At 42.1% G+C, this 71,571-nt stretch overlaps 4 protein-coding genes across 14 annotated transcripts in view; 2 read left to right on the top strand and 2 right to left on the bottom strand.

Moving 5' to 3' along the window:
• The window catches only part of ARMCX2 (armadillo repeat containing X-linked 2), a 4,681-nt gene extending 2,037 nt beyond the window's left edge, over positions 1-2,644 (top strand). For all 4 annotated transcript variants that reach the window (XM_047765351.1, XM_047765348.1, XM_047765347.1 and 1 more), the window contains one exon: positions 162-2,644. In XM_047765351.1, the coding sequence (XP_047621307.1) occupies positions 291-2,243 (1,953 nt within the window). In that variant the 5' untranslated portion in view covers positions 162-290 and the 3' untranslated portion in view covers positions 2,244-2,644. The remainder of the gene's footprint in view (positions 1-161) is intronic.
• A 17,531-nt stretch (positions 2,645-20,175) lies between these two features.
• On the bottom strand, positions 20,176-28,107 carry ARMCX3 (armadillo repeat containing X-linked 3). 4 transcript variants are annotated; one of them, XM_047764818.1, is made up of 5 exons: positions 27,949-28,106; positions 27,342-27,421; positions 26,994-27,054; positions 26,657-26,727; positions 20,176-26,390 (listed from the first exon to the last, which is right to left on the bottom strand). In XM_047764818.1, exon 5 carries the CDS (start codon positions 26,231-26,233, stop codon positions 25,094-25,096), a length of 1,140 nt encoding a protein of 379 aa, XP_047620774.1. In that variant the 5' UTR covers positions 26,234-26,390; positions 26,657-26,727; positions 26,994-27,054; positions 27,342-27,421; positions 27,949-28,106; the 3' UTR covers positions 20,176-25,093. The 4 variants fall into 4 exon arrangements, with proteins under 4 accessions (XP_047620774.1, XP_047620777.1, XP_047620775.1 ...); XM_047764821.1 differs by lacking the exon at positions 27,949-28,106 and adding an exon at positions 27,795-27,942; XM_047764819.1 differs by lacking the exon at positions 26,657-26,727 and having other exon boundaries at positions 27,949-28,107.
• A 5,284-nt stretch (positions 28,108-33,391) lies between these two features.
• On the top strand, positions 33,392-36,349 carry LOC125118707 (protein ARMCX6-like). 5 transcript variants are annotated; one of them, XM_047765471.1, is made up of 4 exons: positions 33,392-33,510; positions 33,828-33,905; positions 34,286-34,363; positions 34,669-36,349. In XM_047765471.1, the coding sequence occupies exon 4, from the start codon at positions 34,815-34,817 to the stop codon at positions 35,721-35,723; it is 909 nt and encodes a 302-aa protein (XP_047621427.1). In that variant the 5' UTR covers positions 33,392-33,510; positions 33,828-33,905; positions 34,286-34,363; positions 34,669-34,814; the 3' UTR covers positions 35,724-36,349. The 5 variants fall into 5 exon arrangements, with proteins under 5 accessions (XP_047621427.1, XP_047621426.1, XP_047621425.1 ...); XM_047765470.1 differs by having other exon boundaries at positions 33,735-33,905; XM_047765469.1 differs by lacking the exon at positions 34,286-34,363.
• A 19,901-nt stretch (positions 36,350-56,250) lies between these two features.
• On the bottom strand, positions 56,251-57,082 carry LOC125118081 (protein ARMCX6-like). Its single transcript, XM_047764225.1, has 2 exons — positions 56,739-57,082; positions 56,251-56,544 (listed from the first exon to the last, which is right to left on the bottom strand). Exons 1-2 carry the CDS (start codon positions 57,003-57,005, stop codon positions 56,251-56,253), a joined length of 561 nt encoding a protein of 186 aa, XP_047620181.1. The 5' UTR covers positions 57,006-57,082.
• Between the last annotated feature and the right edge of the window lie 14,489 nt (positions 57,083-71,571).

Genomic DNA, 71,571 nt, shown 5'->3' with positions numbered 1-71,571 from the left:
TGGACAACCAGAGTCCTGAATCAGCTCACACAGGCCTTGACACCTTTATCTGGGTACTAGCCTGCCTACCAAGCATTATGTCCCCAAACTCTCCTCTAGCGAATCATGGTTAACAAGAAGTGAGCCAGACCCCTAAGCCTCCTTTTTCTCCTTTACCCCAGGTCCTCTTTGGCTTGCAGCCTCTGCAGAACTTGTGAGCCTGAGCTGAAGAGCCTCGCCTTGACGTGAACACACCACACTTGAGCACGCCAGCTCCACGCCCTGGATCATAGAATTACTCCAGCTGCGCCATGAGCAGAGTTCGGGATGCTGGCTGTGTGGCCGCTGGGATAGTGATCGGGGCCAGCGCCTGGTACTGTGTCTACAAATATGCCAGGGGAAGAAACCAGATGAAAAAGAGAGTAGCCAAGCCCAAGACCAGGGCTTTGGGTGGGACTGGAGCCAGGGCTAGAGCTGGACTAAGGGCTGGATTCACAATTGACCTTGGGCCAGGATTCAGTCCTCCAACCCCAGTATGCACTGGGGTAGAGGACAGGGCTCAGGATGAAGCCTCTGCTCTGGATAAGGCTGGAGCTGAAGCAGTGGCCCCAGCTGCATCTAGTGCTGAGGCTCAGACTGGGGCAGGAAGTCAGGCCCAGGAGGCAGAAGGGGCTGGGATTGGGCCTAAAGCTGAATCAGAAGCCACAGTGGCTTCTGCAATGGCACCACCTTCTTGCGAGGCAGAGGCTCCCATGGCTTCAGAGGCCCCCACAATGGCAGGGGCTCCTAAATTGGCAGAAGCTCCTAGCATAGCAGAGGCTCCCAGGGCTCCAGCAGTGCCTCCCAGGGTGCAAGCTCCTACCGAAGCAGCAGCACCTACTGAGGAGGTGGAGGCTCCCATACCAGCAATGCCTACTAGGGTAGCAGCACCGTCTGGGGCTGCAGCACCTCCTAGGGCTGCAGCAACTTCTGGGGCAGCAGCACCTTCTAGGGTAGCAGCACCTTCTGGGGCAGCAGCGCCTTCTGGGGCAGCAGCGCCTTCTGGGGCTGCAGTGCCTTCTGGGACAGCAGCACCTTCTGGGGCTGTAGAGGCTCCTGGGACTTCAGGGTCCCCTAGAACAGTAGTAGCCTCCAAGAAAGCAACCCCTGGAGCTCATACTGGGGCTATACCTAAGGCTGGATCAGCTACTGGAGCTGTACCCAAGGGTGGAGCTAAGGGTGGAACCAGGTCCCGGACTGGAGGCAAGGGCAAGGGCAAGAAAAATAAAGTTGAAGTAGATGAATTGGGGCTGGGCTTCCGCCCTGGAGATGGGGCTGCAGCAGCTGCTGCAGCCTCCGCTAATGGGGGGCAGGCTTTCCTGGCGGAGGTTCCTGATTCTGAAGAAGGAGAGTCTGGGTGGACTGACACAGAGTCAGAGTCAGACTCTGAGCCTGAGACCCAGCAGAGAGGGAGAGGGAGAAGACCCATTCCCATGCAGAAGCGTCCCTTTCCTTATGAAATTGATGAGATTCTGGGTGTCCGAGATCTCAGGAAAGTCCTTGCTTTGCTTCAGAAATCAGATGATCCTTTCATCCAGCAGGTAGCTTTGCTCACTCTGAGCAACAATGCCAACTATTCATGCAACCAAGACACAATTCGTAAGTTGGGAGGTCTTCCGATTATTGCAAACATGATCAACAAAACTGATCCCCACATTAAGGAAAAAGCCTTAATGGCCATGAATAACCTGAGTGAGAATTATGAAAATCAGGGCCGGCTTCAGGTATACATGAATAAAGTGATGGATGACATCATGGCCTCTAACCTGAACTCAGCAGTACAGGTAGTCGGACTAAAATTTTTAACAAACATGACTATTACTAACGACTACCAGCACCTGCTTGTCAATTCCATTGCAAACTTTTTCCGTTTGTTATCTCAAGGAGGTGGAAAAATCAAGGTTGAGATTTTGAAAATACTTTCGAATTTTGCTGAAAATCCAGATATGTTAAAAAAACTTCTCAGTACCCAAGTGCCGTCATCATTTAGTTCCCTCTACAATTCTTATGTGGAATCAGAAATTCTTATTAATGCCCTGACTCTGTTTGAAATCATCTATGACAATCTCAGAGCAGAAGTATTCAACTACAGAGAATTCAATAAAGGCTCCCTTTTCTACTTATGCACTGCCTCTGGAGTGTGCGTTAAGAAAATTCGAGCCTTAGCAGATCACCATGACCTCTTGGTGAAGGTGAAAGTGATAAAACTAGTGGACAAATTCTGATTGGCTGTGCGCTCTCAAAGACTGGAAGAAATGTCTGGTTTAGCAGTTGGGAAGCAATGAAAATTGAAAGTTACTGCTTTTCCACTCACTCATATAGTAAAGGAATCATTTCAGTGCCAGTTTTGACTAATATATCATCCAGAGTGATGTTATCTGTGACAGTCCAGCTTTAAGCGGAACCATTTTATGAATACCAAATAAATAGTCCTCTTGTACTGAAAACACATTTGTGACTTTAATCATGCTGCTTGAATGGAAATATTTTTACAGGTTCTTCTATGTGAATTGACAGTGAATCTGTCCGTCTTGAATATCCTACACTCCTACCATTTGTTTTGACTTGAATTTATCCACCAAAGACTTCATTTGTATATCATTAATAAAGTTGTATGTTTTGACTGACAAAAAATTGTTCTCTTTCTTGAATTTAAAATCTAGCTGGAGAGGCAAGGTACATAAATACAAAATACTAACAGTACCTGGATATTTGCTCATGTCAAATATATGCTTTCTGTTTAAATGAAACAGGAGTTTCTAGAAAGTTTCAAGGAGGACGAGCACACTTAAGCTGGGCCCTGAAGGACAGCATAAGAAAACACAGAAGGGCATTCCAGGAGGGGACATGGTTTGAAGAAAGGCAAGGAGGAAGGAAATCTGTTCCAGTGACAGGAAGGTAACCAGTTTGCCTTACAGAATGGAAGCTGTAAGAAGAGAAGTGATGAGAAATAAAGGTGGAAATGTAAGGTAAGAAAAGTTTGGGGAGTATCCTGCACCCCAGGCTGAGATATTGAAATATTATCCTGTCATTTTCTAGGAGTTACTGGACATTTTTAGCAAAGGAAAAATAATCTGGTGGCAATATGCAAAATGGATTGGCACTGGGATGGGGCTAGGTGTGGAGGCATTTGTTAGGAAGTTACTACGATAAATGAAGTATGAGATGATGAAGAGTGAAATAGGGTAGTGACTATAGGGAATGTTAGGGAATGATGATAATATGAGATGCTTTTGGAAAAAGAGGCACCAAGATTTGCTGACTTGGCTGTAGGTCGACAGAGAGGATGGATTGTATGATGTTGGGCAAGTTCTGACAGAGAAGGCCTTCTTTCTTGGGCAGTTCTGGCACCCAAGTAATGCAAAAATGAGTTACCGTTTCTTTTCTTTTCTTCCTTCCTCCCTTCCTTCCTTTCTCTCCTTCTTTATTCTTTCTTTCTTTCTTTTCATTCTTTCTTTCTCTCTTTCTCCTTTCTACCTCAACCACAGCATGCAGAATTTCCCAGGTCAGGGATCGAACACGTGCTGTGGCAGCAGTTACAACACCAGATCCTTAACCCACTAGGCCATCATTTCTTATGATGAGAAAAAGCAATGTGACAGAAAGAATGTCTCTTGGAGCAAAGAGTATGGGAACCCCACCCCTACCCCTGAGTTCACTTAAGAGCAGGAAGATCTTTCCCCTCCTCCCTGGCCTACTGAAGCAATGAAAGAAGAAAATGGAAGAAGTTCCAGAAATTTTCCAAACCCGGTCCACTTACCTACCACCTCTCATGAAATCTTCATTTTGGTGCAAGTGTACGGTAGGCTGTGGCAGAAATAGAGATAGGACTCCTGGGAGGGGGACACATAGAGAAGGAACAGGTTGGCATAATATATTGGTACGATTTATCTGGAAGGCTATTTAGTAATCTGCATAAGAAGCTTTAAAGATGTACCTGCCTTTCAGCCAACCCTTCTACTTGTAGGATCTCTTTTCCTAAGGAAATAACTCAAATAATTGTATACAGAGAAACATCAAGGATGTTCAATTGAGCAGTTTCTAAGAGAGAAAATAATAGACGCAACTTAAATGTCTAACACTACAGAACTGGCTAAACAATAGGTGACAAGTCCACATAGTAAAATATTATGCAACTATTGAAAACTGCAACGTGTATTTTTTTAAAGGGCTGCACCTGTGGCATATGGAAGTTCTCAGGCTAGGGGTTGAATTGGAGCTGCAGCTGCCGGCCTACACCACAGCCACAGCAACTCAGGATCCCAGTTGTGTCCACAACCTACACCAGAGCTCACGGCAACTCTGGCCCCTTAACCCACTGAGGAAGGCCAAGGATCGAACCTGCATCCTCATGGATACTGTTCGGGTTTGTAACCCGCTAAGCCACAACGGGAGCTCTCCAAAAAACTGCAATGAACTTCTATATTATTGGCATGAAAAGATATTTGCCATATATAGGAAGTCTGTGGCATTAGTCAAAAAAGTCTCCTGCAGGAGTTCCCGTCGTGGCTTGGTGGTTAATGAATTCGACTAGGAACCATGAGGTTGCTGGTTCGATCCCTGGCCTTGTTCAGTGGGTTAAGGATCCGGCGTTGCCGTGAGCTGTGGTGTAGGTTGCAGACGCAGCTCAGATCCCGCATTGCTGTGGCTCTGGCGTAGGCCGGTGGCTACAGCTGCGATTCGACCCCTAGCCTGGGAAACTCCATATACCACAGGAGTGGCCCAAGAAATGGCAAAAAGAAAAAAAAATGTCTCCTGCAATTGAAAGTCAATGAAAATTCAGATATTTATTATGTCACATCACTGTATCTTTATACAGACTTGGAATCAGTTTGTATACATCAGTGCTTCTAATGTGTAGTTCACAGATCACTACAGGTCCCTGAAACTGTAGGATCAGAATTATTTTCAAAATAATGTTAACATTCTACTTTGTATTTTTACTAGGTTGATATTTGCAGTAGTGGTGCAAAAGCAACAATGGGTAAAACTGCTATTGTCTCAGCATAGATCAAGACAGTGTTCCCAAAGTGATTGATTTCTGAATTATTTTCAAAATAATATTAACATTTTACTTGGTATTTTTACTAGGTCGACATTTGCAGTAGTGGTGCAAAAGCAATGGTGGATAAAACTGCTATTGTCTCAGCATAGATCAAGACAGTGTCCCCAAGGTGATTGGTTTCTTTATAGCTACACATTCAACAAATTTTGTAATCCAGTTTCATTTTAAAAGGTCCTTAGAGAGTTCCCACTGTGGCTCAGTGGGTTAAGGACCCAATGTTGTCTCTGTGAGGATGCAGGTTTGATCCCTGGCCTAGCTCAATGGGTTCAGGATCCAGCATTGTTGCAAGCTACAACATAGGTTGTAGATGTGGCTCAGATCTGGTGTTGCTGTGGCTGTGGCGTAGGCCTTAGCTGCAGCTCCAATTTGACCCCTAGTCTGAGAACAACTACATGCTGCAATTGCAGCTATTAAAAAAATAAATAAAAATTTAAAAAGTAATAAATAGGCCACCTTTGAGTTCCCTGATGGCCTAGTGGTTAAAGGATCCAGTGTTGTCACTGCTGTGGCTTATGTCTCTGCTGTGGCCTGGGTTCAATTCCCTGGCCTAGAAACTTCTGCATGCCACAGGTGTGGGAAAAAATAAATTTAAAAAAATTTAAAAATAAAAATAAAAGATCCTTAATGGAGTCCTTATTTATAATAAAATTATAATTTTATTAAATCTTGATGCTTGGGTACATATCTTGTTAAAATTCCATGTAATATGGGGGAGTTCCCGTCGTGGCGCAGTGGTTAACGAATCCGACTAGGAACCATGAGGTTGTGGGTTCGGTCCCTGCCCTTGCTCACTGGGTTAAGGATCCGGCGTTGCCGTGAGCTGTGGTGTAGGTTGCAGACGCGGCTCGGATCCCGTGTTGCTGTGGCTCTGGCGTAGGCCGGTGGCTACAGCTCCCATTCAACCCCTAGCCTGGGAACCTCCATATGCCGTGGGAGTGGCCCAAGAAATAGCAACAACAACAACAACAACAAAAAAGACAAAAGACAAAAAAAAAAATTCCATGTAATATGAACAGTGCACAAAGCACTTCTACTGCATAGCTTAATACAATGGCTGCCTTGAAAGAAAATACTTGCACAGTCATTTGAGTTGTGCACTGAATTAGCTGCTTTTTTCATGGAACATCATTTTTACTTGAAAGAATGTCAGAAAAACTATGGTTTTTCAGACTTGAGTATTAGGCAGTTTCTTGAAAATGAATGAGGTGAACTTTCAAGGGAAACAACTGACAGTAATTGTCAACAACAATAAGATTTGAACATTCAAGCAAAATTTGAATTTTGGAAAGCTTATAGCCACAGCCATAGGCTTGACAGCTTGTAATACTTAAGGATTTTCTGAAGGGATCAGTGGTGATAATAATGAGGTGAAGCCTTTTTTCCCCTTTTAGAAGAAAAATGATGGAGGACTCTGGGGCTTAATATTGGTCTTAGTTTTACTGTGACAAATGTAACCCATATGACATCAAACCCATGGTCATTTAATAAAGAATATCATTGCTGTGATGATAAGGTGACCCTGGGTGAGGCTAGACCCAAGATTGTTCCAACCCATAATAAGGAGAATCTGAAAGATGTCAATCCTGGAACACTAATGCCTTCTTCTGGATGAAGTAGAGGTGGTATCTCAAGTCATATACTGAAGATGGAGGCATTAACGTTTCTTGGTTTGATCTGAGATATGAGGGTAATCCAATCTGCTTACTTTGATCTAATTAGCAGTGGAAATTTCCATTCCCTTCAGATGAAACCTATACCTATATAGAGACATGTAGTCTGGCCTTATTAATGAGGTAAGAATCACACAATAGGCAAATACTTCATTTCTTAAAGTCTAAGTTTTTATTTATTAAATCATATCACGTGAGAATAACCAACATCATAGTCCAGGTGGTGTGGAGACTTAAAAAGGGAGTTCTTTGGAAATATTTAACTTAATAAAGTTATAACAATAGGCACCAGGAATTGAACAGCAGCTATACAATGTTCTATCATCCCTAAGTGTGATTGTTGAAATATTCCTTAGACATTCCATACTATAGTTTTTAACATCTACATTGCATGTCCAGGGCATAGGTGAATTGGGGGCAATTCTCACAACCATGTTTTCACTGAGTAATCCTGCCTTCCTTGTTTTAATTTACTGGTTTGGGTAAACAGTTGGATCAATATGTGATCATGGTCTTTTTTATTATCTTTAAATAATATGAACTGATAAATGAAAGGATTGAGAATACGGGACCGTCATTTTAGTGACAGAGCATAAGGATGAAGCGATACAAACTCCTGCTCTTGGGATCTCTGAGCTGCGTTTGTTTTCGTCTTCTATCATGCCAGATATTCAAATTTTCCATTACTTGTAAGATATATCACAACATTTTCCCTTAAATTCACTTTTTGTGCTTAAGAAAAGTCTAGAGACTAAGACTAAGACAAGAAATGGGGTAGTAAACAATAAGAAAGTGTAAGTTTCAAGAAAATGTGAGATATTTGGGTTGAGGTGGGCAAAATGCAAATAAGGATTCCTTTCACAATCTGGAGTCAAAAATTAATATTCTACAATTAACTGAGAGTCATTTTCCCTCTGACAATAAGTTCTAGATGACCTAAGGTTGTTGCTCCCGTAGAATGATTTCATAGAGAAGAGGATTTGGATGGGATCAGATGTTTGTTTCTAAGGTCATTGAGCAAATTTCAGTGAAAACTGGAAAATGGTAGACTAAACTAGGGAATATCTGATTCAATGTAAAAGATAAAATAGAGCAATTACAAAATCTTACTGCAAGAGTCTCTTTCCACTGAAAGCCAGCCATCATGCAGAGACAATTTGAAGAGTAAGTTTAGAGACTGGCTTTTTCCATTACTTAATTGTAATATCTGTTGAATGCACCACTTCATCACATTTCTTTAGTGGAAGGGGGAACACTGGTAACCTAAGTAGGTGATTTGGGAAATCCCGAGCCTTTCTGGACCTTTAAAAAATAGTTACCATGTGCCTGTCTTATAAGGAAAATAAATAGCTATTTACCTCATGCATTTTTTAAAATGATGATAAAATTTGCAATTAACCAAAATAAATAACAACTTTAAATGTATGGGCATTTAATAAAGTAACCTCGAAATATATAAAGAAAAAAAGAAATGAACGAGTCAGTAACCATGTGGGAAAACAACATATTTTTCTAAAATATTTAAAGGACAAGGAAAACAAAAAATAGTGGAGTTATAGAATTATGAACAACTCAACCAGCCGATTTAATGAAAATATATAGAATACTGCACCCAATAAAAGGAGAATACACTTTTTTCTCAAACACACATGGGACGTTTACAATAATGATCACATTCTTGGCTACAAAGCAAGTCTCAACAAATTTCTAAGAATCAGTATAAAGTTCACCTTATCTGACCAAAGAGCAATTTGAATAAAAATCAATAATAAAAAATCCATGTGTTTGGAAATTTTGAAATGTTTAAAAATAATCAATGGGTTAAAAAAAGGAAGCATAATAGAAAATTTTAATACAGAGAACTGAATAATAAAAAAGCTAAAGATTAAAATTTGTGGGATTCTGTAAAAACAGTATTTCTAGGGAAATTTATGGCCTTAAAATTGTATGTTATATAATACAACCAGAACAGGCAAATCTGTAAAGATGAAAAGTAGAATCATGGTTGACAAAGGCTGGAGGGGCAATGGAGGAGAGATGGGGAGTGACAGCTAAAGGGTATAGGATTTCTTTTGGGGGTGATAAAAATGCTTTAAAATTGATTGTGGTGATGGGCTGCACAACCTGGTGCATATACTAAAAAAACATTGAATAATACATTTTAAGTACGTGAATTTAGTATGTGAATTATGTCTCAATAAAGTTTTTATTTTTTTAATCTCATGTTAGACTAGAAAAAATGCTAAACATTGATAAGCTAACCATCCAAATTAAGAAGTTAAAACAAAGATCAACAGAATAAACATAAAGACAGAAGAATGAAAAAGACAAGAGCAGAAATAGGTGAAATGGAAAGCAAAAATATATTAGACAGCATCAACAAAGCCAAAAGCTAGTCCTGTGAATGACATACTAAAAAAAAGGAAAACTTTGGTGACATTAATCAAGGAAACAAAGTGTTAATAAACAATATAAGCAATGAGCAAGAAGACGTAATAAGCAAGCAGAGATTGTTAAAAATAAGAGAATATTATGATTAACTTTATGACAATGAATTTTATAATGGTGGATGAAATGGTTGAATTTCTTAAAAGATAGAACTTAACAAAACTGACTCAAAAAGAAACCCCAAAGATTTCTATAACTACCAAGGAAATTAAATCAGTAGTTTAAAAGTCCCTCTGCCTCCCCGCCTAAATAGGCTCAGATGGAATTGATAATTTCAATCTTGTAAAAACTCTTCCAGAGAACAGAAATAAGTAATACTATCTAATGCATTTTATGAGAGTAGTGCTAACCTGTATATCAAAACTGAAGTCAGTATGAAAAAGGAAAACTAGCTGTATCACATATAAACATAGATATAAAAATTTTAAACAAAATACCAGCAAGTGAATAGACTTGTGGTTGCCAAGGGGGTGGGGGAGGGAGTGGGATGGATTGGGAGCTTGGGGTTAATAGATGCAGACTATTACTTTTGGAATGGATTAGCAATAAGATCCTGCTGTGTAGCACTGGGAACTACTAGTCACTTATGATAGAGCATGATAATGTGAGAAAAAAGAATGTATACATGTACGTGCAACTGGGTCACCATGCTGTACAGTAGAAAAAAAATGATGTATTGGGGAAATAAAAAAAACAAAAATTGAAAAAAATACCAGCAAGTGGAATATATCAATGTATAAAAATTGTTTTTTCATAATCAATGTTGGAATGCAAAATTGGCTTAACATGAAAAAAAATGTATCAAAGCATCAGTGACATATTCTCACATATATGAAGTATTAAGACAAAAAGAGTTATGTCAATTTTGAAAAAATAAGGAGAAGGGAGAATAATTTTATTTTGTATACTACAAAATCACACATATTAGTGAGGATAACAATATGCTATGCTGCAGTAACAAATAAACCCCATAAATCTCAGTGAATAAACAAAGGGGTTTTTTTGTTTGTTTGTTTGCTTTTGTTTTTGCTTTTTAGGGCCACACCCATGGCATATGGACGTTTCCAGTCTAGGGGTCGAATTGGAGCTACAGCTGCTGGCGTACACCACAGCCACAGCAACACAGGATCCTTAACCCACTGAGTGAGACCAGGGATCAAACACACAACCTCATGGTTACTAGTGGGATTGTTTCTGCTGCAACACAATGGGAACTCCCCAAAGTTTATTTCTTGTTTCCATAAAATTTAAGTGTGGGTTGGGCAGCTTTCAGTCTCCCATGCAGTTACTCTTCCATCTTGTGGCTTCTTCCATCTCAAACATGGCCTTCTATACAAGATCTTAACTACTCTGGGCCAGAAGTTATTCACATTACTTTTGCTTGTCCATATGGCCCCAATATAAATGCTAAGGCAGACAGGAAAGTAGGAAAGGACAAATTTTGTAGTAAATTAAGTTTCCATATTTACTTAAGTCTGTCTCTAAGATTTTACATTTATCTATTTCTCTCTTACATATTTCTTTCATCACAATGAAATAGTAGGGGCAGCTAGTACTCACTAAATGATCTTTGTCCATTTTTAGACTTATTAGTGATAGCCACTCTGACTGTTGTGAGGTGGTACCTTATGGTAGTTTTGATTTGCATTTCTCTAATAATTAGTGATGTTGCCTGTTGGTGGAAGATGGAATTGATATTGATAGAATTGAGGAATTGATATGAGGAAACAAAGTAATAAATGAATAAAGGAAAGAGGAAGAGGTTTTGATTAGACCAAAGCAGATAGCATGATATGAAGGATGGTATATGATTAGTATAATCTTTATCATCTTAGGTCCAAAGAAAAAAAGGAAGGAAAGGGAAGAAGTCGATCAATAAATGTTGTAGTAGCATAAAAGGCTAAAAGTGTTGTAACAAAAAACCCGAAAATAGAATGACTTTAAAAACAAAAAAGTATATTATTTCTCACTCAAAAGAGTCTCAAGTTAATGTTCCAAGTCAGCAGGGAGGTTCTGCTGCATATCTATTCAGATGGTGAATGAGAAAAGAGAAAGCACAGATCAACCATGGAGATGCTTTATGAGGGAAAATCTGGAGGTGACTTACATCACCTCTGCCACAATTCATTGGCCAAGAATATGTCTTATGACTGCACTCAATCAAAAGGGACACTTACCATTGTTGTCTAGCTAGATACCTAGGAGGAAGAATGAATATTGGGGAGCACTAACAGCTTCTGCCACAATAGGCAAGAGCTTTGTGGAAGTAATTATAAAACATTATTAAAAGATATTAATCATCCAGGATGCTAGTCTCAGTGACTGCTTTTCCTGGCTCTGGGTATTAGTTTCCAAATGATTTCAGTCCCACTGGTATCTCTCACAAGGCTAGCCTGATCTTTAGGACCCCTCCCTCCACCTTCAATCCCCCAGGGCTGTAATGTCTTCCATTTCCCCTGCAACCATATCCATCTACCAAAATGGCAGGGGTGGGGGGAATTGGGGTTAGAGAATTGGCAGGAGGTCTGTAATAGGGGCAGAGAATAAACATGAGGTTTGTACTTACTTCCTCATATTTTCCAGTACAATTGCTGCCTTTAAAAATAAGCATCAGCATGCAATCATTTTTACCATCAGAAAAAAAGGCAAATAAATTATTTTCAGTGAAAAATTAATAAGGAATCAATTCAAGGAAAAAATTTATCATAAGAAATATTTCCAGCTTAAGAAAGAGGCCTCACTTCAGGCAAGTGCATTAATACAATTAAGTTTTACAATTGTACAATTGTTTTTCTACATAAGAAGTGTTGTAAATGTGCTTAAGGTATTTGATGAGTTTTTAGACTGAATCCTCCTAAACAATGAGATTCAACTCTAGGCAAAGGGAAGAGCTGTGAGGCTGAGGCAGCTGAGAGTGTGAGGGTTGCAAAGATGGTCTGTCCCTGTCTTGTCAAGATGGGCGTAAAGTATTGTCTCCCAACCCTTTCTCATATTCCACAGCCTCTCATTCTTTGCACCTGACTCTATTGTACACTTCAAAAATATACTTGAACAAGTGATGAGGGTGGTAATCTGAGTAAATGCCTTTGGCCCCTTCTATCCCTCTCCCAAATTTCCATAGAGATGACCCAGCCCCAACATATATGGCAGCACTGTTCCCACCAATGGGAACCAGAATGGGATCCCTCCCTCCTAAACCCCTGCAGCTTCGGATTTCTATGTAGCCTGGAGAAGTGATTGCCGAGGGAAGAGCCCCCCAGATCCGCTTGTTCTCCACCTAAGTAGAAGCCTCCTTGGACCATGTCTACGACCTCCCACCTAGACTTAGGAGTGTAGTCTAACAAGTCTCTCATCCTCAAACTCCTGAGGCAGGATTGCTGACTGCCAGTCCACCTCCTTCCAGGTGGCCCCTCAGCCAGGCTTAGGCTTATGTCCAAGGAACTCTCACCTGCTGACCATACTGATAAACTTGGGCCAGGTGTTCTTTGTCCAAGTCTATAAATACCTAAAGCATATATAACGTTGTGTATTAGGAGTAAAGGGAGGGTGTATGTAGATTTTTCAGGAGAGAGAAGCTGTAATTACCAACACATTCTTAATAGAAAGCATGACCCTCAAGTAATCACTGGCCCAGAAGATCTATGTTTATATTTATTCTCAATAACAAAATCTTTATTTTAATAATGAAATTAATATAACCAGTTAATGCAATGAATAGTCAAACAGTACAAACAATGCAGAAATGTATTCATTTATCCATTTAATGTCTTTATTGAGTACCTATACAAGGTGCTAAGAATACAATGGTGAGAAAAACAGATGAAGTCTTTGCATTTATGAAACTCACAGACTAGTAGGGGATATACATTAATCAAATAATCACACAAGTGCATGTAAAATTAAAATTCCATGTAAGTGCTAAGAAATAACAGGATACAGATATATAGGAGTATATAGCAGAAGATCAAGACATTCTGAGGGGGCAAAAAGGGGACATAAAAAAATTCCTCAAGGAAGTGAAATTTGGGCTAAAATAAGGAAAAGTGTAGTTAACTAGGCAAAGACTATATAAATGTCTGTACCCTTACTGTTACAGAATACATTTCTAATTCACTGTGGTGTATCCTTCTAGCTGGTTTACTATCCACGTAGAAATAGGTATGTGTGTATATATGTATGTATTTAAGTGTAATTGGAATAAATCTCAGTCCACAAACGCAAGTGTGTAAGGCATCCAACTTTTATTTTCCACAGCAATTCTCATAATTTCCATTTTTGTCTTCTCATTCCATGGAGTGACTGAAACATTACCAGTTCAAAATCTACTGTTTTTTCCATGGTGTGTCTAAGTTCAAGGATGCTTATAGAGCACCTTAGAGTTGTTGCAAGGAAGGAGTCCACGTGGTTCTAGAACTGTTCTACACAAATCCCCATTTTCATTCCCTCCCTGAGGCCCCTTCAGACATGATGGCTCTCTATTTGCTTCTGTGTCTTCCTTGAATAATCAAGACTTTCTCTGCTATTCCTCTCCATTGCCATGGTGGGATATAGAAAGCTTGGTAAGACCCTATATTATCTAACTGGAAGAAATATAAATCAGCCGTCCCCCGCCCAGATGTCTTTTAAGAAATATAAGTCACCTACACAATCCAACAAACATATCTGAGGAATCTCCAAGTCAATGGCAGACTAAACTGACTTGGAACTGACCCCTTCTACTTAAAACTCACAGAAATGATAAAATATGCAACCCCTCTAAAAGTAGTGGTATAGTCAAGCTCATAATCATGAAATGGAAATCCCCGAGAAACAAAGAAAGAACGAACAATAGTAAGCAGGAGATAAAGACAGATAGATGGATATTGGCTTTAAGGACTGAGTAATAGGGTTTTAATCCCACATGGCAACAGGAGGCAATGCCTCTAGGCAGTGGAAGATGGAAAGCTGGTACTGAGCTCCTATCTAAATCCAGATCCCACAAAAGCACTACCACTACATAAAATGAGGACTAAAAAACTTTTTCTTACAGCAAAGATATATAACAAGAAAGCTTGTCATTTACATGAGGTTATGGGTGGGTAAAAAGACCCCAGGAGCAATCAGAACCTAGGTCTGCTCCACCCATAAGTGTGGGGTTGAATTCAGAGTTCCTACATGTTAGAGAACCACAGGGACATAAACTAACATAAAAATTAATCTGCAACTGGTTCAACTCGTATGGCCCTAGCAGAGGTAATCTCAAAAGCAAAGAGATAATTAAGATATTCAAAAATAGATCTCAAGGAAAATCCTCCAGAATGCAGCACACACACAAAAAGGTACAAAATATGAATGGAAGAAGTCCTAATAAATAAAGACTAAAGAGAAAAAGTAAAAGGGAATATTTGAATAGATTATGGCACAGAATTTTCAACTGAAACAAGACATTAATCCTCACATTAAACATATTGACTTTTGAGTAGATAGAATACAAATAAAACCATAACTAGACACATCTTAGTATAGAGCATCAAATATACCTAGCATGATACTCTCATGTGTTTGGGCTTTGGGAAATCACAAAGTCCTTTCATAAACCTTTCCTGAAGAAAAGAATAGGGGAAAAAGAAAAGTGAGAAATATTGTGGGAGAAAAAAAAAGAATATAAGTTTATATCTAAAACATAGTATTCTATCATATATGCATTATGTAAATATGTATATATTTGTCATCTCCAGTGCAATATTAAACCTCTATTTTAAGAATAAATAAGAAACCATCTTCAAGGAAAGTAGGAAATTGCACTCTTTCCAGGATTCCAATTAGAGAGTAAATGGAAATATTCAATAGTTTTTGGTGTCCATCATCCCAATCCTTAGTAAATTATTGTATATACATTTTTTTCATTCTGACAATTCAGAGGTTTCCTTCAGAGACATAAGTAGGATAAGCCCACTGAGAAATGGTATCAGCTGTTAGTCAAGCCACAGTCTCTACACAGCTTATTTGCTTGCACTCTGTTTTCTCTTGGGCACTAAATTCTGAGCACAGCTCTTTTAAGCTGCAACTAAGGTAATCAACATACAACACAATACAATACAATAATGGTAGCTGCAATACTGTGTTATGAAATACATATCTGGAAGAAGTAGGGGAGACAAAGTGAGAAAACAAATGAATTACGAATAGCAGTCTAAAGAATCTTTCTGAGAAATCTTTAATCTACCACTTAGGTAAGCATCACTAGGTATGTCTAAGAAACAACGTTTGAAGAAAACGCACATGTAGTGAAGAATAAATGCAGAATCATAAAATTTATTTCAATCAAATCCAAGTCCTACCTCCAAGGGATATCTCCCAGAAGACCTTCCTTGGAGTTTTCTATTCTCGAAATTTCTCCAGTCCCTTGTATTGTTTCCATAGATGACTATTCATATTCACTGTATGTGCACTTCAAAACTTATATTATCACCCATTGAAATAGATCTGCTTAAGGAGTCAGATATAATCTTCAGCAAAATAAGTAATAACAGCACTGAAAGGAATACAATTAAAGCAGAAAAATAATTTCTGGGATTGGAAAACATGATTTCCAAGCTTAAAAACTCAGATTAAATGGGAAAGGAAATACAATCTAAAAAGGAGAGAATTTATAGTCACATCTTAACAAAATAAAATTATAAATAAATAATAAAAGATCATCATTAAATGTAACTGCCTGATAATGTAGCACTGTTCTCCAAAATAACCCCTGGATCAAAGAGGAAATTAAAAATAAAACTGCAAGCTATAAGGAAAGCAAAGAAAAGAAGAATACATCACATCAAAGTTTATGGTGCATGACTAAAGGTATACTTAGAGAAAATAAATAGTCTTAATTACCATTATTATCCAAGAAGACCGTAAATAAAAGAAATAATCCCTCTTCTTCAAAAACTAGAAAAGTACAACAGAACAAATCCAAAGATAGAAGAAATTAGCAAAGTTAAAAATAATGACCAGAAAAAAGCATTGTAGAATTGATAAATAAAAGGCTAGTTCTTTGAAAAGACCAGTAAAATAAACATACTCTTCATGAGTACAACTATGTAATAACAGAAGAAAAACAGAAGTGTATATATATATATATGAAGGGAACCAGGATCAAATGGCTTTGCAATTCAGTTCTACCTAACTTTTAAAAAAATGATATCAATATTATTTAAATTTTACCAGAAAAGAGAAAAAAATTGAAAGTTCACTAATGAATTTTACAAAGCCAGCAAACCTGACTAAAGTTAGTACATAAAAGATGACTATAAAGAAATACTAATAATAATGTAAAAATCAAAATATTGACAAACCATAAAACTTATAAACAAATAGAACCCAGAAGTTTTGTACAGTATACACTGTATATTATGACCTAGTAGAGATTGATCCACAAAAGCAAAAATGGCCAAAATCAAGAATTCTTTTCTTTTTTTAATGGCTGCACCTGCAGTATATGGAGTTCCCAGGCCAGGGATTGAATCTGAGCCACAGCTGTGGCAATGCCAGGTCCTTTAACACACTGTACCCCTGGGAGATCAAACCCGCGCCTTAGCAGTGACCTGAGCCACTGCAGTCAGATTCCTTTTTTTTATTGTTATTTCCCGAATACAATTTTTTTTCTACCGTACAGCATGGTGATCCAGTTACACATACATGTATACATTCCTTTTTTCTCCCACTATCATGAAGACTCTTAACCTACTTTGCCATAGTGGGTACTCCAAGAATTCTGTCATATAATTCATTTCATGAAAAATTAGAGGGAAAAATAAATTTCTATCAATATATACTGAAAAGCCATTAGAAAAAAATTAGCAGTTACTCCTAATGGGTACCAACAAGAATAGAAGGTAATAACAAATATTGAAAATGCTTTTTACCAGAGTTCCTGTCATGGTGCAGTGGAAATGAATCTAACTAGGAACCATAAGGTTGTAAGTTCAATCCCTGGCCTTGCTCAGTAGGTTAAGGATCTTGTGTTGCCCTGAGCTGTGATGTGGGTCGCAGACGAGGCTCGGATCTGTCGTTGCTGTGGCTGTAGTGTAGGCCAGCGGCTGTAGCTCTGATTGGACCCCTAGGTTGGGAACCTCCATATGCCACGGGTGCGGCCCTAAAAAGAAAAAAAAAAAAAGTTCTTTTTATCAACAACCACAATCTCCACTTTTTTTTCTTTTTTTGTCTTTTCTAGGGCTGCTCCTGCGGCACATGGAGGTTCCCAGGCTAGGGGTCTAATCAGAGCCGCAGCCACTGGCCTACACCACAGCCACAGCAACGTGGGATCCAAGCCATGTCTACAACCTACACCACAACTCACAGCAACACCAGATCCTTAACCCACTGAACGAGGCCAGGGATCAAGTCTGCAACCTCCTAGTCAGTTCCTAGTCGGATTCGTTAACCACTGAGCCATGACGGGAACTCCTCCATTTTTTATTCAATAGTATTTTTGGTGATTAAAGTTACTGCAATAAGATAACATAATTAGTGTAAAATTGGAAAGAGTTAAAATTATTTTCTATTTACAATTTATATGATTGTATTCGTCTAAAACACAAAGGACTATTTAAAAATCACAGTCAATAAGCAAAATAGGAAAGGAGGTGAGGCAAAGATAAACACAAAAAATCAATAGCCTTCCTCTATTTTAAGTTTTTAGGAAGTATTGAACTGTAGAGATCATCTGCTAACATTATTTTCTTGTTTCTTTTGCTTAAAAAAACACACATTAGTGAAAGTAACCTCTATCAAACTCAGCCACAGAATGTTTTCAATTGCTACTTCAACCAAATGTATCACTGATTTTATTTCAGACTTCTCATTATATTATTTTCTCTATTTGTACCCATGTCTTTTATAAATTTTAATCTGCATCTTTCCCAGTTTTTTGATAACAATATTACTTTATCTTATGTGTCCACCAAAATGTCTTAATTCATAGTGCTCAAGCCCTATAGATCTTAAAGTTCATTCCATGTTTCAAAAAGATCAGTTTCTTATTCTTTGGTTCCAAGGCACAATATGTAATAATTCTTCAGCTTAGAAGACTGAATTAACTAGCAGATTTTCAAATTCTGATATATGCCAATTAGCTCATTCATTGTCATGTGTCCCAGGACAACATGAAGCAACACTGAGACTGCTTGGTGTGAAGTGTTGTCACGGTCGTGTAAGTCACCTGCTAGACTACATTTTACAAACTGTGGCATTTTCACAGCCCATAGTGTACTGTTTTTATCCCTTTGATGTTTTAAATTTCTTCATAATAGACCCATAAATAATGAATTACTAGCATCACAATCTAATACTATTCATTCCATCTTTAATAAAACAGGTTTTGTGATACAGGATTTCACCAACAGTCCTCAGTGCATCATACCTCAAAGATAGCAAAAAGAGCAATAATGTTTCCACTTATAGAAAAGAATAGCATTTAGTAAGTAACCTATGACTAATAATGTATAAAAACTTCTGCCAAAAAGTGGAGAAAAGGATGGCGTATTCAATGTCTGGGACTGGGAAAAAGAAGTAAAATTACATCTCAATTTCATACCACACACCAAATTATATACAAGAAGGATTAAACACACGCACACACACACACACACACACACACACACACACAGCTATTTTTAAAAGCTTGAGGAAAATATTTAAAATTACTTTAAAATTTTGGGGTGGGGAAAGCTTGCCTTAGCATGACCCAAAACCTAGAAGCCATAAAGGGAAAGGTTGAATGATATGACTACTTAAATACATAGACCATCTTCAGAGAAAGACACCATGAACAATGTTAAATGTGGTAGGAAATGTATGGAAATATACACATGACGTATTTAAGTGAAATAAAAGTTGAAGAACAGAATATATGGACTGTGAGCTTATTTTCTCATAAAAATATGAATATGTGTATCATTTATGTTTAAATATGCATAGTATGCATTAATAGTAAATAACTATAAAAATGGTGAGAAGAGGGCAGTTTTATGTTTTAATTTATATTTCTTCTGTTTTAGTTGTTAAGAGGTATGAAGAATTTCTATAGTTTAAGAAAATACAGTAAAGAAGATTAAAATAGAATTCATTACGAAAAATAACCTCTCTGAATGCTGTTAACTCCCAAATCTGTCTGAGTGGTACGCAAATGCCCAGCTAGATGCATAATCCTGTCCACCAATGTAGGAGCTATAATATGGCCTTCTTCCCCAGATTTTTCTTCTTTCTATGTTAAAAGAAATATATCTAGGACCTTTATCGATAGTTTAAAAATAGCTGAAAAACAGCAGCTCCCGTCGCGGCACAGTGGAAACGAATCTGACTAGGAACCATGAGGTTGTGGCTTCGATCCCTGGCCTCGCTCAGTGAGTTAAGGATCTGGTGTTGCCATGAGCTATGGTGTAGATGGCAGCTCAGATCTGGCATTGCTGTGGCTCTGGCGTAGGCCAGCAGCAATAGCTCTGATTAGACCCCTAGCCTGCAAACCTCCATATGCTGTGGGCACAGCCCTAAAAAGACAAAAAGACAAAAAAAAATATAGCTGAAAACAATCCCAGGGTGTTACTAATAACTTAATATTTCCCCAGTAATAGCTATTTCCACCTAAACAATGTGATTATATATGTGTGGCATATATTTAGAGACATTCACAAGTTATGACAATCATAACATAAATGTGTAAACTTTCTATCAGAAGAAAATCAACCAGATCAACCAGAATTTATTGAATTTTCATAAATGGTGCAATTTAATACTTCCAACTTTTGGCTATAGACTGCATAGGCCAGTGTTAACAAGAGGTGATGATTGATGATGATAAATAATAAGTGATTATAAAGAATCATTCCCCAAGTCAATTTGAATGAGTTTAAGATTTATAAAATACTTTAAATATTGTTTGTTTTATTTCATCTTGCCTAGATTCCACCTTTTCTAATGTCAAAAAGAAAATCCATTTAACTCATGTTCTATGATGGAAGAAGGTAAAAATTAAGTTTTCTTTTATTGATCCATTCTATTGTGTCAATGTGTTCATTATAACATTGAAAGAAAGCCACAAAAATTAGCAAGATTATTTTTAAACCACATTTAAGTGAACAGAAGATTGAAATAGAAATGGGGGGAGAACTAAAGAGGTGACAATTTCTTTTGCTAGGTTTTCAAAAAATCAATAACAAGTTATGATTACCCATCCAAAAAAATCCAAAAAAAAGGAGATACTAACCAGCATCTAGGAGCAAATACATTGCAAATACTACAGTTTTCTCCTGCTGTAAAAGTAAAATTTCTCAAACTCTGTATGAGAGCTAACTGATAACATCCTAACAATCATAAAACAACCATCAACTGATGATCCACCTCTGGCAAAGAGCATCTAGGCAGACAAAATAGGTAATTGTGTTCTGGGAGAAACATGCTCTAGCTCTTGAATACAAGTGTTTGATTTCAACTACAAGTCAATCCTCTTAGCAGACACAGATGCATCAGGTTCTCCTACTTTGACAGTACTAAAATCTAGCTAAGTCAACTTGCCCTGATTCCCTGAGCACTAAATAAACAACGTTCTGATGATAATTTGCTTTGTGAAGTACATTGATCTTAGGGACAGAATGTTCTGAGCAGTGAACACTAAGAACCTGGCCTATTCGGTAATTACATTTCTTATAAGAACATAGATTGCCGTTCTTTTTTTATTTTTAAAAAGAAATTCCACCCCATTTAATAACATGCTATGTCCATGTGCAAACTTAGAAATGCTCAATAAACAGAAGGCTCATTAGAGCCCAAACAAAAATGCTTGTATCACACTTACTCTTTCACTTTTAAAAATGTGAATGGTCAACAGGCGCAGAGAGTTGCCCTTGGCCCACTGTCAGTGGTGGATTGAATTCCATTGGCATGAACCTGTCAGAATAAAGTGACCCCTCCAATAAGGCTTCTCTCCTGCCTCTTCCCTGATCCCTTTTCTCAGGCCTATCCCCAAACCCAGCATTGCCCAAGCCCTTAACACAAGGCCCCAGAAGGACCCAACGGAGAGGGTCAAGCATGGAGATACACATCTCTGAAAGTAAACATGTGTTATCCTGCTTGATACCACACCTCAGAGCAGGGCACACCAGGAACCATTATGCGAGGCTTCTGCACCTCAGATGGCAGCATGATAGTTCTGGTTTAAAGGCAAGAAAAGAGCCATAGTTGGTAAACAGAGAAATCAGAAAAAAACCTTCAGACTGGGATGTGATATAAAATGAACGTAAAAAGATAGCACTGAAAATAGTCATTATCATTCTCGGCAAAACCATTCCCAAGAGAATTTAGCAGAGAAATTAACCAAACAGAGGTACAAACACAAAATTTGCCTCAACCACATCAATTTGCTACACTTAGAATCTCTTTGAAGCAAGGCAAGTGACATACGACTTTAAAAATAGAAAACCAGTTTCCTGAGCCTTGAAATAGTATGCTTTGGGTGATGATTTATAAGAGAACTAAACTCCATCTCTGTAAAGTCACCTCTGAACACATTTGACTGGGATAGGCCCACTTAAATTCCTAAAACCATTAGATGCGAGAAAAACCAAAATAGCAGGATATCCTCTGAGTTTCTGATTCCCTCAGTTTCCCAGAAGCTGCCATCCTCTCTAAAGAGAGGACATGGCCTCCTCCCTGCCCCCAGGAGCTGCCATCATCACGGCCACAACCCTAGAACTATGCCCTTGTCAAGATGATGGAGAGGGGCAACCTCCGATGGGAAAGCATCGGGACATCCGCGTGTGGCTGGGCTGGCCCTGTGGTCTGCCTGGACCAGGCAGTCACACATCTGTCTCACACAGCACTTCCCAACCCAAAGTCCAGGTGACTCGGTTCCAAATGATACCAGGTGTGGGACATCAAAACTACCTGCGGTGACCATAGGGCTGTGCCATGCTATGACTAGTGCCTTCTCAGTCTCTGTTCCACCAAGGTCCAAAAAATCCTGGCATCCAGCACACCCAGGGTCACCAGATAACCAAAGCAACAATTATCATTCTATAGTAAATGCCCACTGGTGCATGGCCTGGTGTCATGGGGATCAAACAGTCACCCCCAAAAGACACAGACACACAAAGAGACTAGTGCCAATGGTCTTTCAGAAGGAGGAAGTAAAGATAGAGGTGTGAGGGAGGGAGAGAGGGAGAGGGAAGAAGAATGGGAAGGGAGAAAGGGATGAGAGTCAGGCCTGTGCCCCTGCCTCATCATGGCTTTTCACTACCTAAGTTAACCTCATTTTCAGCCCATGAAGAAAAGTTGCTCAGCACCCCAATTTCAACATGACTTGATCTTAACATTTTTTAGATGTTCAAGATAGAGATATGGGTCAGGAGACAAGTTTGGTTTAATTGTTTCTATTTTCTCAATTATCTTTAGTGAATAACTTTTAGGAGAAAAAGAGATAAATTTTAAATCAGGCTCTGAAGATTCAGGTCTGGAAAGGTATACACAGTTGCAATTCTATGCTTCTCTCTCCAGCTGCCTTAGTCCCTTACCTAGTTCTTTCTGCAGCCGTCCACTCTTATACTCTGTACCTTCTCTATGGGGATCACATCCACATCCATGCCCTCAATGATCACTCATCCTCTGATAACCCCCAAATCTGTATCTGCAGCCTAGTCTTCTCTGAGTGCCAGATCAATAAATTCAAATGACAATATTCTGTCTCCATCTGGATGTGCCACAGGTACCTCAAACTCAATTTATTTTAAATGGATTAGTCTTCCCCTCCCAAATCTTTTTTGCAAGAAAAATATTAGTTCCCTTGACCTCATTCCACCCCTAAAACTGATGTTAAATGAATCCCCACATGTGCATAATTCAATAGGGTCACCATACCCAACAACTTTAAGGCAAGCAGTCCTTGGTCCTTTTGTCTACTATAGGCAACATTAGAGAAAGTATATGGAAGCCTGGGGCTAAAACAGAGATTTTACTCTTTCCTGGCCTCATGTATAAAGCAGGATAACATCCCCAAACTAACTAGGAATATGTTGTGACAGCGGGTAAGATCATGTCTGATGAAACACTTTGAGTCCTTAGAAATAAGGAAACCCTATTTATTTGAGAAATTATTTTAACAGTTGCCTTGCAGGAATGACAGAACTCTACACCATAGTCACTTAATAAATGCTAACCTTTATTGTTCTTATTATTTATTAAATGATGCTGACACGTGGCAGAACGCCCCCGGCAAAACAAAGGTCAACCAAAAGAATGATCAGTCCTGAATTCTAGGGAATTAAGCGTACTCACTTTTCTTAATTAAATGCTATGTGCCAAAACATTCTAAGTATTTTGCATGTATTTCTTCATCTGTCCTCACAATGAGTGCCATCTTCAGTACTCACCTATTATTTCAAAGAGAAAACTTAAACCCATCTCCTGTTTAATTGTTTTTTCGGCTCAGTACATGCTCCAACCAATCACTGCTTCATTCCTAATGCTTTTCTTTTTTAAAAATTTTTGAAAAATAATTATTGGTTTTACATAAATAAGAATATGTAGATGAATAAAAAGTAAAAAGGTAAAAATTACTCTATCCTTTCACCCAAAGATAACCACTGTTACTCTTTGGATATCTTTAATTCCAGAGTTTTTAGTATCTACTTAAACATGTTTATATTCTCAAAAAAAATGGAATCATACTATAAATACTGCTATCTAACCTACCTTTCTCGCTTAACAATTCATGATGAATATCTTTTCCTGGCAATATGAATTCTAATCAACATGTTTATCTTAGACCGTGTGAACATTCCTTAATTTATTAACCAATCCAGTGTGCTAGACATTTAAGTTGTTTCCAATTTTTACTCTTTCACACAGTGCTGAGAGTTACAGCCTTGTAATACTATCTTTGGCCAATGTTTCAATTATTTCCTTAGGACAAAGGGTTTACATATTTTAAGGCTTATGATATATATTGCCAAATGGCCCTTCACAAACCCTGTGCCACTGTAAGGTCCATTTTGAAAGGGTCCATTTTGCCACACCCTCATGGACATTGCACAATAGATGAGAGAGGGACTTTTATATGAATTACAATTATCCTTCCTAGTCAGAATTATTTAGTGGCTCTCAGTGTTCAGTGGAATAATATTCAAAGAGTTCACAAACTGGCTGCAGCTGGCTTTCCAAATCTGTTTACTTCCACACTCTCTAAGCAGACTAGTCTCCTCACTGTCATAGGAAGAGTTCCTACCTCCATGCTTTTCTCACACCAGTCCCCCCCTCACTCCCATCACATGGAATGCCCTAACTACCCACCCCACTGAGAATTCATTTTCAATGACCACTTTTTCCAAAAATCTGTAGCTGACTACTGTATCCCACAGAAGTCTTTGCTTCCTCTGTGCTCTGAGCTCACATATTTGACAATGAGTATCTATGTTCAAGTTATTCTGTTATCTTTTTGTTTGCATGTTTCTTATCTCTCCAACTAGATTATAAACTGAAAGACAAGGATGGTTTCTTTCCTTCTTTCTTTCTTTTTTTTTCCCAGCATTAATGCACAACTTTATTGATGATACACAAATGAAGTCAATGCAAATGACAGGAAGGAGCTTATTTATGATGAATTAGTTCACTGTCACTTATGCAGAAGAAAGAGTAAAAATATTTCAATCTAGGCAGCAAGATAAAAAGCAACAAACGTGTTTTCAGAACAAGTAGTGATATTCACTCATCCAGCTTAGGCCTGAAGACCAACTCAGATAAATATCAGTGTTGAGGATACAATATGATATTCATTACTCAAAATTGGCAGCTGAAAGAATTCCTTTACCATATAAACAAGGTGGAGAAAAGGAACAGTTTACAACGTGTGTTGCTTCTAAACTACAAAATCAAGAAGTTATTCCTGGCTCTTTGGGAACATATGCTCAGCCAGTTTGGCCATGAATTTTCCAACTTTTACTTTCACCAAAAAATCCTGATGACTTTCTATCCCCAGAATCTTATCAGCACACACTTGAAATTCTTTTAAAAAGAAAAAAAGTGAGCCTTCGCTGAACTGATTCTGAGTAGGTTCATTTTCTTCCCATTTAAAATTGTCAATTATGTTCTCAAATATGACCAGAAGCTTAAGAATCACCTCTTTGTTCTCCTTCTTATTAAAGAGGGAGCCCAGCGAAGATGGTACTTGGGCCCTAAGCAGTTCTCTAGTCATGGCTGGATTTTCAGCCAAATTCAAAAGGAGTTTCAAAACCTGAAATTTGGTTTCTTCATTTCCCGCTGAAAATAAACGAAAAAAGTCTGAAATGGAATTAGCAAGCATGTGCTGATACTCATTAGTAACAGTCATGTTCGTAAGCAATCTTAGTCCCGCCAGCTGCACAGATGAGTTCAAGCGAGAAGTGATTGTGTCATCACACACTTGATTCATGTATATCTTAAGCCGGCGCTGATTTTCAGCATTCACACTCAAGTTATTTAGGACAATTAAAGCCTTTTCCTTAACTATGGGATCCCGAGTATTGAGAATCTTTGCCACAATTGGGAGACCACCCAGATCACGAATAATATCTCTGTTAAACGCATAAGCAGCGTTGTTACCCAGAGCAATTAAAGCTGCTTCAAGAATATAAGGCTTTTCAGACATCTCAACCAAGCAAAGAACTTTTTGTAGCTCCTGAGGGGACAAAACGGTATCATCTGAATTGGGGGAAGCCCTTTTCTGGACGGCCCTCCGTGCCCGGGTAGCCCTGGCCCTTGCTCTGGCCCTAGCTCTGGTCCCAGCCTCAGTCCCAATTCGGGCCCAAGGTGGATACCATACTATACCTTTGTTCTCACTGTTGTCATCATCATCGTCTGACCAGTCATTGTACCTGGCCCCAGGACAGTCCCCAACATCATCCACGTCCCCGGACCCGCCCTCAGCCATTTTCTCCTTGTTCTGTTTTCTTCCCCTAGTCAGTTTGTAAATGCAGTAACAGGCGCCAGCCCCAATCACCAGTCCCGCAGTCACCCAGCCTACTTTCCTGGCGTAGCCCATGCAATCGTCCCTGACAGTATCAGGGACCAAGGAACAGAGTAGTCACTCAGGCTGGGGGAGGATGGCTATAGGCCTGGCTGGGTGCAGGCCTGCGGAGGGTGATCGTCTTGTCTTCAGCCCCACTTCAAGGCCACAGTAGCTGATACTACAAGTGGACCTAGGGGTGGAGGAAGGAAATGGGGTTTGAGTTTCTCTTCTCTGTGTTATCCCATGCAGGGAGTTGCACAGAGGGACAAGTAAATGAGTTCTTGGTAGGAAATGTAGATTGTTAACAAACTCTGCCCTCTCACTTCACCCTCCTCCTACCCTCCCCAGTCCACACCCTCCCCAAGCCTAGATGAAGGCAACAGAGCCCACAGTCTCTGCTGGGGCCTCAGCCACCCCAAAATCGGTGTTCACAGGGAGTAGCACCCTTGCACTAACCTCCTCCAGACAAGCAGTTTGCCCCTTCTTCCCTCCCCTGGAGGTGTGCCACGCCCAACAACCCTTGTGATCTGCAGAGAGACCAGAGCCAGTGAGAACTAAAGGCTTAATGGATTGACTGTTCATTCGTTGCTTTCCTGATTCACCATCTAGGTTGTCAGATTTTTTTTTTTAGAAAACTTCTCTATGCCATCCAAAACATGCACATGCCTGCCCCTTCCCTAGCCTGAAATGGGAGGGATGTTAGGGAAATAAAGTAGGATTGGGTGAGCCTGTCCAACCATGGGCGATTTCCAACCCCTCCCCCATTCTAAGCAGCCCCCACGCCCACACCGACCTCTACTGATCCGAGGAAACTTCCTCCCTCGCTTCAAGTGGTGCCACCTGCTACAGCAGACCTGCAGAATGACAGATCGAAAACATGGGGACTAAGTGCTGTTGAGAGAAGAGGATTATGAACAAACTATCTGATAGGTTTCCCTTCTGTCATTCTCCCCCACCCCCGCGACACACGGGCGCGCACACGCTCGCGCACACACACACACACACACAACGCACGCCATTTCGACACAGTCCCCAGAGTGTGAGAAACACACTCAGACTCAGACCTAACCTAAATCATTGCCACCTCTGGTTTCTACCCACCCCCATCACCAGCCCTGTTAGGGTCCCCAGATGGTCTTACCCTCAAATCGACCTTCACCGATCGGGGTTAATTTCCTTCCTCTTCTGTAGCCTGCCGTAGTGCCGCAACCTACAGAAAGACTGGCAACCCGGGAGAGGCTCGGACCCACAAGACACAGAGCCATGGTCAGGAAAACCGTCACAGAAAGACGGGAAACAGACGCTACCGAGTGCTTGGTGGACGGACCAGTTCCCAGAACAGAAAACTCTTTCCTAATTCGGAGGCCTGGTTGTCAAAGGTTTCCCACCCCCATTACCCCTCTCGGGGGCTTCTGCTGACACATCACGTTGCACTCCCCCCTCGCTAAGTGCAGTTTTTCCCGGCCAGCACTGTCCTGAAGGACTGGGGGGCCAACACCCAGGCCACAGCTCCCTTTGCAGATTACGGCCTCGGTTCCCACCAGGTTCCCACCTCCGGATCTCTGGGCTCCTCCCCAAACATCCCCCTACTCACCATTTCGCAGCATCGAAATGGGCTGCGGGCGGGACAGATGTCTTGCAAAGCCGGCGGCGAGTGGGAGAGACGACAGAGGCGCCCCAAGACCCGCGACGGTCTACGCCCTGCACCCTCGGCCACCCCCACCTTCTGGAATCTCCCTGGCACTGACCTGCAGGGATCCGGGACAATTTCCTTCTCCTCCTCCTTCCCTCTGCCACCGGCCCGCTCACCCTCAGGGCAGTGGGGAGCTGGTACTCAGACGGGGAACAACGACCAGAACAAGAAGGACTTCTGCACACGTCAGCTCTTGGTCACGTGAGAGCTACGTCATCCACCAACTCGGGTCCCCAATTTCCCCTCCCACCAGCAGTGCGGCAGAAGAGGGCCCGCCCCCCTCCTTTCCCTCCCCCACACCAGGCCTTGTTACTCTTTCTTCGTTGCCAATCCCATCTCCTTATAGTTGTGTTTGCCTTCCCCCATTACCAGAAAGGGATAGCATCTCCCCCTGGGGTTACTGGCCACTTGTACTTTTTGAAAAACTGCCTCTTCCTTCCCTAGGCTCCTGGGACAGCAACCTCTCCTTCCACCTCCCCGCCTCCCAGCTATAAATGTCTACGGTTTCCTCTGAAATCCAGTCCCAGATCTGAAATGAAAAAGCCATCTGAAAAGGAGCCCTGGAGTGAGTGAGTGTGTGTGTGTTTTCCTTTCTTAATGCGTTTTTGTTCTTTCCCTTCTGCCCTTCTCCCACCCCCAGCCTGCATTCTTTTTATGAAAAAAAAAAATTGCTGTAAAGCTATTTTCATTTGCAGAAAACAAAAGAGTGGGAGTTGGAGAGTGGTGTTGGGTGATGGCCTCCAAGATGTCCCACACTTTCTCACTTGTGGGGAGTGTTACAGAAAGCCATCTTAATGTCTTTGGGGGCCTAGCACATAACATAATCCTGAATGAGCTAATCAGTATGTCTGAGAATACATACAGCAGACTAGGCCAGTCTTCAAAACGGGAGAGCTACAGACTTTTACTTGCATCAGTTAGCAAGGAAGAGGCATGGAGCTCTCAGAAGCAAGTGACACAGAAAATGTTGAGTGGAAATCGCACCAACGTAGTGGATGTGTATCATACAGGCATGCACACCGACAGAGTGAGTGGCATACAAAGAACATTATAAAATACACTCAGGCATAAATAGAGAATATCATTTTAAAATGGAATAGATGTTAGTGGAACAGTGAGGCTAAGACAAAATTGGCTAACCTCGGTATCTAGGAATTAGTGTGAAACCTTTTCAACGACCAGTTTAATGAATGATTCACCTGTCAGCAATGATCGAATTTTTTTATGAGTGGGCAAAATAATAAAATAATGTCAGAACATGAGGTCTACAGTGAAATATTCCCTAATAGTTCAGATATAAGTTTATTATCTGAGTATGAATTTTAAGATCCACAGACAACAGGGGCATAAATCAAGAAATTAGGAAGTTTGGGAACAGGCAGAACTCTAAGAAAGTTCATGTTGATGTAACTTTTGGAAGACAGCACTAGGCTATGACTGAATTTTATTTTTTCTTCGAGTTTTATTGAGATATAATTGAGATACAGCACTGTATAAGTTTAAGGTGAACAGGGTATGACTGAAATTTAGTAAGCAGAAACCAGATCAACTATGATGCTGTGTTTAGAGAAAGATCATGTGCAGCGAGGGGGCTTATTCAAGCATAGGGATATATGAAAAGCAGAGTCAGAGGAAAGTGTTGATAGTTCCCACCCAAGCACTGTCTGGAGGAGAGCGAGTCTTGGCCAAGATGAATGGCAAAATTAGCTTTCTTTGGCAGAGCCATCCCCATGATGTGTAAGTGTACTTCAAGTTTCTTAGCTAAAAGCCACTTCTTAAAGTGCACCAATGCCCTTGCTCTGATTGCAGGCTCACCAAGCCACCTTCTGAGGTTGTGGTTTCCCAAGTAGTAGCTTGCCAACAGGGAGTGAATGGGCTGATAAAACCGACAGAAACCTCTAGTTCCCTTGACAGTTGTATTTTTCAGGATAAATTCTTCAGTTGTCACTCCCTTGTGAGACTTAGTTTCCCTTGTGGCCTTCTTACAGGGAGAAAATGCAGAAATCCATGCATTGGGGCATTCAGATATAGATTTAGATATGTCTTTGTGAATGGGAGTCTTTCCTTGACAGAGGCATCCACTCTCAGCGTACAGACAAAATCAGGTATTGATCATGACAGGATGAGGACAAGGCTCTGAACTCTAGATGCAACCTTGTGGAATCCTATTAGGAAAGCCAAGTAGCTTTGGCTTACAAGACAGCCTAGTGCATCACCATTTCAGAACTGTACCTCTCTAGTGTTCAGTTAATGTAAAAATTACAACTGGAGTTCCCACTGTGGCGCAGTAGAAACGAATCCGACTAGGAATCATGAGGTTGCGGGTTCAATCCCTGGCCTTGCTCAGTGGGTTAAGGATCCGGCGTTGCCGTGAGCTGTGGTGTGGGTTGAAGAAGCATCTTGGATCCTGCGTTGCTGTGGCTGTGGCGTAGGCCGGCAGCTGCAGCTCTGATTAGACCCCTAGCCTGGGAACCTCCATATGCTGCAGGTGTGAGCCTAAAAAACCAAAAAAAAAAAAAAAAAAGAAAGAAAGAAAGAAAAGAAAATTACGACTAAAGCATGCTGTGGCAGATAGGCCCCCCAGCACCTCAGTCCCAGATGAACAAAGCATTCATATCCAAAGTAGTTGAAGGGCTCCTGCAAATCAACAATAATATCTGAAACAGTATACATTTCTCTCTGGGAAGAGAAAGGAATCGCCATTTACATTTTACATACCCTGTCATTTTCCCCAGCAAAAGGGTGGGCATTGTGACCCTAACAGACCAACTCCATACTCTCTTACTGAAATTTAAACCTCAAACGGAGATAGAAAACTGAAAATCAGTGGAATTATGGCATCCTGAAGAGCCCATCTATCAATTCCTCCCACTAGATGTCTCAAAGCTGATGCTGATCTTCAACATTCCATCATTGTTTGCGTTAACCAGATTTGGTTTCTGTTGCTTGTAATCAAAGAAAATTAACTAATACACAATCCAAAAATAAATAACATAATGCAAAAAGTAATATAGCTTTTTAAAATAACAATCTTCTGTATTTTTCTCACCCTCCATAACTCCATTAGGGTTACCATCTGCTGGTCCTTTTCATTTTCAGCTACTTTATAAATCATACATCACATGTGACCATATACTGGTTTAAGTCAAAAGTTTCCTTTGGGCAGTGGCTTCATTGTCTTTTGAAGGCTGGTCTGAAGAAGTGCTTAAAGATTTTCCATTTTTCGTGTTTGAAAGAGTATGTCAGGCAAACAGCATGCCCTTAAATTGTAAAAAATGGGGTGTATAATGGAGAGCAAAGTAGATTTTAAATGCTAGTCCCCAGGTTCCTTGGTAGGAATGGTGGATCAAAATTTATAAAGTAAGAGAATTGAAAGGGTTATCATTCCCATGGGATTTGGAAGTTTCAAGAGGGAGTGGATCCAAACAGGAAAGGTCTGACAGCCTGGGAGGATGGTGGTCAGGGGTTATACATTGGAACAACTGAAAAATATACTTAAGGGGAGGGAGATATTGTTTACTAATGAAGAGAGGTAAGAGTGGAGCTTTTGTCCTTGAAGTCTGGCTAAAAGTTCTGAAAATGAGCCCTTATTGTAGAGCCAAATCTATGACACCAAAGCACCTTTGTTAAGTTTCTCATACTCCTTAGTTCTTTCTAATATATATATGTATTATTTTTTTTCAAAATAAACAGAAGCCACTTATATAAATACTTGGCAGCCCAAAATTGAATGATGGACAGTGGAATCTGCGAGTTCTGTTAATAAGCGTGCATAAATAGAATTCATTTGCCTCAGAGAGGTAAATAAAGGGTGATGAATAGAATGGTCTAAGGAGATGATGGTAAAACAAATGAGGTAGGGGGTTTAGAGAGATGGGGTATAATGTTGGTGTGTTTGGACTATAAAGTTTGAGGAAGATGGGAAAGTTGTGATGTGTTCTCGATTTCTGAATATTCACCAGCAAAGCATTCTCTCAAGCTTCCTGGCTCACCTCCTGAAAGGGCCTCCCTCACACAGGGGCCCCTCACCCAGGAAGCTTCCTGCTTGGGTGTCATATTTCAACGTTTCTAAGAAAGAGGCTGCCTGAAGGGTTTATATTTAGAGTATGACTCCCCAGCAGGGACAGCTGGATGTCTGGGGACTAACTTCTGCATACTTTGTCCCTGAGTTCTGGGATTATTCTGAGGGGCTTGGATTGGGTGGTACAGCAGAATTATAACAGAAGGCAGGGAATGAAAAGGCCTCTTTCTCCTGACAACTGCTTGGGATCCTATACTGTGGTGTGTTTTTTTTTGTTTTTGTTTTTTGGGGTTTTTTTGGTGAGAGAAAAATGGCATGGATCTCAAGAGTTTCAAAGTGATTCAATCACCAACAGACCCTCGCCACTATTTCCACTGGAAAATGCTGACCGCTAGCTTTTGCTGGGAGTGGGGTGGGGGCATACACTGCTTGAATGGCAGATGGTGGAGGTATTTCGCAGTGTCCTGATCCATGGGAGACAGGAAATTCTAATTTCTGGATGATTTATGGGTTATACCCTGAAACTTCCAAATAGATTTTAAAGACATTTGATGAAAAGCAAGCTAATCTATGATGTTTCTAATTTGTAAGGTTCATCTGAGTTGGGGTCTGCATAAATCTGTCTTTTGACGCCAGAATGAAAGCCATCCCATCTAGCAGTCTTCTCTGATGATCTCTATCATGTGAGAGGTCAGCCAGGAAGAAGAAATGAATAGTAGTTCACCTATCTAAACTGGTCACAATTAAAACACTGACCACTTCCCTGTAGGTTTTTTTCATCTGTCAATTTATAAATCACATGGAAAACATACTGGCTTTGTAAGGACATGTTTTTAAAGTTTAATATGCTGTTTGAAAGCTGATGTTTCCTGCGCAGTCAGAAGAAAATATTTTCAATGTGGTCCAAATTAGCTTAAATCGATGAGGCCTCCCTATTAACTAAGAAATCTTGTGTTATTTATATATGTATGTATGCTTACCTATATGTGTTTTATATGTATATGTGTGTGTGTATATATTTGTATTTTCTGATTGCAAAATAGTGTTGCTTGAGCCAATAAAAAAGGAGGGACAAAATAGAACATAAACACGTTAAAAATATTAACAAAAATCTCACCCCTACTTCAGCTTTTTTTCCTGCTCCTCTGCCTAATTTTGGTGCAGAGACTGATGTGGGAAGTGGTAGAAATTAAGGAATGGGGGACAGGAGTTTCAGAGCCAAGGAAAGGATAAGAGATTTCCCCAAAAAAGAAGTATAAGTGAATGATAGGCCCAAGAAAAAATGCTGCCCCTTCTTGCAATTGGAGTAAAGCGAATTCGGACACCAGAGAGCCACGACCACTTCTGGTTTTTGGTGTTGTTACAAAAGAAGAGTGACAGGGCCCAGTGCGATGGGGGGAGGTACGGGGCAGGCTGGCGCCTGCAGCACTGCTTATGGGAGGGGAAATTGGGGGCCAGAGCTCACTGGTGACGCGGGCGTCACGTGACCAAGAGCTGCCTAGAGCAGAAGTATTGCTAGTCGCCTCCGTCTGGGTACCAGCCCCCTATTACTCTGCAGGCGTGAAGGGAGAAGGAAAGTAGCTTGGGACCGTGCAGGTCGGTATGAGCGTGGGCTCTGCTTGGAGGGAGATGGGAATGGAAGAGGGCCAAAAGCGTCACGGATCCAGGTTCGGGCCAATGGGGGCTGGGTCCCCTTCTCGCCTACTTTCTAAATACCGCCGCCCCCCTCCTCGTGCCCATCTTAGTAGAGGGAACTGGCAGACTTAGGGTGGCGGGTGAGGGGAGTGAATGGCTGATACAGAGGACCCCCCCCCCCCCAGGGAAAGAAAGGTTCCACAGTCAGGGCACTCGTGTCCAGAGCGCTGCTCCGTCCACCAAGCACTCGGTCCCCTCGGTCCCCCGTCTGCCTGCAGGTTTGTAGATCTGTTGGCCTGTAGGTCGCCCAGAAAAGTCTCGGCGAAGGAAGGAGCAAAGTGCCTTGGGACTTGCAGGTCGGTGTGAAGTGGGGGATGAGCGCTGGCTCCTGGGTTGGGGTGGGGGTAGGGGGGATGGCGGGGTGGGGGAGGAGCTGAGATCTGTGCGGGCCGGGTCCGAGTCGCCCTCTCCCGGCCCCTTGTTTCTCCGCACCCACTCCCATTTCTGTGCAGGGAAAGGGGTGTGGCGGCCTTTGCTGGGGAAATGGCGGATGGCGGGGTCGGGGGGAAGAGAAGCCCGCGTTAGCAAAGTCAGGAGGGTGTGAGAAATGTTTTAAAGTCAAAGGCTAGAAATTCAGAAAAAGCAGGTATTGGGACCTGGTTCTTAGTGCTGATGCATCCACTACACTTGCAGTACTTTAAAGCTGGCTATATCTTTCCATGTGTCCTTCTGCCAGACTGTCCATCAGTCACTGGAAGGAGCACTAACCACAGAAGACAGAGAAGAAGAAGGAATTTACCTGGCTTTGGTAGAGGTTGGTGGGAGAAACTGCCTATGAGTCTTTGGGGGTGGTGGTGTGGCAGAGGAGGAGACAACCTTAGGGTTTAGCCTCTCCTGTCACCCTCCTGGCTGTCACAGCCCCACCTTCCACACTTGTCTGTAGGCCCTGGAAGAGAAATGGTGGGTCCTGAGGGAAGACAGAGGATGACAGAAAAGAACAAAGAAATAGTTGCTGAATAATCCACCTCTCTCAACCAGAACTCAAACTCCACTCTTTCTGTCTGGTGAGGAACAAATTCAGGCAGATGCCAAAGCCCTAATATTATTTTTCACCCCTAGATTCATCACAAGAGAGCTACAGGAGCCTGGGATAGGCTGAAGACATCTCCCCTCCACCACTACTCATTCTGGCCTTAAGTACTCTCTTCATTCAGGTGGAGCAAGGCCTTCTCCTGTCCTGCCCCCAGCCGGGGGGGGACCTAAGCATGGGCCGGGCTCGGGAAGTGGGTTGGATGGCAGCAGGACTGATGATTGGGGCTGGTGCTTGCTACTGCGTTTACAAACTAACCATAGGAAGAGATGACAGTGAGAAATTGGACGAGGAAGAAGAGGAATGGGACGATGAGCAGGAGCTGGATGAGAAGGAGCCCGAGATTTGGTTTGATTTCACAACTATGGCTCGTCCCTGGAGTGAGGATGGAGATTGGACTGAACCTGGGGCCCCTGGTGGCACGGAGGACAGGCCCTCAGGTGGGGGCAAGGCCAACCGAACACACCCAATAAAGCAGCGCCCCTTCCCCTATGAACATAAAAATACTTGGAGTACTCAAAGCTTTAAAAATTTCAATTGTGTTCTTGGCCTCTCCGAGTGCCCTTTCATTCAGGGAGAAATGTTCTTGGGTCAGCCCAAGAATGCTGTTTTTCCATTTAGCCAGGATCTCAGTAGTCAACTGGCCAGCCTCTCCCTTGCTGGAAACATAATCCCTATTCCTGACTCTGCCATTGAGGAGGGGAAGGCTCTCTGGGCCGCAGATAACCTTTGGAACGCCAGTGTTGAAAATCAGGGCCAGATGAAGATGTACATCCATGAAGTGTGTCGGGAGACTGTGTCACTCTGCTGCAACTCATTCCTGCAGCAGGCCGGACTCCATGTGTTAGTAAGCATGGCAGTTATTAATAACATGCTGGCCAAGTCCGTTTCAGACTCGAAGTTTCCTTTGCTATCTGGGGGAAGTGAATGTGCTGAGGGGCAGGTTTTGAAACCCTTGATGGGTTTGTCTGAAAAGCCAGTCTTGGTGGGGGAGTGGCTGGGTTCCCAAATGCTGCCCTCTTTCCTGTCCCTCTCGATCAGGAACGCGCACAGACAGCTTCTCCCGGACACCCTGGCCTCCTAAGTGACCCTCTCCACCAGGATGGGACTGATCCACCCCAAACCAAAATCCAATCGGTGATCGCGCACTTGTGTTCTCATTCAGAGACTCTGCAGTGGGTGCTGTTGAAGATCCAGCCTTCGCCGATCACCACGTGTCTGGGTGAAAGTCACACTTGCCGAATCCAGGACCACACTCTTGTTGGCCAGGCAGGGTTCCCACAGAGCTTGCAGGAAGCTCTTGGTCGTGCAGTCCACAGGCAGTGTGCGTTGTAAATTGCTCCCTTGCAGCCTTCTTCCTGGGGGAAAGGGCTCATCTCAGCTGCCAGCCGTGGTTAAAGAACAGCGTACTCTGGCCTCACAAGGGATGGCTTGCCTGTGCTGGTCTCCCCGTCTAAGCCGGACCGGACCGGACCGTGTGGGGGAGGCCAGACGTCTATGGGAGCTTGTGCTGAAAATGCATTGGTGGCTGCTGCTTAGGGTGAATTCTTGTTCATTTACTCTCTTCTTCCCGAGCCCATGGGTGGTAAACTCTGCTCACCCAGAACATTCCCCTCCCCTTGTACGTGCCCTACTGACTGAACCTCACCCACCAAGTCTGCGTTGGTATGTATCATCAATAAACGTGTGTGCTTTGATGGGCAAAACCGAGACACTGCTTGTCCTTGAGTTTCCAGGCTGTGTGAAGAGAAAGACCAAAACACAGGATCCATGCTGACTCACTGGGCCTTTTGCTCCCTGACAAATGGCCGTGTAACAGCGAGTGCCCACAGGAGGCAGGGGAAGAGATGGGTGCCAGGGTTCAGGATAAGCCTCCAGCAGGGGCTGGGGGTGGGGGTGGGGGGCGGGCCAGGGGGAGGGGGTGGAGTTCAGATGGAGTCTGAATTGGTCACAAGCAAAAGCAAACCAAAGAGGTCACCAAAGGGGAGGGGGTGGGGGAGGGGTAAAGTAGGAGCTTGGGATCTGCAGACAGAAACCACTGTATGTAAAATAGATGGACCACGGGGTTCTGCTGTGCAGCACAGGGTAGGAAAAGAAAAGCAAAAAGGTGGGCTGTTGGGAGGACTCAAAGGGACAACAGCTGTGAAGCAGGCAGCACATGCCTGGTGCAGAGAAATACCTCCCTGCATGCGGGTGTCTTTCCTCACCTGCTGGTCTAGAGAGGAAGGTCCGTGTCCCTGGGCTTGTCTCCCGATCCTTGGGGGCCGCTGGGCGACCCACCCCTGCACATGTAACGCACACTCGTAGCAGAAACGGTTGTCACTTGCTGAGCCTGCTTTGTGTTGTTCTCTCTCCTAAGAAGGAGCAGCTGCCGCTCAACCTGCTTCCAGGCCCCCTCCCTTCCTTGGGATGCCAGGCCCGAATTCCTGGCTGAGTGACAAGGCTTGGCCCTTGCTTCCTCTGGGGTGCCCCTTTCTGCCCTATCCCTGGTACTTCTGTGGGATCCAGGAAGGGAACAGCGGAGGCCTCCAGGAATCCCTGAGGGACTCGGGGGCGGGAGGGCAGCTGATGGGGGTGTGTGGCATGGCCTCGGCCGGTCCATCCATCAGGAGACGCACTCATTCCCGCCCATCCAAGTTCCTGGCACCCCTTGGAAGAAGGGAGGAAACCAGCCCTGCACACTGACCCACGCCTTGAATCTGGGCAGCTCATTCCACCCCACTCCCCCAACATGTCCACAACCTCCCAGCAAGCCTCAGCCCCCACGTCACAGAAGCCAGGTGCCCTGTGTGTTTTTGATGTGTCTGGAAGTGGTCCTCTTCCCCAAAGCCTTGGCCAACAGGGTGAACAAGTAGCCCCCCCTTGGGCCGTGCTGCTTCTCAGCCCGGTGCCCTCGCCTGGTCTCCCTGGGAAAGTGCTCTGGGCCCCTGCACCTGAGCATCCATGGTTCACAAGTGCTCTGTCTGTCTCTTCGGACTGATCTCCTCCACACAGAGCATCATTTTATTGCAGTTTGTCCTCCCTTCTCCCGGAGTCTGGGCTGCAGGTGGTTTGCCACTCCCCTGCTTGTGCTCTTCCACCCAAGGCTTCGTGTTGAGTCGTGGTCTTGGGCGCCTGCCGGGGACTCAGCCTCTCCCCAGGCCCCTTGCCTTGGTTGGCCAGCATGCGACCTGTGCGTGACGTGGGGGCACACCCCCAGCAGGGCTCACCCCGCTGGGGCTTCCTCGGCTGGCTCAGGGGCCCTGTCTGGCTTTCTAAGAGCTGCTGATGTGACCCTCCTTTTTCCCAAGCCAGCCTCAGGTGGGCTGACCAGCCAGCTTGTTTCCCAGCAGGAGCGAGCAGCCTGCACACAGCCCCCGCACCCACTTGTCCCAGCGGAGCCTGCTGGCAGTGCCGCCTGCAGGGACCCCTTGGTGCTCAGCCTCTGTCGTCTCAGCCCAGAGGCAGAGATTTTCTCCTTCCTCCTGGTTTGGGGTCCCACCTTCACATGTGCCGCCCTCCTCTTCTGCACTCTGCCAAGGCCCCGCAGGAGTCCTGCCACAGCCGGTGGTCCACCACCTCTGAGGCAGGCACTGCTGACCCCTCTCTCAGCGAGGGCCTGGGAGACTGCCTGGCCCTCTCCTGAGCAAGGCTGTCGCAGGAAGCCTGCTGGCACTGAAGTGTCTCCTCCTTGGTGTGGCCTTGGTCCAGGTCAAGAGCCCCTTCTCCATTTGCTGGCACCACCCTCCTGAAAATACTCCCTGTGGATTCTGCCTAGAGCAGGGGATGGGAGTTGGGGCAGGAGCCAGCGGGCTAGTCAGGACCTGATTAAGCTCAGGCCTCTGGTCTGCCCTTCATGCCTTGGTTGGTTGCTGTGTTGGAGCAGGAGCCCAGCTCCCTGTGGATTCTATGTGGAGAAGGGGATGGGAGTGGGGGCAGGGGGCCAGCGGGCTAGTCAGGGCCTGATTCAGACATTCAGGGCCCTTCATATCTGGAAAGAGTCTGTTGGTGCCCCTTTCCTGGCTTAATTCAAAAATGAAACCTTAGGGAACTATCTAGCAGAAAAGTTAGTGCGATCAACCATCATCTTTGCTGGGTTTCCTCATGGCAAACACTGGACAAGGTCATCAAAGCTTGAGGTTGTCACACTCTGTGGGGAGGTGCCTGCCTTGATGGGGCCACCCCAGCTAAAGCTGTCTCTTGGGTAAATCTGGAACTGCCTGTACAAATTGCCTTCTAGCTCCAGAAAGTCTCTGGTGTTCCTTGTTCTTTATTTCCTCATCTGGTCTACATTTTGTGCCTGGAGGTACTAGCTTCTGCTTTGACACCCAGGGCTCTCCCGGCCTGCTACCTCTCCTGGAGTCCTCTCCTCCTACCTACCTCATCCCCTCTCCCCGGAGAAGTGCAGGCAAGATGGCAGACATCCAGCTCTCCTGCTGATACAGCCCATCTCACAATACTGCATCCCCACAGGGGCTCCCAGTACCACTCTCAGAGCAGTTTCAACCGCAGTCCCCTGGCATTGACCTGCCACCAGGGACAGGCACAGCCCTCATCAAGTCAGTCTCTATGCTGCATCACCACAGAACCTTTTGACTAAGAGTTTGACAGCTGTGTGGAGCACGGGCCCCACCTCTCTTCTAAGGGCCACCAAGTGCCCTAAGCTGTGATGGGCACTGCAGCACAGGACTGCACAGGCCTGTGAGGCATCCGCCAGACCCTTGTCAGCTACTCATGCTGCATGTGTCACCTCCCACTCCATCACTTTTCTCTTCACTTGCTCATGGCCTCCTATTCACCCTGAAGGCTCAGTTTCCCTTATTGCCTCTCACTTTTGCATGTGGCTTAGGGCGGCCTTCCTCATTCCCCGATTACAAAAAGACCCTCCTATGTGGTTTCCTAATCCTTTCACACCTTTCCACTCACAGGGTTGTCTCAGGGATGTACTTGGAACCTGCTTTTCTTCAAGATGAGAGCTGTCGCCCAAACGTACTTCTTTTTCCAAAGGGAGAAACTATTAGCCCAACACAACTCATCACTCCATTATCAGGATAGAGCTGGCACATGCTGGGACCTTCATGCACCTAGCCCGGCATCCCTTCCGTAGCCTCCTGCTGTGGATATCCGCCTTGAGTCACAGGCCTTTCTCCCAGGAACCTCTCACTGACTCAGGGACCTCTTGCTCAATGGTGGCCTGGGGCAGGTGGAGCGTGTGTCTTGTCAGGGAGGGTGTGTAGAATCAGGCCTCTGGCCTGGGTACTTTCTCAGGATGTGTTCTAGTCCACAGGAAACTTCACAGCCCCTGCCCTGTCTGCTTTAGCACCGAGGGAAAAAGGACTTGTTCCTCCCTCGCCAAAACTGCGTTGTTTGTGTGAGAGAGAAGCAAGTTTATTTTCTATGTATAGACTTGCTGTACAATTTATATGGTAGTCACTAGCCAGAGTTGAAATACGGCCCTTGTTACCTGTTGATCTCATTCATATGTTGCAAAGATTTTTCTCAACCTTTCCCTTGATTTTTATTTTTGGTGATATGTTTGGTCAATCACAAATTTCTGTATTCTACGTCTCTCAATATTTTCCTATTAGACTTCTCTATTTTTATTTTAACTAAGGCAGTCTTTGACAGCTCAAAGTCTATAGAAAACATTTGGCTATATTTCCTTCTAATACAAATAGTTTCCTTTTCAGAGTAAGCTCCTTTGTTAACCTATTAGTGGTGTGTGTGTGTGTGTGTGTGTGTGTGTGTGTGTGTGTGTGTGTGTACATTTGGGTTGAGGTAAACCTCATATCTTAATTTTCCCTAAATGTGTAATTAATTCCACTAATGTCATTTACTACAGAATCTGTTATTAATATTTTGATTGAAATGTGCTATGCTCATGGATTAATTGACAACTTTACAATTCTCCCATCTAGGCACATCTATTTAGATTCTTTTCATCACTTAGTGAGATTTTCTTTGTAATCATCTTTCACATTTATTTTTGGGTCTGTTTTTGTTGCTTTGTGAATGGTCATGGTCTTTACCTCTCCTACAATGCTATGCTACTTCAAGGCTGCTGTCCTCATCCCATGTGCCAGCATGCTGAACATATCTGTGATTTCTGCTGCTTTGGAACAGCAGTGAAAGGAGGGATGGTCAATTGCCTTACCATCATTACTCCTAAAGAACTGGGAAGGCGAAAGGGACAATTCATTCAGCCCTATTGTTCCACAAAACCCCTTTTTTAGAACTCTTCATATAGATCCTCCTTTCCTTTCATTTTACTTTCATATTTTCTTTCTCCCTCTCCCCAGCAGTGGAATAGTTCAAACTGGTTCTTCTGGTTTATTCAATCATATTTCTTTAACTCTGGCAAGGTCTCCATTAGGTCTAGCCATCACTATCCTATTGTTCTTTGTTCTTAGATATCTGAAGATGAGATTATTTTGAAGGAAGGAAAGGTATTTCAATGTGTTAAGTTTTTACCACAAATAAACACTCCAAATAACCATATCATACGAACTCCCTCTGAATAAATATTTGCATCTCACAAAAACCAATTGTCAGTGCATAACCATATATCCTGTATTTTTCAATATCCAGGCCTTTAAATTAGGTAGTAGATGGATTTGTTGACTTTCTTAACTAAGGAGGGCATACAGAGATAAGGGGAGTGATGGAGGATGTTCCTACCAGCCATCTCTCTCAGCCTTTTCTTCTCTGCCACTTGCTGGCTCCATGTCGAACCCCACGCTTTTTGAAACTTATACCTGGGAAAATGAGTAACTAATCCCAATGCTCTGAGATTTTCCAATAACTCATCTGGTCATTACTAATACACACCCACCCTAGAGTTTCAATATGGGGAATGATTTGAGCCAGGAGACATGTGGTTGGCTGTTCTCCTTTCCTGTCCCCTCTCTCCTTCCATAACTTTCCCCTCTTTGGATGGATACTTCCTTTAGGTCCCAAGTTCTCACTCTCTATAACTTGTGGAAGAGATCTATAGTCAGAACCTTCCAGACCTGCTTTTTGATGTGTAATGAGAGATTTTGGAACTCTAAATTGATGGTATGAGTTTTAAAAATTAACTTAAAATTTTTTTTTTCTTTTTTAGGGCCACACCCACAGCATATGGAGGTTCCCAGGCTAGGGGTCTAACTGGAGCTGTTGCCTCCGACCTATGACACAGCCACAGCAACACCAGATCCAAGCCATGTCTGCGATGACCTACACCACAGCTCATGGCAACGCCGGATCCTTAACCTGCTGAACAAGGGCAGGGATCGAACCCACAACCTCATGGTCCCTAGTTGGATTCATTTCCTTTGCGCCATGACGGGAATTCCAAAAAATTAACTTTTTCTTTAAAAAAATTTTTTTTTTTGTCTTTTTAGGGCTGCACCTGAGGCATGTGGAAGTTCCCAGACTAGGAGTCAAATCAGAGCTGCAGCTGCCTACACCACACCACAGCAACATGGGATCTGAGCCATGTCTGCAACCTACACCACAGCTCACGGCAATGCCAGATCCTTGACCCACTGAGCAAGGCCAGGTATCAAACCTGCATCCTCATGGATACTAGTCAGATTCATTTCCAGTGCACCACAACAGGAATTCCCCAAATTAGCTTGTTTCTTGATCCAGGTCCAGGCAGTACTTTGTTTTTCTTTGTATGAGGTTAAAATCCTAATTATTTAATCTTAATGATTAATAGGTTTAGGAGAACATTATTTATAGGAAGAATTAGATATAGTTGGGTTAAATATTTTTATATCATTATTTTGTTACATGCTAATGGGAAGGTACCATGTCAGGGTTAAGAATGGGCAGAGAACACAGGGTGCCATGTGGGCAACCAGGACACTGCCCTGTGTTTGCCTCAGTCCTCAAGGTGATTCCACGCTCCTTCTTAGATGGTACTCAAACCCAGCCAAGACTCAGTTTGGGACTTGAACTCATGATCTCTGGCTTAGGAGGGGGTTCAAACCCACTGTCTTTTTTCAAAATAAAAGTATAGTTGATTGATTTACAATGTTTCATCAAGTTCTGTTGTACAGCAAAGTGACCCAATCACACACATTTCCCTGTGTTGTACAGTAGGGTCCCAATGCCTATCCATTCCAAATATATCGACTTGGATCCAAAAACCCTGCAAAATGCCCATCCATCCCACTCCCTCCCCTTTCCCCCTTGGGAACCCCAAGTCTACTCTCCTTGGCCATGATCTGTTTCTGGTTTTTTGGGGGTCTTTTTTAGTTAGGGTCATCTGTTCCATATTTTAGATTACATAAATATGTGATATCATATAATATTTGTCTTTCTCTCTCTTTCTGGATCACTTCTCTTACAAAGAGTCTCTAGCTCTATCCATGTTGCTGCAAATGGCATTAGTTTGTCCTTTTTATGGCTGAGTAATATTCCATTGTGTATATATATCACATCTTCTTAATCCATTCATCTATCAGTGGACATTTAGATTGTTTCCATGTCTTGGCTATTGTGAAGAGTGCTGCCATGAAAATAGGGGTGCATGTATCTTTTTCAAAGAAAGTTTTGTCCAGATATATGCCCAACAGTGGAATTGCTGGATCATATGGTAGCTCTATATTTAATTTTCTGAGATACCTCCACACTGTTTTCCATAGTGGTTGTACCAATTTACAGTCCCACCAACAGTGGAAGAGTGTACATTTTTCTCCACACCCCCTCCTGCACTTATTATTTGTGGACTTGTTAATGATGGCCATTCTGACTGGTGTGAGGTGGTACCTTATTGTAGTTTTGATTTGCAATTCTTTAATAATTTACTGTCTTTTATTATTTATTTTTATTTTTTTTTGTGTGTGTGTGTGTCTTTTTGCTATTTCTTGGGCTGCTCCCGCGGCATATGGAGATTCCCAGGCTAGGGGTCGAATCGGAGCTATAGCCACCGGCCTACGCCAGAGCCACAGCAACGCAGGTTCCGAGCTGTGTCTGCAACCTACACCACAGCTCACGGCAACGCCGGATCATTAACCCACTAAGCAAGGGCAGGGACTGAACCCGCAACTTCATGGTTCCTAGTCGGATTCGTTAACCACTGCGCCACAACGGGAACTCCATAATTTACTGTCTTTTAATTGACACCACTCACCTGGTGTCAGGCCTCACTGAAGCTCAAGTTCTTTTGTCTCAGAAAGAATTCTATGTGAGGCAAAATGGCAGGCAAAGAGTGAGTTTTATTAGTATAGGATGCTTGTGAGAGAGACAAGAGGGCTGGCAGAGGAATGCAGCAGCCCTCAAGAACAAAGAAGTCTACATTTTTATAATCCAAGAAAAGGTGGAGAAGGGAGAAGATCACCTTTTTCCTAATTTAGGGGTAGATGCTAATGCATATATAATTAGCTCCTCCTTTGACCCTATATGGTTCATCCAGGATTGTCATGGTGCTATTTAAATCATATGTAGACTAGCAACCAGTGGCAGTGTATACTAAAATACGGTAATTTACCTTAGATTTCATATAATGTCCCCTTTTACCTAGCTTTTCCCTTTCATTTATATTTCTGTCTTGGCTACATGCAGAAATGCTACTCTTCAAGGACTTTATGTAACAAGATTCAGACCCTCCTATCTATTTTCTTGTGTTTTAACTATTGAGGTTTGTAGCTTGAGTGTGTCTGGCACTTAGATGCACCTGATATTCCTTCAAGGTAGTGAAGATTGTTGCCAGGTTACTTAATTCTTTCCTTGAGTGGTCATGAGCCTACAACAGTCTCTCAAACTCCCTTAAAATGTCCTTTCTGTCTTTAATTTCCCAGTGGGATTTCTGACTATTTAATTATCCTACTCTATCCCTATCAAAGGGGCTAGAACAAAGACGTATGTGGAGTTAGGAAGCTCTACAAAGCATGTATCAGACATCTCATATAACGTGATAGCCACAAGGTTCAGTAAAACAGGTCAACCAATTCTTTATATTGCACCTTAAATTCAAATTTATCTATATATATATTTTAAAAGGCAGCATCCTGGTGGTTCAAAATTCAAAAGAAAACAAAGGTTATGCATTGAAAATCTTCTCACCTCTCAGTCACCGCTTCCCAATTCTCTTCCACCAGAGGCAATGGTATCAATTTCTTGTGCATCATTCTAGATATATTTTCTATATATATAATATATAGAAAAAAATATGTATATCTATTCACACACACATAATAATCTTGTCAATCCTTTGCTATCACTACATAAAAATTGCCTTTAAGTTTATACCTGAATAGTTTTAACTGTATAAACATGCTATAATTACTTAACCTCCTATGCATGGATATTTAGGGTTTTCCCCTATTTTCCTTGATATTACAAATAATAGTTCTAGGCTTATACATATTTTTTCTTTTCTCTTCTTCCTCTTTTCATCCACCCATTTGAAATCCCACTGTATTAAATTCTATAATTTAATACAAATTTATCTTTGTACTACTCAATATACTTAGACCCCCTATTGCCAGATTTGTCTCCTTTAAATATTATTTTTTGACCCCCAGGTACTGAGGATAAGAAAATCAACATAGTTACATTACCTCCCAATTTCTTTTTTTCTTCCTCTCCCAATTTTTGCTTATTATATCATTTCTACTCCATCTGGGTTTATCACCATTAAATTTGTTCTGTAACAATAATCACTACATTTGTTTTGGTCTCCGTCATAAATTTACATAAATTTGACACTAATTGCTAGACTTTTGCTATAGTTTCTTTCTTCCCCGTGTTTCTGTCACTTTTGCCTTCATCTCTGTGATTGTGAAATTTCTTCAACATTTTCCCTGAGGCCCGACAGCTCATATTTCAGCTTATTGTTGTCTTGCCTTTGCTGTCTTGAGCTCTTGCTTAATTGTTTCATTAAAACTTTCTAATTTGAGGTGAAATATTTGATGACAATTTTCACCTGCTTTTTTCAGATGAGTCTTCTTTATTTGCCATGCATTTTTCAGGTCCCTTTTCTCCTTTTTTCCCCCTGCATTACCTCTGTTTACCTTTTGTTCCAGTTCCATTTTGATTCCCTATCTTTGATGGATTTCAAGTTGTATTGAATCAGTTATTTGCAAAAGGTTCATCTAGGACAAGGGCCAGGACTGTCTTTGCTAATACCAATACCTTTTTTATGGACCAAGTCATTTAGAGAGAGGTAGCTGTGCGGCTATTAAAAGTGCAGTCTCGCTGTGGCTGTGGCATAGGCCAGTGGCTACAGCTCCTATTAGACCCCTAGCCTGGGAACCTCCATATGCCGTGGGTGTGGTCCTAAAAATACAAAAGACAAAAATAATAATAATTTTAAAAAGTGCAGTCTCTCCTCTCTCCTGATACTGGGGCCAGACTCATCTTCCATGCTCCTTAGGAACAGATTACTTCCTGCAAATGTTACCTGTCTCTTTCACTCCTTATTTGGCCCAATTTCCCTATGCTTCTTGTCATGGATCTTCTGCTCCATGATAGCTCCAGCTGTCAATTTGTGCGTGCTTGTTACCTTTAAGGAATGTACAATTTTTTTAAGAGTGTAGGTCTCATATCAAGTGTTCTTACCTAAAAGAAAGGAAGGAAGGAAGGAAGGAAGAGAGAGAGAGAGGGAGAGAGAGAGAGAGAAAGGAAGGAAGGAAGGAAGGTACGGTCTCTTCCCCTCCTGGAATTTGGCGTTGTCTAGTGGCTGACTTGAGAATGTAGAATCACAGATACAGGGTTTCTGGAAAATTAACTGAACAGACTGTCAAGCATAAAATTAATTTACAATTCATGGAGATATTCTCTGTGAAGGAGTTAGAGCCCAGCATACTGTCAGGCATTGTTTAGATAGAACCTCTAGTCAGGCACAGAAAGGCAAATAACTCCATGTTCTCTGCCAGCCTTCCTGAGCTTCCTTACTACACGACACAGGGGGCAAAGTAGCACACAACACAATTTGTTCACGTCCTGGCAACTGAGCTTGTGCTAATTAAGAGAAAATTGGATGACACAAAAGATGCTTAAATCACATCCCATTGCATCTTTAGTTGAAGTGGCTTCTCATGATTAATTTTCTTAGCATTCATCACACTCCATTGTATTTTGCCTGTACTCCCCACTAGATGATAAGTTCTATGAACACAAGAATGGTGCCTGTTTTGTTTACTATTGAATCTCCATTTGCCTTGCACATAATTAGTGCTCAGAGTCTAGTCAGTGCGATTGTCTAACATTCAAGCTGAAATTTTGGCTCTGGACTGGAGTTTGTGCTTATCTATATATTTTCGAGAAATATCTTCAATAAATGTGCATTATATTTGCAAAGATAAATTTGTTTTAAAAATGTGTTAAACAATATTTACAATATGATTATAATTAATTTTAAAGATGCAGATGCACGAAAAAGGCATGACTGTTACATACTTTGTATCCTGAAGTCCTGTTCTCAAGTCTCTTCTCTTTCCTGGAATCTCATCCGTTGCCATGGCTTTGGTTATCACCTATATGTTAATGACTCACAAGTCCATATATCCTGAGTTCAAGATTGATTTATTTGATGCCTACAGGTTGCATATTCCACAGATATTTCATATTCGATATATTTGAAATTGGAGTCATCATTCTCCAGTCCCACACCAAAACTATTTGCGGCTGTCTTCCTTGGCTTGGTGAACACAACTACCATCCAATCAGTTGCACCTGCCAGAAGCCTAGTTATTACTGGCTCCTTAATTCTCCCTCATCCCATATTGCTACCCTATCTCAAAATTCCATTGATTCCACTTCTTTAATATTCTTATAAATGTTAATATTTATCAGTACAATGCATACACACAATATCAAAGCAATTAGGACAGCGTTTATGATGAAAACAAGTAATTTCCCCTCCTGTTCTTCCATAGACTCATCATCAAGCTCTAGAGTCCACACCAACTTTTCTGATTTTAGCTTCTGATAAAGCAGTTCTCAACCAGGAGTGATTCTGCTTCCAGGGTACACTCGTCAGTGTCTGGAGACATTTATGGTTTTGACAGCTGAAGACAAGGGCACTACTGGCATCTAATGGGTAGAAGCCAGGGATCCTCCAGTGCACTGGGAAATCCTCAGCCCAACATGTCAATTGTGCCAAGACTGAGAACTGTTCTTACGGTTATCTTCAAAATGCCAAAAATATATTTGTATCCCTAATGACCTTCCGATATGAAAACAGGATATTTTAGTTCATTTATCTTTCAACCCCTCCTCCTCTTCTCTTATTCCAGATGTTTGTACTGTTATTATTATATTAGCTTAATTATACAGTCAAAAATTATTTATTGAACACCATTGTGTGCCAGGAACTATTCAGAGCATTTAAAATTCAATAGTGAGCAGGAGAGAGATAGCCTTTATTAAGCTTGCTTTCCTATGGAGAAAACAGGACATAAAATCAATTAAAATAAATAAAGTAGCTAAATTTAACTTTGTATACTCAATCCTTTATTTTGTTTCATAAACTTCCACCAGAACTTGTTCACTTATCACTTTATGTAATGAGACATAAAGAAAGCTCTGCTTTCTTTTCTTCTCTTCTATCATCTTCTTCTATATCCCACATTCTGTCAATTATATTTTATTAATCCTCATGCCTACCTAAAACTCATCTCCACAAGGGATATGTGAATCATTTTCTAAAAGTATACAAAATAGATTCAAGTATTAGGACACTATTTGGCTCAGCAATGAACAGCATTTTATGTAGTTATAATCATCTAAATACTATTCATAAAACATTAATGAAAGAAATTGAAGATGATACAAAGGAATGGAAGGATATCCCTTGCTCTTGGAATGGAAGAATTAATATTGTTAAAATGGCCATATTACCCAAAGCAATCTACAGATTCAATGCAATCTCTATCAAAATACCCAGGATATTTTTCACATAACTAAAAGAAATAATCCTAAAATTCATATGGGACAACAAAAGACCTAGAATTGCCAAAACAATCTTGAGGGAAAAAAACAACAACAAAACAAAACAAGTGGCATCACTCTTCCAGATTTCAGACTATACTACAAAGTTACAGTATCAAACAACCTGCTAGTGGCACAAAAACAGATGCATAGTGCAAGAGAACAGAATAGAAAGCCCCAAAATAAACCTTCGTACCTACAGTCAGTTAATCTACAACAAAGGAAGCAAGAATATACAGTAGATTAAAGACAACCTCTTTAATAAGTGGTGCTGGGAAAATGGGATAACTACTTATAAAATAAGATTAGACATTCCTTCATACCATGTACAAAAACAAACTCAAGTGGATTAAAGACCTAAATGTAAGACCTGAAACCATAAAACTCAGAAGAAAATGTAGGCAGAACACTCTTTGACATAAACCATAGCAATATGTTTTTAGATCTGTTTTCTAAGGCAAATGAAATAAAAGCAAAAGATTAAAAAATTAGGATTTCCTGCTGTGGTACAGTGGATTACTGATTTGGCTTATCTCTGTGGAGGCTCTGGTTCAATCCCTGGCCCAGCTCTGTGCAGTTGGTTAAGGATCCAGCATTGCTGCACTTATGACATAGGTCACAGCTCTGGCTCAGATTCAATCCTTGGACCAGGTAATTTCCATATGCTCTGAGTGACTGAAAAAAAAAATATATATATATATATATTTGAGACCTCATTAAACCTAAAAGCATTTGCACAGCACAGGAAACCATTGGCAAATTGAAGACAACCTACCAAATGGGAGAAAATGTTTGCAAGTAGTATGACCAACGAGAGGTTAATATCCAAAATATATAAATAGCAGCTCAATATAAAAAAAATTAACAATGTAGTAAAAAAATGGGCTAAAGACTTGAATAGACATTTTTCCAAAGAAGACATACAGAAGGCAAATGAACACATGAAAAAATGCTCGACATTGCTAGTTATTAGAGAAACGCAAATTAAAACAACAATGAGATATGACCTCACACCTGTCAGAATGGCTATCATCAAAAAAATCTACAAATAAATGTTGGCCAGGACATTGAGAAAAAGGTAACTCTTGTACACTGCTGGTGGGAATGTAAATTGGTACAGCCACTATGAAAAACAATATGGAGATTCTTCAAAACATTACCATATGATCCAGCAATTCCACTCCTGGATATATATCCAAAGAAAAGAAAAACACTAATTCAAAAAGATACATGCACCTCCATGTTTACAGCAGTACCATTTACAATAGTCAAGCTATGGAAGCCACCCAGCTGTCCATCAACAGATGAATGGATAAAGAAGACATGATACACACACACACACACACACACACACACACGTATACATAGCCATTAAAAAAAGATGAAGTTCTGCCATTTGCAGCAATGTGGATGGACCTAGAGAATATTATGCTTAGTTAAATAAGTCAGACAAAGATAAATATTGTATGATATCATGTATATGTGAAATCTAGGAAACAATCCAATATAGCAGACTCTCAGATGTAGAGAACAAACTAGTGGTTACCAGAGGGGAGAGGGAAGGGAGGAGGGCAAGTTAGGGGTATGGGATTAGGAGACACAAATTACTATGTATAAAATAGGTAAGCAATAAAGATATATTGTATAGCACAGGGAATTATAGCCATTACCTTGTAACAACTTTTAATTTGTAAAAATACAGAATCAGTATGCTTTACGTCTTAAACTAATATTGGTAATCAACTATACTTCAGGTGAAAAGCATATACTGTTTATGATTTTCAATGTATAGCTTTGAAAGCAGAAAGTTTAATGTGAGAACTGGTTGTTATAGAACATAAGAGGTAACTGGAAATTATGAGATAGATAGATAGATAGATAGATAGATAGATAGATAGATAGATAGATAGGTAGATAGATAATATAGAGATATGGCTATATAAAGCAGAAAACCTAGAACGATTCTCTCGATTAGAAGGACAAACTCTACTTGCTTTCAAGACCCCATGAAAGCATCTTTTTAACGATGAAACCACATCATTCTCTCAGATGCTTTAACAAGTTCAATCAGAAGGGTTGCACTTATATCCATTTGGTCACTTCAGACAGTTCTGGAAGCCATGTAGCCATGGTCTACTTATGTACTGTCTTCTGGTGTGGTAGAACTAGGTGTAATTTATAAATCAACTTTATCAGGGCACGGGTGCATTTTATCCTGGGAATATTTACTTAGTAACTTAGGAGCTAGTTCAAGCCTGCCCCATCCTAGGTAACATGGTCAGATCCCAGAGACACCTGGGATTAGATTTTGATTCAATCTAGTCCACTATAGTTACTTAGAAAAGTTCTGAAAGTCAAGGCTCTTGAGTTACTGAAACTATACTATTGTTACATTCAAGGCTAAAAAAGATTCTTTTTCCTTATAATCCTTCAAATGCTGAACTCACTCTTTATCTTAATTTGTTGCATATTTGAAGCAAGTACACATTTTATTTTGTTTTGTATATTTGTTGTCAATTTCCACCTAACAAAGCTCTCCAAAACTCAGTAGCTTAAAACAGCCATCTTTGCTCATTATTTTGCATATCAGGAATTTGCACTGTTTGGTTCTTTTGCTAGTCTTGCCTGAGGTCATTTACATGGCTGGAGTCAGCTGGCAGATCAGCTGGGGGCTGATTTTTCTGTAATTAAGATTGGCAGATACAGCAAATTAAAAAAAAACAGGATTCCCCGTTAAATTTGAATTTCAGATAAATAATTAAAAATTGTTTTAGTGTAAGTATGCCCCATGCAATATTTGGGACATATTTATACTGAAAAAATATTTAATGTCCATCTGAAGTTCAAATTTAACTGGAAGTCCTTTATTTTATCTAGCAGCTCTTCCTAGGATCTTCAGTTGGAACAGTTCATGTCTGTTCTACATGGTCCCATCCCAATAGGTAAGTCTGGTTAGCACATGGTAATTTCAGAGCAAGAAGAGTGTAATTCCCACCAAAAATGCACTGTTCACCCCTCTTCAAGGGTCATGTTTTCTAATGTTCAAGCAAATCACATATCCAGTCAAGGACTCAGTGTGTGAGGGGATTATACAATGCTATGGTTACAAAGAGGCATGGTTCATTGAGGGCTTTTACTGTAATATTTTCTTAAAGCTTCTAATTGTTTTCCCTTCCAGGCCTCTATCACACCCTTTCGTTTTTCTAACCTCTCAATAGATTTTAACAAGTCCTCTTTTGTTCATGAGTTCACTCACTACCCCAAATTTTCTGTCACCTTGATGCCCTTTGGTCTGGTCACCCAGGGCCTGCTGTTTAGCAGCCATTTCAGAACTAACTTTTATTGCTTTCCCAAGTTGTGATCACTATTTTCTTCATAACTTTAACTTGATTACTACTTCCTTTCTTGGAGTCCCTGTTCAAAAAAGTCCACAGGAGGTAAAATTTGAGTACTTTTACTCCCTAAATATCTTATAGTCATCATATACCTACTGACAATAAGTCTGTTTGTTTAGAAATATGAGAGAAAAGCATATTTTCTGAGGATCTGAAGGCATTTATACATTGACATATTGCATCCAGTATAATGAACAAGATGTCTGATGCCAGTCTAATTTGTAAATTACTTTCTCCATACCCTTGAAAATTTTTAGGGTTTCCTTTTAATCCTTATTATGCTAAAATTTCTTAGGGATATGTCTAGGTGGGGGTTTTAATTGGTTGTATTGGACACAAAATGTACCTTTTGGAGTTTCCACTGTGGCTTAGCAGATTAAGAACCTGACTAGTATCCATGAGGATGCAGGTTCAATCCCTGGCCTCACTCAGTGGGTTAAGGATCCCGCATTGCCACAAGCTGTGGTGTAGGTTGCAGACGTGGCTCAGATCTGGAGTTGCTGTGGTTGTGGCATAGGCCAGCAGCTGCAGCTCTGACATGACCCCTAGCCTGTGAACTTCCATGTGCCTCAGGAGTGGCCTTAAAAAGAAAAAAAATGCTCCTTTATTTTTAATTAAAAAAGAAAAATACAGAGAAAAAAATAAAGACAATCTATGTATACATCAACCATGATTAAAAACAAATGTTAACATTATTGTTATATCTGTTTACAATCTCTTTATTAATAAATAAAATTAAACTACATAAATTGCTAGGGTCACATTTTCCTCAATTCCTTCGCAGAGGTCAGAGTAATTGTAAAACTGATGTGCATCATTAAGTATCCATTTTTAATTTTACCATGAGTATGTGAATCCAAAATAATATATAGTACTGTTTTATAACCTTGTTTATATAAATGACATTATACTGTATCTTTCTACAAATTGCTTATCTCACTCAAAATTAGGTTTCTAAGAATTGTCTAGACTGTTTTGTAGAGATCTAGCTCATTCATTTTTAGTGCTTTAAAAATGCTATTATATAGTTATGTGACATATTATATTATTCATAAACCTACAGCAAACATCAACCTTACTGCTGAAGCATCAGCCATTAAAATCAGGAACATGGCAGATATGCACTGCATCATCAATACTCTTGTGCTGGAGGTCCTTGACAGTGCAATGAGATAAGAAAAAGGAATGAGCTATAAAATAATGAATAAGAAGAGATAAAACTGTCATAATTTGTAAAGTGTGATTGTCTAGTTAAAAAGTCAGAAAGAAAAAAAAGGGGCAATATAATAAAAATTAATGAGAGTTCACCAAAGGAGCCTGACTGTAGTAACAAAGTTACATCAAGAGCTCTTGCACAAACCAGCAAAAATTGTTTCCAGTTAAACATAGTTTTGATGGGAAAAAATATGTATATGTAAATATAAAATAGGCACAAAAGAGGCTCTTACTGACTCTTTCCCATGCAAACTCGATATATCACAAGGTACACAACACAATGTGCTCCAACCTGCTTTATCTCACACAAATAAGGCAGTTTTAGTGAGGGAAAAAGCAAGATCCATTTCCTTTGGTGCTAAAACAGGCAGAGCGGGGTTTCCAAAGTTTCATGTGGGCCAGAACATGTCCTAAGAAGGTGCCTAGGAGCAGAGGCCTTCTCACAAGCACCAGACTTTTTCCAGATATGAAGGGCCCTGAATGTCTGAATCAGGCCCTGACTAGCCCGCTGGCCCCCTGCCCCCACTCCCATCCCCTTCTCCACATAGAATCCACAGGGAGCTGGGCTCCTGCTCCAACACAGCAACCAACCAAGGCATGAAGGGCAGACCAGAGGCCTGAGCTTAATCAGGTCCTGACTAGCCCGCTGGCTCCTGCCCCAACTCCCATCCCCTGCTCTAGGCAGAATCCACAGGGAGTATTTTCAGGAGGGTGGTGCCAGCAAATGGAGAAGGGGCTCTTGACCTGGACCAAGGCCACACCAAGGAGGAGACACTTCAGTGCCAGCAGGCTTCCTGCGACAGCCTTGCTCAGGAGAGGGCCAGGCAGTCTCCCAGGCCCTCGCTGAGAGAGGGGTCAGCAGTGCCTGCCTCAGAGGTGGTGGACCACCGGCTGTGGCAGGACTCCTGCGGGGCCTTGGCAGAGTGCAGAAGAGGAGGGCGGCACATGTGAAGGTGGGACCCCAAACCAGGAGGAAGGAGAAAATCTCTGCCTCTGGGCTGAGACGACAGAGGCTGAGCACCAAGGGGTCCCTGCAGGCGGCACTGCCAGCAGGCTCCGCTGGGACAAGTGGGTGCGGGGGCTGTGTGCAGGCTGCTCGCTCCTGCTGGGAAACAAGCTGGCTGGTCAGCCCACCTGAGGCTGGCTTGGGAAAAAGGAGGGTCACATCAGCAGCTCTTAGAAAGCCAGACAGGGCCCCTGAGCCAGCCGAGGAAGCCCCAGCGGGGTGAGCCCTGCTGGGGGTGTGCCCCCACGTCACGCACAGGTCGCATGCTGGCCAACCAAGGCAAGGGGCCTGGGGAGAGGCTGAGTCCCCGGCAGGCGCCCAAGACCACGACTCAACACGAAGCCTTGGGTGGAAGAGCACAAGCAGGGGAGTGGCAAACCACCTGCAGCCCAGACTCCGGGAGAAGGGAGGACAAACTGCAATAAAATGATGCTCTGTGTGGAGGAGATCAGTCCGAAGAGACAGACAGAGCACTTGTGAACCATGGATGCTCAGGTGCAGGGGCCCAGAGCACTTTCCCAGGGAGACCAGGCGAGGGCACCGGGCTGAGAAGCAGCACGGCCCAAGGGGGGGCTACTTGTTCACCCTGTTGGCCAAGGCTTTGGGGAAGAGGACCACTTCCAGACACATCAAAAACACACAGGGCACCTGGCTTCTGTGACGTGGGGGCTGAGGCTTGCTGGGAGGTTGTGGACATGTTGGGGGAGTGGGGTGGAATGAGCTGCCCAGATTCAAGGCGTGGGTCAGTGTGCAGGGCTGGTTTCCTCCCTTCTTCCAAGGGGTGCCAGGAACTTGGATGGGCGGGAATGAGTGCGTCTCCTGATGGATGGACCGGCCGAGGCCATGCCACACACCCCCATCAGCTGCCCTCCCGCCCCCGAGTCCCTCAGGGATTCCTGGAGGCCTCCGCTGTTCCCTTCCTGGATCCCACAGAAGTACCAGGGATAGGGCAGAAAGGGGCACCCCAGAGGAAGCAAGGGCCAAGCCTTGTCACTCAGCCAGGAATTCGGGCCTGGCATCCCAAGGAAGGGAGGGGGCCTGGAAGCAGGTTGAGCGGCAGCTGCTCCTTCTTAGGAGAGAGAACAACACAAAGCAGGCTCAGCAAGTGACAACCGTTTCTGCTACGAGTGTGCGTTACATGTGCAGGGGTGGGTCGCCCAGCGGCCCCCAAGGATCGGGAGACAAGCCCAGGGACACGGACCTTCCTCTCTAGACCAGCAGGTGAGGAAAGACACCCGCATGCAGGGAGGTATTTCTCTGCACCAGGCATGTGCTGCCTGCTTCACAGCTGTTGTCCCTTTGAGTCCTCCCAACAGCCCACCTTTTTGCTTTTCTTTTCCTACCCTGTGCTGCACAGCAGAACCCCGTGGTCCATCTATTTTACATACAGTGGTTTCTGTCTGCAGATCCCAAGCTCCTACTTTACCCCTCCCCCACCCCCTCCCCTTTGGTGACCTCTTTGGTTTGCTTTTGCTTGTGACCAATTCAGACTCCATCTGAACTCCACCCCCTCCCCCTGGCCCGCCCCCCACCCCCACCCCCAGCCCCTGCTGGAGGCTTATCCTGAACCCTGGCACCCATCTCTTCCCCTGCCTCCTGTGGGCACTCGCTGTTACACGGCCATTTGTCAGGGAGCAAAAGGCCCAGTGAGTCAGCATGGATCCTGTGTTTTGGTCTTTCTCTTCACACAGCCTGGAAACTCAAGGACAAGCAGTGTCTCGGTTTTGCCCATCAAAGCACACACGTTTATTGATGATACATACCAACGCAGACTTGGTGGGTGAGGTTCAGTCAGTAGGGCACGTACAAGGGGAGGGGAATGTTCTGGGTGAGCAGAGTTTACCACCCATGGGCTCGGGAAGAAGAGAGTAAATGAACAAGAATTCACCCTAAGCAGCAGCCACCAATGCATTTTCAGCACAAGCTCCCATAGACGTCTGGCCTCCCCCACACGGTCCGGTCCGGTCCGGCTTAGACGGGGAGACCAGCACAGGCAAGCCATCCCTTGTGAGGCCAGAGTACGCTGTTCTTTAACCACGGCTGGCAGCTGAGATGAGCCCTTTCCCCCAGGAAGAAGGCTGCAAGGGAGCAATTTACAACGCACACTGCCTGTGGACTGCACGACCAAGAGCTTCCTGCAAGCTCTGTGGGAACCCTGCCTGGCCAACAAGAGTGTGGTCCTGGATTCGGCAAGTGTGACTTTCACCCAGACACGTGGTGATCGGCGAAGGCTGGATCTTCAACAGCACCCACTGCAGAGTCTCTGAATGAGAACACAAGTGCGCGATCACCGATTGGATTTTGGTTTGGGGTGGATCAGTCCCATCCTGGTGGAGAGGGTCACTTAGGAGGCCAGGGTGTCCGGGAGAAGCTGTCTGTGCGCGTTCCTGATCGAGAGGGACAGGAAAGAGGGCAGCATTTGGGAACCCAGCCACTCCCCCACCAAGACTGGCTTTTCAGACAAACCCATCAAGGGTTTCAAAACCTGCCCCTCAGCACATTCACTTCCCCCAGATAGCAAAGGAAACTTCGAGTCTGAAACGGACTTGGCCAGCATGTTATTAATAACTGCCATGCTTACTAACACATGGAGTCCGGCCTGCTGCAGGAATGAGTTGCAGCAGAGTGACACAGTCTCCCGACACACTTCATGGATGTACATCTTCATCTGGCCCTGATTTTCAACACTGGCGTTCCAAAGGTTATCTGCGGCCCAGAGAGCCTTCCCCTCCTCAATGGCAGAGTCAGGAATAGGGATTATGTTTCCAGCAAGGGAGAGGCTGGCCAGTTGACTACTGAGATCCTGGCTAAATGGAAAAACAGCATTCTTGGGCTGACCCAAGAACATTTCTCCCTGAATGAAAGGGCACTCGGAGAGGCCAAGAACACAATTGAAATTTTTTTCAGTGTTTTATTTCCCCCTCTTTTTTCTTATAGTTGATAGAACTGAAATTTTTAATAACTTAAGCACCACCAAAATAGTCATCATTTTCTTCATTTGGACTCTTTTCTCTTTGCTCTCAAAGAGGTAGAGCTTACTACCTAAGGCTCATGTTAGCCTCATTCCCATGACTTGGCTTTTCTTATATCTTTCTTTAAGCATATTCTAGAGCCCTTACTTGTTCTTACATAACTGAAGTTTTCTACAGTCTGGTGGTTTCTTACTGTGGTTGCATCGTCCTCCGATTAGTGAGTGAACATTGTAGCAGATTCTAGCCCTAACCTACACAATTGCTTTCACTAAACCACAAATTTGAGCATCTCCCTTCTGCGTAACATGTCAGAGGAGATTCTCACTCTTTAAAACATCATCTAATCATGGTGTTCTAGATAGTGGGTTGTTGGACATTATTTTCCTGGACACAATCTGTAGTAAGTGTTTTGTGATATGGTATTAGGGGCAATGCAAATACATAGAGCTTTTTTTTTTTTTTTAAGGCCACATCGGTGGCATATGGAATTTCCCAGGCTAGGGATTGAATCAGAGCTACAGCTGCAGGCCTACACCACAGCCACAGCAACACTGGATTTCTGACCCACTGAGCGAGGCCAGGGATCAAACCACACCCTCATGGATACTAGTCAGATTCATTTCCACTGTACCACAACAAGAACTTTAATATGAGCTTTAATATGAGTCTCTGTAGACATACATGTCAACACTCATGATATAAGGGTAATCTCTTTCCTAATGTATGGTCTTAATTTTCAAATGTTTCACCTCTGAAATTACCTCCCTTGGTAGCATTTGACTTTTCCAGCACCCAAATAAGAGGAGAGGAGAACAATTTCTGGGAGAGGGAGCCAAGGTGCCTCTAGACCCTGCATTCTGACTCCAACATCCCTCTCCCCATCCTGTCTCCAGGATATCACGCTGTGTGGAGGAAGTTCCTTCCTCCTTTGCCTAGATTTATGTCTACAGGTAGACACACAAGAGAGAATGGAGATTAGTAGATGTACTAGCATGTAAGTTCCCTCTCTCCAGAGTGAGAAATCTGGGTTTCAAATATCTCCTTTTAGGTCTTAGGCATACCCTCCATCCTGCCTTACAGACCCTTTCATCACCCCATCTGTCCACCAATAAATGTCCACCTTTTCCACTTCTCTGCACCCCAGTGACTCTCTTGGCATCGCTTCAAATGCCCATTTTTCTGTTCTACGGGTCGTTTCTGCTCCAGAGACACTGCTTCCTCAGAGCTAAAAATAATGGGGATTAAGTAACGTTTTTTCTGAAGACAGTGGTCATAGTTGGGTCTGGTTTCGTGCTTGCCTCTATCGCCACCGTGTGACCGGTTCAGGCCCCACATTTCCGTGCAGGACCGCTCCTTTCAGTGTCTACTAAAGATCCTCTTCGTTTCTTTTGGTTTGTGTCGCCCCCTACAGACAGACAAGCAAACCAACAGTTAAGGGTCTGTGAACATTTAGTGCTGGGCATTAGTTAGGCCATACAGTTCCTACATTTTACTGATTCAAGTGTCAAAGGATGCCCACCTCTCACTCCTGGATCCTAGCATAAGCTCTCCCCCAACCCCATGCACCATTTAGTAAAATAAAACGAGCTGATGCTTAGCCTGAGAGTGCAGGGAAATCTGACTCTGCTCCTTCAGTTCTCTCCACCTGATTCCACTGTGACCCCAGACTTTCCAGGCAATGCTCACTCTCACACCAACCTGCACATAGAGATGTTTCTTCCTTCTTCATTTGGCTACAAACACATGTCCCTAAGATCAACGGGAAGCTGATGGCCAGACTAAAAAGAACGCCTCCCCACAATTCTTGATCACCTGAGATACACGTCACCAATGAGCCATGATGCCCAAGTTTCCCTCCTATCAGCAGTGATGCAAGAGTGTGCCCACCTCTCTCCTTCCCCACCCCCCAGCATACCAGACTTTGCCAATCCTAGAAACCAAAAGATAAGCATTTCCAGTTTTTTGAAATTTGCCTTTCTCTAATTTCCAAGGAAGGGATCTATCTTTTCCCGGAACAACTGTCTCTATTTATATATCTTTGCCTTCTTCTAGAATATAGGGAAACGGCCCATCTCCTCACTACCCCTCCATTTAGCTACTAATATCCATCATCTTTCTTAGACCCAGAGCAGATTTCATGAAATGAGGCATAGAGCGAGTTCAAATATTTATTGCCCCTGCTCATTTTCTTGGAAATACCAGCTTTTAAGAAAGATTTGTACATGCATAGGGGATTTTCTGAAGTGCTACTTGCCAAAATGTCACCACTGGTTATTTCTGAAGCATATATTTAATGCACAATACATTCAAGGTGCAACGCCAACTAAGATCAATGAGATGAACAGATCTGTCTCTGGGGAAAGACCACTTGGTTTCTCAGACAGACCCCCACAAAGCAGCATTTACCTTGCTGAGTTCACACACTCCAGGGTCCAAATCTTAGTTTTGAATTCACACTAAAAATTTGCATGACTGATGATGTTATACACAACACAAATGCATGTATGTCCACCAAAAGACAAGAATAAAAATGTTCATAGAGAACTGTTCATATTAGCCCCAAACTGGAAACTCCCCAAATATCCATTAACAGTAGAATGGATAAGTGAAATACAGTATATTCATAAATGGGGTTTATATTCATAAATGTCAATGAATATTATATATGCAGCAGCATGGATTAATCTCACAGACAATGTGCTATATATATTTATACATACATATATATGTATGTGTATGTGTGTGTGTGTATATATATATATATATATATATATACACACACACACAGAGATAGAGAAACAAATATGCAAAAGGATATAGGAGTTCCTGTTGTGGCTCAGCAGGTTAAGGACCCAGTATTGTCTCCACGAGAATGAAGGTTTGATCCCTGGACTTGCTTAATAGGTTAAGGATCTGGCATTGCCTCAAGCTGTGGCATAGTTCATAGATGTGCCTCAGATCTGGTGTTTCTGTGCCTGTGGTGTAGGCCGGCAGCTGCAGCTCCGATTTGACCCCCTAACCTGGGAACTTCCATATGCTGCAGGCGTGGCCATAAAAAGAAAAAAAAAAGGAATATATACTGTGTGACACCACTTACATAAAGTTAAAACACACACACACACACAAAACTAATCCATGGTGTTAGAAGTCTGAATAGTAGTTATCTCTGGGATCCATCATTGACTAGATGAGGGCATGAGGGAGCTTCCAATATCCTGTTCCTGCTTTGTTCCTTACTCATTTTGTGAAAATTTGTTGAGCTGAACACTTGGGATTTCTGCATTTTTCTGTATATATGTTATACTTCTACAAAAAAATTACCAAAAGTCCTCAATAGTGAGTTAGGGAAATGGGAGGTGAGTAAATGAAATCAATCCTCCTGCTGATCTAGGGAAGCTGGACAAAACGTAATTTTTCATTTCCCCGAAGGCACTAGAGGGCTAACAAGATGATGAAGAATACTTGGTTCAGAATAGGAATGGGAGAACTTGAGCTTAATGTTAGGGCCCCTTTTCCCAAGGAAAAGTGAGGGGATGCTGAGAGGCCATGTAGAATTTTATATAGCTCTGGGAGGGGAGTTCCCATTGTGGCGCAGCGGAAACGAATCCAACTGGGAACCATGAGGTGGTGGGTTCAATCCCTGGCCTTGCTCAGTGGGTTAAGGATCCAGCGTTGCCGTGAGCTGTGGTGTAGGTCACAGACGTGACTCAGATCTGGCATGGCTCTGGCTATGGGGTAGGCTGGCAGCCATAGCTCCGATTAGACCCCTAGCCTGGGAACCTCCATATGCCGCGGGTGTGGCCCTAAAAGGACAAAAGACAAAAAAAAAAAAAATAGCTCTGGGAAGTAGGGATACAGATATTGGAATCTTGCCAAGAATTATAGCTGGTAAACCTCAAGGTATTTGGATTGTGATGCTGAAAGAGCTGCACCTCAGAGTCAGAGTGAAGGAGATCTAGACACTCTCACAAGGGCTTCAGTTTAACTTTGAGTAATCTCAATCACTGGAAGTTGGATTAAGGTAATTCCAGAGTTTTAATGCCCCTAGGTGCCTTGCAGGGACAAACACAAATTCTTTTTGGAGAGAAATAATATCAGCCTCAAATTATTTCTGAAGTTTTGTAAATTACCATATCTATCACAGAATAGAAAACTACCAAGTACACAAGAAGACAAAATTCACAAAAACCATCAGAAATGGCAGACAATAGAAAAAGACTCTATTGGACATTGCATTTATCATACATAGATTTAAAATAAATATGCTTAGTATGCTTAGTATGCAATATAGAGAATTTCTGCTGATAAATGGAAATTATAAAAAAGTATAAAACAGAAATTCTAGAACTGAAAAATAAAATAATCTCAATTAAGAACTGAATGGAGAGATTTAACAGATAAAGAGAACATTATTGAAAAGGAAGGTAGGTTGGAAGAAACTTTCATTAAAAATGCCAGTCAGAAAAAGATGAAAAAAATTAAGAGTGGGTAATAGAGAATACAGAGAGAAGGTGTTACATATGTGTATTTTAAATTCAAGAACAGAGGAGAGACTGAATGAGGCAGAAGTAATATCTGAAGAAATAATGGTTGGCAGTTTTATGAAACATTCCAAAACATCAAGCTACCTATTCAAGAAGCCCTTCAAATTTCAAGCAGGATAAAATTTAGGATTAGAAAATGTAGATACACACACACACACAATGGAATATTAGCCATAAAAAAAGAATGAAATATGCCATTTGCAGCACATGGATGGATCTAGAGATGGTCATACTAAGTTAATCAGACAGTGAAAGACAAACACCATATGATATTACTTATGTATATGTACAATGTTTAGCATTCAAACAAAAGCATACCAAGAGATATGACAGAAGTTTTTTAAGGAGAAAAAGAAACCAAGAAGAAATAGACAATAGAAATGAACCTATAGAAGATTAAGCTATTAGAGCATCAAGCACAGGCTATTAGGAGTTCCCGTCATAGCTCAGTGGTTAACGAACCCAACTAGTATCCATGAGGTTGTAGGTTCGATCCCTGGCCTTGCTCAGTGGGTTAAGGATCTGGTGTTGCCATGAGCTGTGGTGTAGTTCGCAGACACGGCTCAAATCTGGTGTTGCTGTGGCTTTGGTTTAGGCCAGCAGCTATAGCTCCAGTTTGACCCCTAGCCTGGGAACCTTCATATGCCACGGGTGCGGCCTTAAAAAGAAAAAAAAAAAAAGAAGAAGAAGAAGAAGCATCAAGCACGGGCTTTTAAATAATTGTGATTAATATATTCAAGAAAACAGAGGGCAAGATAGACATTTTCACTCAAGAACTGAAAAGTGAGGGGGAAAGAATTAAGTGGAAATTCTCTAAAAACTAAAAAATTGCTATAGTGACTTTCAGTTTCAGCTCCAACATATAAAGACCTTAAAAATCTTTGTTAGTCTTCTCACAATAATAAAAATGTTGACCAAATAGAAAATCAACTTTTCTAAGATCTGTCAGAGAATTGAGGTCACAGGGCAAACCACGACTCCCAAAGTCTGGAGGTACAGGAAGAATTATAGCTATGATTAGCTTACTTGAAGCGGAAAGCTCAGGAGCCAGTTACTGGTCAGAATGCTTAGTTATTTTGAATTGCTAGAGGCTGAGTGTGGACTAGCTTAAGAGTTAAAAAATCTATGGGCAAGGGCACTTTTGGGGGGATCATCACATTTTCATTGTTTTTACCTGAAGGAACCAACAGGTTCTCATGATAAAGATTGGTGAAAATTTCTCTCATGCTCCTGTCAGGGGGAAGGGAAACTAACCACTTTGAATTATGCCCAGGGGGAAAATAGTCATTTTGAAATACATCCAGAGTGTTCTCCACAACAAAGTCTATCCTGAAAGGGAAACTACTTTAAGGGCCTTATCTGACCTGAGGGAAAAACACTGGCTGGCTCCAGCTCCATCTAGACTTCCTGTCTCATGTAAAGGGAGAAAAAAAGCACCATTAATCAACTGGATCTAATTAACATTTGTCAAATATTTAATCCAACAACAGCAAAAAATACACATACTTCTTAGGCTCATATAAAATATTAACCAAGATAGACTACATTTAAGTCATAAAACACATATTAACAGGTTTAAAAGAGTAGAAAGCATACAAAGTATTCTCTCGGATCACATGGAATTAAACTAGAAATCAATAACAGAAAGCTGCAAAATCTCTCAATATTTGGAGATTAAACAACACACTCCTAAATAAAACATGGGTCAAAGACAAAGTCGCAAAAGAAATTTTTTAATACTTTGAAATAAATGAAAATGAAAATACATCTTATCAAAAATTATGGGATCTAGTGAAAACAGTGCCTAGAGAAAATTTATGGGATATAATGCACATTTCCCCTGATTTTTAAAAAGACATTGAAGATGCTACTTATTTTTTTGGCTATACCGTGGCATGTGGAATTTCCAGGGCCTGAGCTCCAACCCGAGCCAAAGCAGTGACAACACCAAATCATTAAACATTGTACCAGGGAACTTCATAAGGTATTTTTTTCCCATGGCATGTGGAAATTCCCAGGCTAGGGATCGAACCTGTGCCAAAGCAGGGACAATGCCAGATCCATAACCTGTTGAGCCGCTGTGGAACTCTGATTTTTTTTTTTCTCCTGCCTTTTGAAAGTTTGCTTTATGCTCCTTCTTTTTTTTACAAAACACCTACATTTAGTACCTGTTTTCACTAACTGAAAGAAATCCAAAGATAATTTTTGCTTTTATGAAAAAAGGTTAAAAGAGAAAATAGCTTTCAGCATGTTTTGCAGCACGCTGAGCTATTACGGAGGCAGTGTGTACTGTGAGCAGCAAGAGTAGCACTACCAAGCTCCTTCCCTGTGAACTACACTCAGCATCAAGCCACCATAGCCTTGAACTGTGTCTGTAGGCCTCTGTGCTTTATCTCCACTTATTTTGTGCATCCATTAACAACATCTGTTCTAAGGTAACTGTTTCTTCACTTTAAGTCATTTTGGCTTGTGAAAGTTTTCACAGGAACACTCTACTTTTGGGCAGCAAGAGAAATCTTTATTAGAAAACAAAAAGGAGGAGTTCCCGTCGTGGCGCAGTGGTTAACGAATCCGACTAGGAACCATGAGGTTGCAGGTTTGGTCCCTGCCCCTGCTCAGTGGGTTAACGATCCGGCATTGCCGTGAGCTGTGGTGTAGGTTGCAGACGCGGCTTGGATCCCGCGTTGCTGTGGCTCCGGCGTAGGCCGGTGGCTACAGCTCCGATTCGACCCCTAGCCTGGGAACCTCCATATGCCGTGGGAGCGGCCCAAAGAAATAGCAAAAAGACAAAAAAAAAAAAAAAGAAAGAAAGAAAGAAAACAAAAAGGAGGGAAGATGTGGCCAAGAGAGTGGAGTAGGAGGCCTCTGAACTCACCACCTCCCATAGGTGCATCAAAATTACAACTATTTACAAAGCAACTATCAAGGAGAATGACCCGAACTCTAGCAGAAAACATTTTCCACTACTGAAAATATAAAGAAAGAACTACCATGAGATGGGTAGGAGGTGCAAGTGCACAGTATAGCCAAGACCCACACCCTTGCATAGGTGACCCACAAATGGGAGCATAAACACAATCACAGAAGTTCTCCATATGGTACAAGGGATATGAGCCCCATATTGGGCTCCCCAGCTGAGGGTCTTGGCACTAAGAAGACAAGCATCCAGAATGTCTGACTTGGAAGGCAAGTGGGGTTTGCAAACAGAAGACCCTGAGGGCCAATGAAACAATGATTCTGCTCTTAAACCTGATGGCAGCTATTTGGGGGAGCTATGAGGACACTGGTACTAATAAGCACCATCTTTGAGTCCTCTCTGTAGTCTTTTAATGCCATGGGCTTGCCCACCCACCAGCAGGCAGGCATCAGTCCTGGAACACCACAGGGACCCAGCCCCACCCACCAGTTAGCTGGCATCAGCCCCCAAACCCCTCAGGCCATGCATCTAGCTGTACCAGGACCTAGCCCCACCTATCAATAGGCTGGCAGCCACCACAAGAGGCTGGGCGTGGAAGCCAACCATGCCAAGGGCTGGCCCAATCTATCACACGCCCACAATAGTCAACCCTATAACAACAGAAGGGCTCATATATCCCACAAACAGGGTACCTCTAGAGCATAAAACTCTGGTGACCAGAAGGAAGGGCACTGCTGAGCCCCATAGGACATCTCCTACATAAGGCCACTTTTCCAAGATTGGAAAACATAACTACCTACTGAATACATAGAAATAAACAGAGAGTTAGGCAAAATGTGGTGACAGAGGAATATGTTCCAAATGAAGGAATAAGACAAAACCCCAGAAGAAAAACTAAGTGAAGATAAGTAATCTATTTGATACAGCATTTGAAATAATGATCATAAAGATACTCACTGAACTTGGGAAAATAGATTAATACAGTGAGAATTTCAACAAAGGGGTAGAAAATATAAAGAAGAATCAGAGCTAAAAATATAGTAACTGAAATAAGGGAGTTCCCATTGTGGCACAGTGGAAATGAATCTGACTAGGAACCATGAGGTTGTGGGTTCGATCCCTGGCCTCGCTCAGTGGGTTAACGATCCGGCATTGCCATGAGCTGTGGTGTAGGTTGCAGACACAGCTCGGATCCCACGTTGCTGTGCCTCTGGCGTAGGTCGGCGGCTACAGCTCCAATTCGACCCCTAGCCTGGGAACTTCCATATGCCACAGGTGCAGTCCTAGAAAAGGCAAAAAGACAAAAAAAAAAAAGTTGGAAAACTGGAAAACTACAAGCAAAAGAATCAAACTGTACTACTTTATCATATCATGTACAAAAATAAACTCAAAATGTATCAAAGACTAAAACATACAACCTGAAACCATACAACTCCTAGAAGAAAACATAGGCAATATAATGAAATACTACTCAGCCAGAAGAAATAATAAAATCTTGCTATTGTGACAGCATGGGTGGACCTTGAGAGTATTATGTTAAGTGAAGTAAGTCAGATACAGAGAGGACAAATATTATATGATATTACTTGTATGTGGAATCTAAAAAATCATACAAATGAACTTATTTACAAATCAGAAAAAGATTCACAGACATATAAAAGAAACTTACGGTTACCAAAGGGGAAGGGGTAGGGATAAATTATGAGTATGGGATTGATATCATATATAAAATGGATAAACAACAAGGATTTACTGTATAATACAGGGAACATATTCAAAATCTTGTAATAACATGATGGAAAAGAATAGAAAAATATATATATCCAAATCACTTTGCTATACACCTGAAACTAATACAACATTGTAAATCAAATATACTTCAATTTTTAAAAATGAACTTTTAGCCATCCAGAAATAAAAAGAAGCTTTCATAATTTGATTTAAAACTATCTACAAAAACAAACAAACATTATAGTTAATATTGAAATAGTGGGAGATTTCACCTGAGATAAGTAACAAGAAAAGGATGGCTACTATCACTACTTTTATTCATCACCACGCTGGGGATGCTATAGTGCAATAGGGGGAGAAAAAGAGATAAAAGATACAAGAATTGAAAAGGAAGAAAGATAATTCACATACAAAATCATTGCATATGTAGAAAGCCCAGAGGTTGCCTCTGTGGTTCAGTGGAAACGAATCTAACTAGTACACATAAGAATGCAGGTTTGCTCCCCGGCCTTGCTCAGTGGGTTAAGGATCTAGCATCTCCATGAGCTGCGGTGTAGGTCTCAGATGCAGCTTGGATATGGTGTTGCTGTGGCTGAGGCATAGGCCAACAGTTACAGCTCCAATTTGACCCCTAGCCTGGGAATATGCTAGGGGTATGGCCCTAAGAAGATAAAAAAAAAAAAAAGTCCAAAAGAATCTATAAACCATTAAAAGTAATAAATGATTTCAACACGATAACAAAATAAAATGTCAATATATTTTTCAATATGACCTCTACCTTTATACCAGCAGCAAGCAACTAGAAAACCATGCCTTCAAGAATAGCACTGAAAAACAACCAAGTCCTAGAAATAATTCTAACAAAATATGTGCAAGTGTGAAGGTGAAGGTCCAGACATTATTGAAAGAAAGTAAAGAAGACATAAATAAAGGATGGGAGATTATCACAGTAATGGATTGGAGAACTCAATATTGTAAACTTATTAATTCTTCCCCAATTGCTCTATAGATTCATTGCAACCCCAATTAAAATCAAAATGGGTGGTGTGAGAATGTGTGTCTGTGTTTGTATAAATTGACAAGTTTATTTTTTAAATCTATATGCAAACACAGAGACAGGAATAAACAAGATAACCCTGAAAAAAATCAATAAGGATAACTTATGCTACCAAATATTAAGATACATTATAAAGAGTCTATTTTTATAACCTAAAGGTAGGAAAGACCTTCCTCAGGATGAACAAAAATCCAGAGGCCATAAAAGGAAAATTTGAAAAATATGATCACCTATAAAGGGAAAAAAAAAACGTGAATGACACACATGAATTAGATATCCATCAACTTTGACAGTACTAAAATCTAGCTAAGTCAACTTGCCCTGATTCCCTGAGCACTAAATAAACAACGTTCTGATGATAATTTGCTTTGTGAAGTACATTGATCTTAGGGACAGAATGTTCTGAGCAGTGAACACTAAGAACCTGGCCTATTCGGTAATTACATTTCTTATAAGAACATAGATTGCCGTTCTTTTTTTATTTTTAAAAAGAAATTCCACCCCATTTAATAACATGCTATGTCCATGTGCAAACTTAGAAATGCTCAATAAACAGAAGGCTCATTAGAGCCCAAACAAAAATGCTTGTATCACACTTACTCTTTCACTTTTAAAAATGTGAATGGTCAACAGGCGCAGAGAGTTGCCCTTGGCCCACGGTCAGTGGTGGATTGAATTCCATTGGCATGAACCTGTCAGAATAAAGTGACCCCTCCAATAAGGCTTCTCTCCTGCCTCTTCCCTGATCCCTTTTCTCAGGCCTATCCCCAAACCCAGCATTGCCCAAGCCCTTAACACAAGGCCCCAGAAGGACCCAACGGAGAGGGTCAAGCATGGAGATACACATCTCTGAAAGTAAACATGTGTTATCCTGCTTGATACCACACCTCAGAGCAGGGCACACCAGGAACCATTATGCGAGGCTTCTGCACCTCAGATGGCAGCATGATAGTTCTGGTTTAAAGGCAAGAAAAGAGCCATAGTTGGTAAACAGAGAAATCAGAAAAAAACCTTCAGACTGGGATGTGATATAAAATGAACGTAAAAAGATAGCACTGAAAATAGTCATTATCATTCTCGGTAAAACCATTCCCAAGAGAATTTAGCAGAGAAATTAACCAAACAGAGGTACAAACACAAAATTTGCCTCAACCACATCAATTTGCTACACTTAGAATCTCTTTGAAGCAAGGCAAGTGACATACGACTTTAAAAATAGAAAACCAGTTTCCTGAGCCTTGAAATAGTATGCTTTGGGTGATGATTTATAAGAGAACTAAACTCCATCTCTGTAAAGTCACCTCTGAACACATTTGACTGGGATAGGCCCACTTAAATTCCTAAAACCATTAGATGCGAGAAAAACCAAAATAGCAGGATATCCTCTGAGTTTCTGATTCCCTCAGTTTCCCAGAAGCTGCCATCCTCTCTAAAGAGAGGACATGGCCTCCTCCCTGCCCCCAGGAGCTGCCATCATCACGGCCACAACCCTAGAACTATGCCCTTGTCAAGATGATGGAGAGGGGCAACCTCCGATGGGAAAGCATCGGGACATCCGCGTGTGGCTGGGCTGGCCCTGTGGTCTGCCTGGACCAGGCAGTCACACATCTGTCTCACACAGCACTTCCCAACCCAAAGTCCAGGTGACTCGGTTCCAAATGATACCAGGTGTGGGACATCAAAACTACCTGCGGTGACCATAGGGCTGTGCCATGCTATGACTAGTGCCTTCTCAGTCTCTGTTCCACCAAGGTCCAAAAAATCCTGGCATCCAGCACACCCAGGGTCACCAGATAACCAAAGCAACAATTATCATTCTATAGTAAATGCCCACTGGTGCATGGCCTGGTGTCATGGGGATCAAACAGTCACCCCCAAAAGACACAGACACACAAAGAGACTAGTGCCAATGGTCTTTCAGAAGGAGGAAGTAAAGATAGAGGTGTGAGGGAGGGAGAGAGGGAGAGGGAAGAAGAATGGGAAGGGAGAAAGGGATGAGAGTCAGGCCTGTGCCCCTGCCTCATCATGGCTTTTCACTACCTAAGTTAACCTCATTTTTCAGCCCATGAAGAAAAGTCACTCAGGAGGAGATGGGATTAAGATGGCAAATAGAAGGTCTGGAGCTCAACTTCTCTCCAAATAACATCAAAATTCACAACTAAAGGCTGAGCAATTTCCACCCAAATGGATCGGAAACCTTAAAAATGATACCCTACTCCAGAAGAAAAAGAGGAGGCCGCATCAAGAGGTAGGAGGGGCGATTTCACGATATAAACAACCCCATGCCTCCCGGGTAGGAAGCCCCACAGACTGAAAACTAACTGGTTCACAGAGACTCACCTACAGGAGTGAGAGGTCTGAGCCCCACATCAAACCCTCACATGCTGGGATCTGGCACTGGGAGAAAGAGCCCCTGGAGCATCTGGCATTGAGGGCCAGTAGGGCTTGTGTGCAGGAGCTCCACAGGACTGGGGGAAACAGAGACCCCATTCTTATAAGGTGCACACAGACTTTCACGAGCACTGGGTCCCAGGGCAAAGCAAAGTCTCCATGGGAATCTGGGTCAAACCTGACTGTAGTTCTTAGAGGACATCCTGGGAAAACAGGGGTGAATGTGGCTTGTTGTGAGGGAGGGACATTGGAGGCAAAGCTCTCAGGATTATTCAGCAGCTGCCTTTCACTGAGGGGGCCACTTTGGCAAAATCTGGTCCCACCCTTCAGTCAGTGCTGAGAAGCCCCAGGGCAAACAACAATCCAGGTGGGATCACAGCCCTGCCCCTCAGTAAACAGGCTACCTAAAGACCCCTCACCACACAGTTGCCTCTAATCCCATCCAGAGACTGAGCTCCACCCACCAGAAGGATTAGACTCAGCTCCACTTACCAGTGGGCAGGCATCAGCCCCTCCCAACCAGTGGGCAGGCATCAGCCCTCCCATCAGGAAGCCTACAGCAAGCCCCCATACCAACCTCAGCCACAGGGGGGCACACACCAGAAGTAAGAGAGGCTACAACTCTATTATCTGTAAAAAAATCACCACACCAAAAACCTATACAAATGAAAACACAGAGAACTATAACTCAGATGAGGGAGAAAGGAAAAACTCCAGAAAATCAGCTAAGCGATGAGGAGATTCTCAGCCTCCAGGAAAAAGACTTTAGATTGTTGATGCTGAAGATGATGCAAGACATTGGAAATAAACTGAAGGCAAAGATGGATAACTTACAGGAAACACTGACCAAAGAGATACAAGATATAAAACTTAAACAAGAAGAGATGCAAAATACAATAACTGAAATAATTCATTAGAAGCAGCCCACAGCAGAATACAAGAGGCAGAAGAACAAATAGGCGAGGTGGAGGACTGATTAGTGGAAATTATGGATGCAGAACAGAAAAGAGAAAAAAGATTGAAAAGAAATGAAGAGCGTCTCAGAGAACTCTGGAACAATATTAAACGCACCAACATCCATATTATAGGGGTGTCAGAAGGAGAAGAGAGAGAGAAGGGGACAGAAAACATATTCCAAGAGATAATAGCCAAAAACTTCCCTAACATGGGAAAGGAACCCCTCACTCAAATCCAGGAAGCACAACGAGAACCATATAAAATACATCCAAGGAGGAACACCCCGAGACACATGTTAATCCAACTGACCAAAATTAAAGACAAAGAGAACATCTTGAAAGCAGCTAGGGAAAAGAAACAAGTAACATACAAGGGAACCCCAATAAGGTTATTGGCAGATCTTTCAGCAGAAACTCTGCAGGCCAGAAGGGAGTGGCATGATATACTTCACGTGATGAAAGGAAAAAACCTCCAACCAAGATGACTTTACCCAGCAAGGCTCTCATTCAGATTTGAAGGAGAAACAAAACCTTCACAGATAAACAAAAGTTGAGCGAATTCAGCAACACTAAATCAGCTTTATGACAAATACTAAAGGAACTTCTCTAGGCAGAAAAGAAAACACAGCAACAAGAAACAAAACTTCCACAAATGACAAGGCTCACCAGTAAAAGTATATATACAGTAAAAATGTGAAATCATCCATGCACAATTATACCACCAAAATCAGAAATCATGAGAAGAGGAGGGTACAAATGCAGGACACTGGAGATGAACTTGCAATTAAGAGAACAACTTAAAACAATCTCATATACATACAGACTCTTATATCAAAACTTCAGAAT

This window comes from Phacochoerus africanus, chromosome X, assembly GCF_016906955.1.
Source record: "Phacochoerus africanus isolate WHEZ1 chromosome X, ROS_Pafr_v1, whole genome shotgun sequence".
Lineage (NCBI taxonomy): Eukaryota > Metazoa > Chordata > Mammalia > Artiodactyla > Suidae > Phacochoerus > Phacochoerus africanus.
This window is presented reverse-complemented; position numbering and strand designations above follow the sequence as displayed.

What these genes read in the sequence shown, in the direction of transcription:
- LOC125118707 (XM_047765472.1), top strand. Translation starts at nt 34,815, where the DNA reads ATGGGCCGGGCTCGGGAAGTGGGTTGGATGGCAGCAGGACTGATGATT.
- LOC125118081 (XM_047764225.1), bottom strand. Translation starts at nt 57,005, where the DNA reads ATGTTCTTGGGTCAGCCCAAGAATGCTGTTTTTCCATTTAGCCAGGAT. An exon ending in AGGCCGGACTCCATGTGTTA is followed by an intron (nt 56,545 to 56,738) that starts GTAAGCATGGCA and finishes CCTCTCGATCAG; the next exon opens with GAACGCGCACAGACAGCTTC.
- ARMCX3 (XM_047764819.1), bottom strand. Translation starts at nt 26,233, where the DNA reads ATGGGCTACGCCAGGAAAGTAGGCTGGGTGACTGCGGGACTGGTGATT.